The 72,089-nt window shown below is 38.2% G+C and overlaps 2 protein-coding genes across 4 annotated transcripts; one reads left to right on the forward strand and one right to left on the reverse strand.

Annotated features, from left to right (window-relative positions):
• Positions 1-20,605: 20,605 nt before the first annotated feature.
• On the reverse strand, positions 20,606-24,077 carry LOC132114005 (SLIT and NTRK-like protein 2). The gene has a single exon (XM_059522113.1). The coding sequence runs from the start codon at positions 23,618-23,620 to the stop codon at positions 21,053-21,055; it is 2,568 nt and encodes an 855-aa protein (XP_059378096.1). The 5' UTR covers positions 23,621-24,077; the 3' UTR covers positions 20,606-21,052.
• Positions 24,078-36,264: 12,187 nt separating this feature from the next.
• Positions 36,265-39,807, forward strand: LOC132114334 (uncharacterized). Of its 3 annotated transcripts, none has more exons than XM_059522444.1 (5): positions 36,265-36,384; positions 36,487-37,178; positions 37,286-37,485; positions 37,988-38,158; positions 38,689-39,807. In XM_059522444.1, exons 1-5 carry the CDS (start codon positions 36,326-36,328, stop codon positions 38,728-38,730), a joined length of 1,164 nt encoding a protein of 387 aa, XP_059378427.1. In that variant the 5' UTR covers positions 36,265-36,325; the 3' UTR covers positions 38,731-39,807. The 3 variants fall into 3 exon arrangements, with proteins under 3 accessions (XP_059378427.1, XP_059378426.1, XP_059378428.1); XM_059522443.1 differs by having other exon boundaries at positions 37,988-38,147; positions 38,679-39,807; XM_059522445.1 differs by lacking the exon at positions 37,988-38,158 and having other exon boundaries at positions 38,679-39,807.
• Positions 39,808-72,089: the final 32,282 nt, after the last annotated feature.

Here is a 72,089-nt window from a genome sequence, read left to right on the forward strand (position 1 = left end):
TCGAATCTTGGGCTGGCAATACCACGACTTAGGTGCCCTTGAGCAAGACATCAAACCCCCAACTGCTCCCCGGGCGCCGCAGCATAAATGGCTGCCCACTGCTCCGGGTGTGTGTTCACAGTGTGTGTGCGCACTTTGGATGGGTTAAATGCAGGGCACAAAGTAAGGTGTCATCCCTTTAATAGTTTGTCAGCAGAGTATTGTTTATTTACTAATATAAGTCTATATTGGTAATGTTATCTTATGTGTAATGTAGCTACTTTAACATCAGTGATCGAAAAACAAATTTGTACCTTCATCCAGGATCAGAAAAAGTAAGGTAATGACAACTGCCAGATGGCCTGCATTTAGCCGTTTACACTGCCCATTTTTACAATCTAAGTAAATTTGTCTGAAATTGTATGCAGCTGGCAATAATTTTGTTTGGGCTGGAGCTCCTAAAATAAACAGAACTGTATGACCCAGCTCGCTCCACCTGTGCAGCTGTATGCTCTGTCAGCTGTGAGCATGAATCAGGCTGTTTTCAGTGTCTGGCAGACTTCTGCTGTACATATTCAGGTCAGACAATATCTTATTTGCCCAGGATGTCTCATCACTCAGGCCTGAACATGGGACTAGACTCACCAAGATTACATAATGACAGACACGAAGAAGGCAATTTAAAAAGACTGAGTTGAGATGCTATATGCATATCAGGGTCAAGTTTTTTTTTTTCATTGACTAGTTCTTGCCATTTTTGTACACATATATATGTATAAATGTCATGTCCATTTGATCTAAAAAAAAAAAAAAAAAAACATTCCCAGACTGATTTTTCACTTCACCAGCCAGATGAATAAAAGATGCTAGTTCAATGCAGTTTTCTTTCAAGCAATCCAGCAACAAGATGACGAGAGGTGTCTGTGCAATCACACATATGGACATGTGCACAATAATAAATGTGATGAAGCAAAGTATCATGAAATATTATATATATATATATATATATATATATATATATATATATATATATTAATCCTGTGTTATTTATTTATATACTATTTGATGAAAAAAAAAATACAGTTATTGAGCAGATAAAAAAATAAAAAAATATTTCTTGACAAACATTTCTTGAGAAGCAAATCATCTTATTAAACTGATTTCTGAAGGATCATGTGACACCAAAACTGGAGTAATGGCTGCAGACAATTCAGCTTTGTATCACAGGAATAAATAAATGAGATGTTCATGTATCAACACAATGACATGCAACCATGTCACAGCAACCATGACATGCAACTTTGAACCAGCTTTTTGCATGGAGAATCTGCATTTTACCACTGCCAGCATAATCAAATAACATGGTTAAAAAAAAAAAAACAACAACAACATGCATCAGCTTAGGCACATTTATTTTTAGACTAGCAGAGCAGATCATCTACATATTTGGAGTTCAATCCATTCAATCCACAGAGAAGTCATGCTAAATGAAGAATTTAATTAGTGCCACAGTGAATCCCACAAGCGGGCCAAAGTTTGGCCAATTTCCAGCTCGGTTCGCATGCTCCACTTAAAGACCAAGTGAATCGGCACAACAAAATCAACAAGTGGGTGACAACAGCTAACGAACACATCTGAAAACCTAATACTGGTCTGAAAGCAAGAGTGGTGGGAGGAACATTACTCTACAAGGCATACGACCAAAGACGAGTCAATCAAGCTCTTACTGGGTGAATAATTAAAATATAGTGTTCAACATGCTGGGTGCACTAGGTCGTGAAAGTCACTTGTGTCACGATAATTGGTTGCAGCGAGCGTAGCATGCTGATAAGCCTGGCAAAAGAGAGCAGGTTCCGATCTGAGCTGCCGCCAAATGTCACTGTAGGTTCAGGTGGCCGAAGCTGCTTGGAAAACAATGATGGGCATGTCATGACATTTAGATGACAAAAGAGATAGTCCTGTATGAGCATATCTCTTGTCGATTCATAAGGGTACCGGGGTGGCGGTGGGGGGGGGGGTGTTCTGCCACATTTATTGATAGGTTTAGTAGGAAACAGACAGAAAAGGATAGACAGAAGACGTGGAAGTGCGATCCCAAAATGATTCTGAAAAACATAATTCTTACTGTACTGTGACAGATGTGTCAAATCTGCAAATGTACCTTGTAACTCTGTACAAGTTTTTGGAAAGTTGTAAAGTTAGGGAGATCACTTTTGATATTCATTCATTCATAAGAAAAAAAAAATAATTTACCAACAATCTTTGTATAAGATTTGATAAGAGAGAGTAAAGTAACGTAAACACTCCTATAGTGTTTCTCTGGGAATTATGCCAAAAAATGTGCTAAAGATTTTGGTCATTGACTGTGTATGTACACCTGAGGTATAATAATTTGCATTAAATTGCATCACTCTGACAATATATTGGAAATTATACTGTAATTATCTAAAAGTAACCTACCATTTTTATTTTTATTATATGTTTTTGAGTATAGTGTGTCTCCCAAAGTGGTTTATGAATAATATATATGAGATGAGTGGGGCAGGGCCAAGAGCTGTGGGAACGGAGCGAGGCCAGTGGAGTGATTGGGAAATAAACGACACCTACTCCACTCACTGGTCTCGAGGAGATCGGAAGGATACAAAAGAGGAGCGATGACAGTGAAGGACGAGAGAGGACCAAGCCTGGATTTTATTTTGTGTTTTGATTTTGTTTGTGCGCGGCAGTCGTCCGTGAGGGGCTATCGCGCTGTTTTGTGTTTATTTAAGTGTCCGCCGGTTCCCCCCACCTTCTTCCCGTGATTATGGAGTTTTTATACCATTACAATATATATATATATATATACAGGTCCTTCTCAAAAAATTAGCATATTGTGATAAAGTTCATTATTTTCCATAATGTAATGATAAAAATGTAACTTTCATATATTTTAGATTCATTGCACACCAACTGAAATATTTCAGGTCTTTTATTGTTTTAATACTGATGATTTTGGCATACAGCTCATGAAAACCCAAAATTCCTATCTCAAAAAATTAGCATATCATGAAATGGTTCTCTAATCAAGCTATTAACCTAATCATCTGAATCAACTAATTAACTCTAAACACCTGCAAAAGATTCCTGAGGCTTTTAAAAACTCCCAGCCTGGTTCATTACTCAAAACCGCAATCATGGGGTAAGACTGCCGACCTGCGAGAGCGTAAGACACAGAAAGTAATTTCTGAACGAATAGGCTGATCCCAGAGTGCTGTATCAAGGCACCTCAGTGGGAAGTCTGTGGGAAGGAAAAAGTGTGGCAAAAAATGCTGCACAACGAGAAGAGGTGACCGGACCCTGAGGAAGATTGTGGAGAAGGACCGATTCCAGACCTTGGGGGACCTGCGGAAGCAGTGGACTGAGTCTGGAGTAGAAACATCCAGAGCCACCGTGCAACATGTGCGAAGAAAATGGGCTACAGGTGCCGCATTCCCCAGGTCAAGCCACTTTTGAACCAGAAACAGCGGCACTGGACTGTTGCTCAGTGGTCCAAAGTACTTTTTTTTGGATGAAAGCAAATTTTGCATGTCATTCGGAAATCAAGGTGCCAGAGTCTGGAGGAAGACTGGGGAGAAGGAAATGCCAAAATGCCTGAAGTCCAGTGTCAAGTACCCACAGTCAGTGATGGTCTGGGGTGCCATGTCAGCTGCTGGTGTTGGTCCACTGTGTTTTATCAAGGGCAGGGTCAATGCAGCTAGTTATCAGGAGATTTTGGAGCACTTCATGCTTCCATCTGCTGAAAAGCTTTATGGAGATGAAGATTTCGTTTTTCAGCACGACCTGGCACCTGCTCACAGTGCCAAAACCACTGGTAAATGGTTTACTGACCATGGTATTACTGTGCTCAATTGGCCTGCCAACTCTCCTGACCTGAACCCCATAGAGAATCTGTGGGATATTGTGAAGAGAAAGTTGAGAGACGCAAGACCCAACACTCTGGATGAGTTTAAGGCCACTATCGAAGCATCCTGGGCCTCCATAACACCTCAGCAGTGCCACAGGCTGATTGCCTCCATGCCATGCCGCATTGAAGCAGTCATTTCTGCAAAAGGATTCCTGACCAAGTATTGAGTGCTTAACTGAACATAATTATTTGAAGGTTGACTTTTTTTGTATTAAAAACACTTTTCTTTTATTGGTCGGATGAAATATGCTAATTTTTTGAGATAGGAATTTTGGGTTTTCATGAGCTGTATGCCAAAATCATCAGTATTAAAACAATAAAAGACCGGAAATATTTCAGTTGGTGTGCAATGAATCTAAAATATATGAACGTTTAATTTAATCATTACATTATGGAAAATAATGAACTTTATCACAATATGCTAAGGACCTGTATATATATATATATATATATATATATATATATATATATATATATATATATACTCACATAAACACAGTATAAGGTAAATATTACATACATATTTTCCACAGAGGTAAAAGCTGATAGAAGACATGGAAGGCTATTTATTATTACAATCACATCCCATCTGTTATAAGTCCACACTTGAACTTGCAAGATTTCCTTCAACTTTTCACACTGTTCCCTGCTTTGCCCTTCAATAAATACTCTTCAGTTTCACCCACTGGCTTGGCCATTTGTTATGCAGCTATGTGTTCAAGGTGTCTGTAAGGGAGCATGAAATAAGTGGCTTTTGCAGTAGACAGGGATACATCTAATCCTTCTCCCTGTCTTGCTTCAAAGGCAGCAGTTGGATGGATGATTCTCTTTACCTGACAAATGGCCTCAATCCACACTGTGCACTTTCACAGCTCAGGCTGTATACATGCATATGTACGGAATGGATGGCTGGCTGTGCTGATCAGTTTTACACATTGTTGTGGTCTGTCACCAAGTGTACTTCACCTGTTTATCACACTGCCAAACAGTGTCGGAGAAGGTAGTTTACTTGTCAAGATACAAGCTACAAATTGTAAAATACTTAACGTGATTATATATGACAACACTGGCTAGCCAACTAACTGTTAAATTAAACCACACATTAGCATGCTAAAGGCTAAGTCTACTCAGACTACTGCTACTTAAAGCAGCAAGCATGTATACAATAATATCTGAGTACTTGTCCTTTTCTCATTTTGTTCAAACACACACATTTCCCCATTAAATCACATGCAAAGCATGCTGGGAGCTACAGAAATATTTATGTCAACATATTTATTTATTTTTTCCCAAGTACTTGACTTCAAATTCACATAAGACTTGAGAGAGTGGACATTTTAGGAGAGCCATTTGATTTAGAAATTTCAAAATTTCTTGGGTGTAACTGCACATGCAAAATAATTTTGCCATTAATAATAACTAAATAAATAAGTAAGTAAGTGAATGAATTAATGTAATTACCGTATGCCCTGACCCATGTGTAAATACCATAATAAATGATTTTCAAGCTTGAAGTGCTACCTTCAAGTTTTTGTGCTGGTGGTACAGGCAAAATTACAACAATGTAATTTACTAAAAATAACAACATGTAGCAGCGTTTCTTGCAGTTATACTGAAACATGTATAAAGATAGGCTTGTGGGCTTTCATGCTACTGAAAAATACAGTTTAGTTATGAGTGGTGCTAGTTACTCCTCAAGGCAATGTGTTTAGAATTCATTTATTTAACTTTCTACACATGTACAGATGTCCTATATGTGCATCAAAGTATGAAATGAGCAGGTGCTACAAGACAAATGACTGCCAAAGCCAAATATATCCGGAGCCCACACCAACCATCACATTACTTCAGAATGGGAATTGATGTCATCCCTCAACCGTTCACTGACTTGGCTGGCTGCAATAAAACAGTCTCGCATTGAATACACATTAGCTCATGATTTACCATTTAGGGAAAATGACAGTCTAGTCTTTATTTGACTGGCCCTAAATAGACAAATGACTGTGGTTTGTGATGGCTAGAGAAAGCGAGCTATATATGTGAAAGAACAAAAGGCAGACTTGTTCCTATCTTGCAGACTTTCATAAGGACTGATGAGCAAGTGCAGAGGGCTGCTGGTTCAAATGTGTCCAGCAGGACACAGTGGTCATCTGCACTCCACTGACTAGTGCTATGACACCGACATAGCCCATATTGATTATGAAATCTGAACCAACATATGTGAGGCTGATTAACATGGATGGACTGATGTTACCATGCTTTCCATGTTGGCCTACATTTTTATTCAGGCCGAGTCAGACCAAGGCAAATTGTACAGTATGAGACGGTGCATAGCAGGACTGCAGAAATATAGTCCAAAGTTTTTTTTGTTGTTGTTGTTGTTGTTGTTGTTGTTTGTTTTTGTTTTTTTTAACAAACATCATGATTCTTTCTTAAAGTCAATTTGAAGTGAAAACTGACCTCTCTTATGCTCACTTATTTGTTGTTCAATTATTATCAGATATTATTTGTCCCTGATTATTAATGATGGTTCTTATTTTTTACTGTGATAATTTTCTTTTGTTCAGGATCCTTTTATGATTAGAAAGTTCAAAAGAACTGTGTTTATTCAAGAAAAAAAAAGAAAAAAATTAACATAATAAATGGTTAATTGAATGCATCATAGCTGATTTATTTATTTATTTATTTATTTATTTTTATTATTATTATTTACCCATGTATAAATTGGAAACATGTATATCTTAAAGAATTTCTTCGACCTGATTTAACCAACAAAAATTAGTTTTGCTGGTATAAATGTATTTCTTTCATTATATATTTTTTATTTTTTCATAATATATATATTGTTTTCAGAATTCACAGCTACATTTCAGTGACTGTCAAAAGAGAAAACTGCTTTCCAGGATCCAGATGGTGTAGTTCCCTTTCAAGGGAACTTCGAACTGCGTCCTCTGAGGGGACACTATGGGGAACACCTCGTCGTGACCCGTGTCTGAAGCATACTTTGAAAAACGCCAACGTGTTGGCCGGCGACAGCCTCTGACGTCACTACCAGCGCGACTATAAATACGCGCCCGTAGGACCCGTCAATATCTTCTTCGTCTTCAGTTGGCTGTTTTGTTTGAAGCGTGCATCTGAGAAACGACCAAGACGGTAAGAGCGATCTATTACTGTTTTCATCATGGCTTCCACTAGCAAGGCGTTTAGACAGTGTGTGCATCCGTGTCAGCGTTATCTGACACCCGATGACACACACACTCTTTGCGTCTCTTGTTTGGGCGAAGAGCACGCGCGCGATGTCCTTGAGGGGGCGGTCTGCGTGCACTGCGAGCGTTTCTCTCTGAGAAAGCTCCACTCTCGTTTGTCTCTCTTTTCGAGGAAAGAGGGACAGCCATCTGGATCCCGCGGCTCAGGTCCCGCCGTTGCCGAGGCACGGAGGAGAATGAGCTCGTGGGGATCACAAATGGATCTCGCTGAGGAGTGTAGAGAGGGACCTTCCTTTTCACACTCTCCGGCGGCGAACGAGAGCGAACTTCGGGAGGCAGATGTGGTATCATTAACCCATTCTGACACTGAAGTTAGTGCTCTGCTGGGTTCTACCCAGGAAGAGCAGGAGATGTCTGAGAGTGGTGGAGAAGCTGAGGCTGAGCCTTCTCGATCCTCCTGTCCCGCGTATGAGGAGCTGTTAGAGGTTATGGATCGCGCCACGGCAAAATTAGATTTGCCATGGAAGCGTGCCAGTAAGGTGGCGCCACGAGGTCGCCTCGCTGAGCGGTACTTGTCTGACCATAGCCCTCCAGCCCAGGTGAGCCTTCCATTCTTGCCTGACTTACATGCAGAAGTCGAAAAGGAATGGAAGAGGCCGTTTTCCTCTCGCATCCACCGGTTTCAGCATACGAGCTATGCTAATATCGAGGGCTTGCATGAGAACGGCTATGAGAGGATGCCCCCTGTAGAAGAGACGCTGGCTTGCTATCTCTCTGTGGGGCAAACGTCCTCTCTTAAATCTCCCGCTTTGCCATCTAAGCCCCTCCAAGATACATCCCGCTTAAATGGCAGGTCATACGCGGCAGCTGGTCAGGCTGTGGCTTCACTGCACACGATGGCGGTGCTCCAGGCCTACCAGGCTGACCTGCTGAAGGACCTGGATACAGGTGAGGGCCTTTCACCTGACCAGGTAGCCGAGCTGCGCCGCACCACAGACCTCTCTCTCCGAGCTACCAAGCAGGCCGCCTCCGCCATGGGCAGGTCTATGGCGGCCATGGTGGTGACGGAGAGACATCTGTGGGTGAACCTGGCTGACATCGGGAAGGAAGAAAGGGGGTTTCTTCTCGATGCTCCGGTCTCGCCTTCTGAGCTTTTTGGTACCTCCGTCGAGATGGTGGTCGGGAAGTTCAGGGAGGCAAGGGCGCGCTCAGCAGCCTTTAAATCCTTCATTCCACGAAGGTCCAGGTCCGAGCCCGAGCAACTCAGGGGTCCTGGCCCATCTCGATCTGAGGGTCGTAGAGGGGCGCAGAAGGCTAGTGTTGCGGCTCGCGCTCCTCCCCCGCCTAAGGGCAGGGGCAAGAGGAACCGCGGGTCACGGAACGGTAAGCAGGGTCTGAGGGACGTGATTCGGACGAGGCAGCGTCCTCGCCCGGGTCAGAGCGGTAGGATGACCTAGTAGCTCCGGATGTTTTTAACGTCTGTTTTTAACCTCTGTTTTTTGTCCTCCCCTGCCTAATTCCCCTGTAGCCACCAGCTTTCCACCTGATCGAGGTTAGGTGGACGGTCTCTCACATAACAGTCTCCTTCTGGACCTATGATGTTTTGGTTGGTTCTATGTTCATAGCAACCGCCTTACTGACGATCTGGACCAGAAGGGGGCGCCCCGCAGCGGGACTCCAGTACAGGAGGGTGGGTGAGTACGTAACCCTTGCTCTACCTGTTTATGGACGTTATGTTGCTGGTGGTTATATGTCTACTAACAATCTCTGTGAGTTTCCTTTACAGTAGCTAGGTGGCCAAAGAATTGGCACAGCACTGCAGGGAATTCCATAGAGGTCCGGCCAGGTCACCCTGAGGGGCCGCCTGGCCGCTTGGCGCATCCGGGGAGGTGGTGGTTACGGCAAGAAGCTCTGTATTTACTGCCTCAGGTGATGCTCCCCTCGCCTAGAAAAGAGGGTTGGAGCTCACCGCTCCCGTACGATTCAGCGCCTCTGCGATGCTTGGGAACCTCTCTGTACACACGCTTGCCTGTGTACTTTCTCAAAACCACATAGTGGTCAGTGTGCACGTTGACGCTTTGCGCACTGTCTGAAATCCACGTAAAGTGGTAAGTGTGCACGCATGACTTTGCGCACTTTCTAAAATCCTGTACGGTAGGGGTTACGCGCTTCGCTTCGTTCCCTTTCTTGTGATGATTAGCCCTGGGTTCCATGGGCTTCATTCAACCAGTGTGTATTTGTTATACACCTCAAGCATCGCTTCCCTTAACATGAGGGGCTGGGTGGACTCCCACATACTGTGGTTATCAGGTGGTAGGCTTCATCAGGCCTCCCTGATGGTGAGCTCCCACATACTGTGGTTGCCAGGTAGTAGGCCTCACCAGGCCTCCCTGGAGATTTAGCTCCCACATACGGTGCGTCTCCACTAAATAGCATATTGTGGTTTTCAGATAGTAGGCTTCACCAGGTCTCTCTGAAGGTGAGCTCCCACGTTCGGTGGTCGCCAGGTAGTAGGCCTCACCAGGCCTCCCTGGAGATTTAGCTCCCACATACTATGCGTTTCCACGGAATAGCATATTGTGGCTTTTTCAGATAGTAGGCTTCACCAAGTCTCTCTGAAGACGAGCTCCCACATACTGTGGTTGCCAGGTAGTAGGCCTCACCAGGCCTCCCTGGAGATTTAGCTCCCACATACTATGCGTTTCTTTGGAATAGCACATTGTGGTTTTCAGATAGTAGGCTTCATCAGGTCTCTCTGAAGACGAGCTCCCACATACTGTGGTTGCCAGGTAGTAGGCCTCACCAGGCCTCCCTGGAGATTTAGCTCCCACATATTGTGCGTTCCACTAAATAGCACATTGTGGTTTTCAGATAGTAGGCTTCATCAGGTCTCTCTGAATACGAGCTCCCACATGCTGTGGTTGCCAGGTAGTAGGCCTCACCAGGCCTCCCTGGAGATTTAGCTCCTACATACTGTGCGTTTCCTAAAAAGCGAGCTCCCGCGATTTGTGGTTGTCAGGTAGTAGGCCTCACCAGGCCTCCCTGGAGTTGAGTTCCATATTGCTTTCAGTTTCCACTGAGGTGGTTATCTGGTAACAGATAGTAGGCCTCTCTAGGCCTCTCTGTAGGTGAACTCCCACATATTGTGGTTATCAGGTAGCAGGCTTCACAGGCCTCTCTGAATGTGAGCTCCCACATACTGTGGTTGTCAGGTAACCTTTCAGTACACACGCTTGCCTGTGTACTTTCTCAAATCCACATGGTGGTCAGTGTGCACGTTAACGCTTTGCGCACTGTCTGAAATCCACGTAAAGTGGTAAGTGTGCATGGAAGACTCTGCGCACTTTTTGAAATCCACGTAAAGTGGTAAGTGTGCACGCAAGACTCTGCGCACTTTCTAAAATCCTGTATGGTAAGGGTTATGCGCTCCGCTTCGTTCCCTTTCTTGGGATGATTCGCCCCGGTGTTCCTTGGGCTTCATCCAACCAGCGTGTATTTGTAATACACCTCAAGCATCGCTTCCCTTAACATGAGGGGCTGGGTGGACTCCCACATATTGTGGCTGTCAGGTGGTAGGCTTCATCAGGCCTCCCTGATGGTGAGCTCCCACATACTGTGGTTGCCAGGTAGTAGGCCTCACCAGGCCTACCTGGAGATTTAGCTCCCACATACTGTGCGTTTCCTAAAAAGCGAGCTCCCGCGATTTGTGGTTGTCAGGTAGTAGGCCTCACCAGGCCTCCCTGGAGTTGAGTTCCATATTGCTTTCAGTTTCCACTGAGGTGGTTATCTGGTAACAGATAGTAGGCCTCTCTAGGCCTCTCTGTAGGTGAACTCCCACATATTGTGGTTATCAGGTAGCAGGCTTCACAGGCCTCTCTGAATGTGAGCTCCCACATACTGTGGTTGTCAGGTAACCTTTCAGTACACACGCTTGCCTGTGTACTTTCTCAAATCCACATGGTGGTCAGTGTGCACGTTAACGCTTTGCGCACTGTCTGAAATCCACGTAAAGTGGTAAGTGTGCACGCAAGACTCTGCGCACTTTCTGAAATCCACGTAAGGTGGTAAGTGTGCACGCAAGACTCTGCACCCTTTCTAAAATCCTGTATGGTAAGGGTTACGCGCTCCGCTTCGTTCCCTTTCTCGGGATGATTCGCCCCGGTGTTCCTTGGGCTTCATCCAACCGGTGTGTACTTATTGTACACCCCCAAGCCCCCTCAACTTGGGGGGGCTGTGTGGGCAATTCTCGGGTAGTTCAGCAGCGCTCCCCTTTTCTGAAAGGGTCACCTATGAGCATGCTGCCCGGAGCTCGGAGTCTTCCTCTCTTGGGAGACTGATTCCCGGTTCTTCAGAGCGCTCCAGTACCACATACTGTTTGAGACGCTCTGTGAGAGCAGGCATCCTGCTGAGGCAGGGGCTGAGGCCTCCAATTGCTCTGCTCCCGGGCCATTCTTCTACGAGCTGCTCTGACAGAGTCCCACGAGAACCCCTCCTTAGAACAGTATTTTAAATCCATGTTATGGTAAGTGTGCACGGGAGTCTTTGCGCACTTTCTAAAATCCACATTGTGGTAAGTTCGCACGCTAGTCTCTGCGTTCTTTCTAAAATCCCTAGATGGTAAGGGCTTCGCGCTGCTGCTTCGTGCCCTTTCTTGAGTTGGTTTAAGCCCCGTTCATCTTGGGCACCACTCCACCTAGGTATCCTCGGATACCTATCTAGAACAGGGCGCCGCTACTAGAGTGCTGTGGGGACAGCCCTTTCGGCAGGTTTTTGCGAAAGCTAGCAGTAGCCCCTGTGTGACAGGCAAAGACTTGGTAGAGGAAAGTGCCAGGCTCTTAGCCGTATCCCTTTAAAGGAATCTCTGTGATTCCAAGCCTTTAGCTCTACCCCGGGCCAGGGCCCTACAGGATAAGTTGGGTATGTAGCTTAGGCCTTTGGCCGTAAGGGATAATGTCATAAGGCAGCCGTCAGACCGTCCCAGGGGCGACTCCCGGTGAAGAGAAAAGCGGTAGAGTTGGTACTTAGTGTTTGCCATGATTCTGGTCTGCACTCCCCTCAGCATGGCGGCGTGGGTATACTGTTCCCCATAGTGTCCCCTCAGAGGACGCAGTTCGAAGTTCCCTTGAAAGGGAACGTCTCAGGTTACGAATGTAACCATGGTTCCCTGAGAGGGAACGAGACACTGCGTCCTCTAGCTCCCTGCCATGCTTCGGACGCAAGCTTCACGAAGAAGATATTGACGGGTCCTACGGGCGCGTATTTATAGTCGCGCTGGTAGTGACGTCAGAGGCTGTCGCCGGCCAACACGTTGGCGTTTTTCAAAGTATGCTTCAGACATGGGTCACGACGAGGTGTTCCCCATAGTGTCCCCTCAGAGGACGCAGTGTCTCGTTCCCTCTCAGGGAACCATGGTTACATTCGTAACCTGAGACGTTTTGTCCAGTCCGTAACTGGACTCTACTAACCAACCAAACCTCGAACCTTTGCCAACCATCTGACTCCACTGTAACAGACACTTTTTATGATCCAGCTGAATGGATACAATCAAGTCCCGATTTTCCTTGAGAAATACATCAGATTACAAAAATTAAATGGATTAAAAATGCCATTTCTTGTGGACAGAACACCTAAAACTGTTTTACTCAGTAGATTCAGTTCAGTATGTGCTATGTTTAGGCAAGAGAAAATAAGAATAATCTATCTAACTAAAAGCAACAGCATAAATAAATAGATACAATAGAGTAAAGATGCAAATAAAATAAACAGTGACTTTTTTTTTAGGTAAGTGTAACATTAGTTTTTAGGTACAGAAATTTAATAAAGTAATTCAATGAAATGTAAAACAGCAATGCATATTTGACCGCATAACATTCAGCCTGCTATGTCTGCTACAGGATTCTTACCAAGATGGACATTTTGACATACTTTTGTGTGAATTTGTCCATTTAAACACCATACTTCAGAGAGAGCTTAATATTTGCACGCGTTTTGAGGTTTAGGTTTGCAAACTTTGGATGAGCGCACGCACACAGGCCAAATGGGTGCCCTAAGAAGAATAGTATTGTTGTTCCTCCTCCTTCAAAAATAAATAAATAAATAAATAAATAAATAAAATATTATAAGGGATAACAAATAGAACTTAAATACAATATAAAATTAAATAAATAAATGTAAATTTAATTGTATTATTTATAAATCACAATTCTTGCTCTAGACAGTTAACTGTGGCTATGATTTTATAAATACAGTTGTCAGTTGTGATATAATGTCCACATCTTTATGTTGAAGAAATGAAAGAGGCTGTAGCATTTCTATCGCAAAAAGGTGGGCAAAAAAAAAAAAACTAAATAAATAAATAAATAAATACTAATACTAATACTAATAATAATAATAATAATAATAATAATAATAATAATAATAATTGGATATTTGAATAAAATTTTTGGTTAATATTAAGACGGATGCATTATTGTGGGGGGGCAAATTGTTACCGACATTAAAACACGTTACTAAAGTTAAGTCAAAAAACTTTCACAGGATTATGAATGTAGCTACTTGAAAGTGATGCACGGGCTTCATCTTGGGCTTTTTTATTTTTCTTTTCTCTGTGCCAGACTGCGCTGATGTCTTTTTCTTGATATAGCCTTGTCCATTAATTATGATAACCATTTGTATTCAGCCACAAACATGAGGTAAGAGCGAGCGCGGCACAGGAACGGCGCGTTATGTGTGCATATTGCCTACTCTGTTCATCATAAAAAAACAATATATATATATATATATATATATATGTTTTTCAAGGGTCAACAAAGATGTTGTTCGAGGAACATGTCTCACTTGGTAAAATCAGGTTCTGCGATCAAGAGTGAATAGTTTGTCAAAGGTATTTTTTATTTTTTTATTTATCCATCCATCTATCTATCTATCTATCTATCTATCTATCTATCTATCTATCTATCTATCTATCTATCCATCCATCCATCCATCCATCCATCCATCCATCCATCCATCCATCCATCCATCCATCCATCTATCTATCTATCTATCTATCTATCTATCTATCTATCTATCTATCTATCTATCTATCTATCTATCTATCTATCGCTGTTGTTTTAATGTATTGGGAAGCCAGAATGCGCATCCATCAACAGAAACATATATTAGCCGAACCCTGTTTTGTTTTACGTGTCTTTTATAGCAACCCTACGGTGCCCCGCACATGACATGCAGGAAAAAATAGTAGGCTAAATCGTGTGCACGATTTACTAATTTGTTCCCTCTATGTACTAAACGTGCACACGATTACTATTGCATTCCCTCGGATTTACTATTTAGTTCACTCTATTTATAAAATGTGCGCACGATTTGCTAATTCGTTCCCACTGTACAAACCACATTAAAGTTGCATTGCCAGATTTAAGCTGAACCGCGGTCTTAGTTCGTGCCAGACCATGTGTGGAGAAACGTAGCCTACAGTTCGGTTTTTCCCTGAACTGTTCCACCCCTAATATATACATATGATCCAGTTCCCGTGTCTGAGCCTGAGTCTGAAAATTTGAGTTTGGGTTAAGTTGTTAGGCCTAATCATAACCTTTTAATGTAAAAGGACTCCCTTTAGTCTAAAGCATAAGCTGAGGTAGATCTTCACTGAGAAAATGTAAACTACAACGGAATGTATTTAAAGAAAGAGCAACTTGTTCAGTTAACCATTAAAAAAAATAAAATGAAAATAGAATAAGTTTCTCCCCCTGCTGTACTGAAATAATACCAAACTGTGACGTTAAAACCGAGGTACGTACCGAACCATCATATTTGTGTACTTTTACATCGCTAATCTATGTATAAGGAGCTACTGGTTAGAAATTAACGTGTAACACACACACACACACACATATATGTTATACATATTCATTTCTAACCAGTTTTATTTTAGAGCTAAGAATATTAACACCACCTTTTTTTTTCAAACATATTTTAAAGGCCTAAAAATACAAATTTTTAAATTATGATATTTCTAGCTTTCCCATAACCATAAACCTACTGCAGTGTTTCTACACTTGATACACATGATACACTTTGTATACTGAAAAAAAAAAAAAACTTTCAGCATTCAACATTCAAAAACAAATTGTACCTCAAGGCCATGCAAAGCTAACATTACAAAGCAATACCTCGAACATCTAATTGACAAAGATTGACATTTTCCACCGTGGGCAACTATCAACCTGTCAACGTTAGCTGCATTCAGCTTACCACAGCTTAAGAAAAAAAATTCAGATTTTCCCTCCGTCAAGATATATAGAATCAAAATCCTTTCCAAGAGCCCCAGCTTTTTCATTTTGGGCTGTGAAATGCACTTGCTTTTTTTTTTTAAAGCAGGTGTACTTCAAATGACTTATTCACTGCCAGAAATGGGGATTTTTTTTACCAAGCTTCCTGCAGGCAATTGCATTTTCCATGCATTTCAAAACTTTCTTTTTAAACAACATCAGCATTACTTTTCTTTTATTCAGCATAGATCTGTGTCAACATTTAGCTGACATGGAGGACTAAGATTTTCCTCTGACAGCATTAGAGAGCTAAACCATAAAAAGTGTGTACAATCGTGCTTTGGGAGAGCTGAGGGATGTCGTGTTTGCGAGATGCGAGCGGTGATATAGCATATGCAATGCAGCACCTTTGATCTCTGTAAAATCATCACCTGTTGTTTTAGACTTTCTTGCTGTAACAATTTTCTTTTTGTTTTTACAGAGCAGGTGGATCATTCTATGTCAAAATGCTTATGACGGCAAATAGCTATGGCCATTACCTCTGAAGAAAAAAAATGAACATGTGTTTAACGTCGAGTAGAAAGCCATCCTCTTTAATACACCATTAAGCCAGTTATGCATGAAAGAGACCTAGTTCCTCTCCTTTCTTTATGCATTATTGCATTCCAGAGTTAAAACAAAGTATTTTCCATGCTGTGCTCGTTCTCGCAGACAAAAAAAAAAACATTGAAGGCACCATTGTGCTTCAGATCATATGCTTAGATCATAACCCCGATTCCATTCTAGACACTGCTTGCTCTGCCCTTTTATGCAATCCAGCGAATTCATTGCTTTAATTTGGATTGATCATGGTTCCTCAAATCATAAGTAGAAAATAATGATTGTCGTGATCAAAGTTTATGGTTATAATTTAAGTGGAGCACTTCGGTAATGCTGTGTAGTGCATTTAAAGGCAAAAGTCATCACTATGACCATCTTTATCCTTGGACGTTGAGGTCAGTTCTTATGTCTGAGGTGCATTCACATCATTTTCTCATCTCCATTACTACCTGCACTCTTTGTGAACTTGACATTTAGTGTAACTGCAAGCCAACCGCTTCAATGTCACGTTGTCCCATTCATCACTCACTTTCTCCCCTCACTGTTTTCTTTCTCCTGAAAAAGTCTCTTTGCTCTGTGCTTCAAACTTGAAGACTCCAGGTCAGATCTTACGGGAGATACCACTGAAAAGTGAAAAGACGTGTTTGTGTAGGTTTATCTACTCCTGCGTCTGAGTGTACATCATGGATTCTATAACACAAATTTGTTCATTAGCACAGTTGTTTCAGTACCAAGATGAAACAAGGTTATATACACAGTTACAATGATTCAGTGTGTTTTATATCTGTTCTGCATGGAGGTTAAAATGTATATATCCATTTAATTTGATAGAATTATGGCTGCGCTTTTTACAGATGGCGCTGCGAACACTTGCAGATATATAAGGACAGTGCACTAGTTTCCAGAGAATTGCCCTGGCAGTCGTCAGCCGCTATTGAAGCACTTTGTTCTGTGACAGTTGTGCGAAACATCCTGTCAGCTTACAACACGGCTCATCATTAACGCTTAAATAATTACGCGGCCATGAAACAAATACATTATTCATCAAAAGACACTGCATAAGAAAGACTACACACAATGATCTCGCCCCTAAATCTCACTCCAGACAATCATACACACACTCCTGCTGTTCACACACAAGCGACTACACAAGATTTACATTACACTGAAACCTTGTTTGTTCTATGGGTGCTGGGCTTGGTGTTAATGTCATTTCCAGCCTTTGGAGATTTCTGTTTGCCTTGTCAGCATCTGACAGACATTTTCTGGATTCCCATGAGATGCACACTAGAGCATTTTAAAATATAAATATTTTGTTCCAAGTTTTGTTTTCATGCATTTAATTTGAATAGCAACCTTAAGCTTGCAAAAGGCCTTGCATAACCAAAAATCAAATTGCTATTGTTTTTTGTTGTTGTTGTTCTTCTTATTCTTCTTTGAATTTGAGAAAATCTGTAAAATTATGTAAGAGATCAGTAGTGGAATCTAAAAGCAAATTAAACATTTATATTCCCCAAAAGAAAATGTATCATTAATACACTTAACATAAGGAAGACTAGATCAACATGTATTTTAAACCAATAATTATTAGGAACATTACAATTGTCTCATTAAGCGATTAGAAATTGTGGGTATAAAGGAAAAAGCATACATAAATACAGAAAAATTAGATAATTATAAACTAGTCTCAGTATATGTTTCAGTCTATGTCCTATAAATAATGGACCAGAGCAACCATGAACTTACACTTTACAGCTCCATTTTTGTTAACTAACATTAACAAAGATGAATAAATACTGTAACAAATATATTGATCATTGTTAGTTAATGTAAGTTAATGCATTAAGTAATGTGCATTGTTACATTGTAAAGTGTTTGTATAGTAGCTACCAAAAACAGTGTTAGCACATTAATTTTAAATGTAAATTTGAAAACAAGAATTTAGAGAATAAAATATAATTTAGAATTAATCCGAACATGAAATATGAAATAATATTTAAATTATATCAAAATCTGCAATGGAGTGAAATGACAGCACTCATTTTTTCCTCAGACTGCACTGAGGATGTGCTGAATAAGCGCCATAACTCTAACTCTCGAAGAATTTACGGTCTCCCTTTCTGTCTAATATCACTGCACACTCTTCTATCACTTTGCTTGATTGCAGCTCTCAAGACATCTACAAGTGGGCTTGAGTGGCCCCTTGATGGCTATTCTCACATCGGATATAGTATAGAAGAAGTTTTAAATTATAGATCCACAAGCTGAAACACTGATGTCCACATACATTCTCACTGTATATTAAGCACACTTCATTTACCTCGCAAGAACAGACACGTTGTAAAGGAGCTACTGCTATCTCTTAATATCTAATAATTTAATTCGGCATTACAATGTTAATAAAAGCGTAGGGCCTCTCAGGTACATGAGTCTTTTAGACGTCTTAAACATGCATGATTAGCCAAAATATTAAAATAATAACTTTTTTATGTAAATAATATTTAATCATACTATTTAACATTCTGAACTTGTAAAGAAAGTGTGTTTTTACCGAATGAAAGGTGTTGCCCTTCAGTAGTACATAATGCATCTAATAATGAGAGCAAGTCAATCAAAAAGCATATATTTTGCCAGTTTGCTGTAATATTGTAGTTCAGTCCTAGCCTTTAAAGGAAAATGAATGTGCCTCCAGACCGAGCAGTTACTCAAGAGATCTAGATACTAAATCCGTGAAACAAAGCTCTGCCCTGTATATATATCGTTACAGTTCAGAACCAGCAAAAATCAATCAATCAATCAATAAATATAAAGCAAAATTTCTGAAATCAGCTATCCATACACCGAAAGTGCAATGAAGGAAGAGGAGATTTACGTAGGAGAATTTGGAAATTGCCTGAGAGCATAGTTGAAGTGAGTAAGAATGGCTTGAGGACAAGCCCCCAGCAGCCAGCATCCAGCATCATTCCCATCGATTTGAATCTGGAGCCAACTACCTTCAAACTGCTTGACATAATTCACTGTCAATGGCATTAAAGTACTGCAGCACTGCCGGTGCTCTTATGCTTCAGAAATTTCTCTTCATTCAGCCAGACCTTTATTCCAGTTTCCACATTGCAGTAAGGATGTTATCATAATGCTCAGAAAAAAAGGAATGAAAAAAAAAAGAAAAGAAATCTCACACACACACGTTTGTTTATGTGAAAAGTGGGGACATCCCATAGGCGTAATGGTTTTTATACTGTACAAACTGTATATTCTATGGCCCTTCACCAACCCAACCCCTAAACCTAACCCTAACAGGAAACTTTGTGCATTTTTACTTTCTCAAAAAAACTCATTCTGTATGATTTATAAGCGTTTTGAAAAATGGGGACATGGGTTATATCTTCATCTTCACCCTCTCCTTGTAATACCTGTGTCATACCCATGTCATTATACAGAGTTGTGTCCTAATATGTCACAAAAACAAGAGCACACACACACACACACACACACATCTCACACTCTCCAGACATATGCATTTCCAGGCAAAACTGCTAGCACATTTACAAAAAGTACATAACGTATATTGGAACCAGCTGAAAATGTAATGAACTCAATACTTCAGCATCAATGAAACAGACTTGCTCCCTTTCATACTGCATAAACCGATTAGAGCTCACAATTTATTTCAAATCAAAGCATGACGTCTCCATCTAGAGCAGCAAGTGTTCTGCTGGTCAGGCCTCTCATTGACTTGCAAGGCATGTGCGGCCTCCCATTCTCAGCCACACCAGGAAACAGCTAGACAGAGGCTCATTGTACCATGCAAAGGAAATCACTTCATTTGAAACTGGATGAAAAACATTCTCTCACATCGAGAACTGAAGCCATTGCACTTCTTTTCCCCCCCATGGGGGAAAACATTTGTGTCACTTTGATCTCAAACTGCTAAGATAGGTTGCAAACATTTTTAAAAGGTAATGAATTACTACTACTATAAAAAAGTATGTATATATAAGGTGCCCCAGAGATTTTGAATACTGCAGTGATATAGAAATATTATTTACATTTATGTAAACAAACAAACTTATAGTATTAAAAATAAATTAACCAAACAAGAAATGCATTTCTATGCTGATAGGAAATAAGAAATTTGATGTATGGCACAGTAAACTGCAGCACCATTTTTCAAGTATATATCTAGTCTACAATAAGATATATTTAGACATTCAGCACTAAGACAACACAGTGTCTCTACTGGCTAATGCACATTCATTTTAGCACCTTGGACAGCAACTATCATGTCCAAATTAAAATATGATCTGATTATCAAATAGAAATTAATGATAAACCATCTTGGGAGTCACAGATCGGATACTACCGCAAGCAAGTCTGTGTGCCATGACACGTAAAGAAAATTTAGGCCTGCAAAATTGATCATATACTTTTTTGCACCATTCGTTCTTCACTGACAACCCTTCATGGCACAGAAACTAGGCAGAAACTTCAGCATTTTTACTAATTTACTGAAAGCTGAAATCATTGTAATTACCTGATTTCCATAAACATACATGGAAAATAACATTCTCTTCAACATCACCCTTTCACTTTTTACTTTTTTTTTCCTGTTTAATGCAATGGACAAATAATTCTATTTTACATAAAGAGTTTTAAAATACATCACTTATAAAATTTTGATTAGCAGAAAGCAGAGATAAAATTCTTCAAGTGCAAAGGCACTTCTGGAACCATGAATTTGTGTTGCACTCACCATCCAACATGTTCTACAGGAATGTCATTTCAACAACCCTGTTGTCTGAGAGAAAATATATTTCATATTATAAAAAAGCATGGAGCTGTTAGCTATATACTGTACATATTCTTGTGACAACTGCTACAGTCTTTATGCTTCAAGTAGAAGAAATAATTTAAACCTTAGAGAAAATAATATATCATCTTTAAATTGCAGGTATGTATACAGCCTCTAAAAGAAGATGGAAGGCTTAGGTCTGTGGTGGTGTAATTATGTTCTCTTGTGGTTGAATATGATACAGGTTTACAGGGACTCATTTTTACAACTGACTCATCGCAGTTTGTTTCTCCAGGACTTCGAGGTAGTCCGGCTCGATTTTAAGCGTGTTGGATAACAAAGTATGCTCGTTTTTGGACTGTGCAGCATATTTTCTTGGGGTCCCGTAGAGAACGGTTTTGTTTAATCGATCCAGGTTGTGTCGCCGTGTGGCTTCATAGTGGGGGATGAAGGATTTTTTGGGTAAAGTGCAAAAGTTATAGCTGACTGGCCCAGATTGGGGCAGATCTTTTGCTCTCTCCACAATGTTCTGGTAAAGCAGTTCTGGTTGGTGGCTCTTTGCACATGGCTGCTTGTCAATGAACTCCACTGTGCTTATGGTGAAAGCTGGGCTTCGATCAAGCTCCTCCTTCTTGGGAACAAGAGTACTGAAGCTCAATTCCTTCAGGTTCCTATAGTAGGCCACCTGCTCATTCTCCTTCTGCATGTAAATGGGATTCTGACACATCTGTCCTACAGGTGGAGGGATGTAGTTATACACATGGTTGTCACTTTTATTCGCATTGGCGTCTGTATTGTACAAGCCATATTGTACTTGTAAAGAGTTCAAGTCGAAATGGTTATTGGTGCCCGAGGGATCATTCTCCACTCCCTTGCGACGTTTGAGGACAAACACAAACAATCCTGCCCCGAAGCACACGGACAGAATGAACACAACAAGCAGGCCAAGGATGAGAACGGACAAGGGCACCTCTGGAGGCATTTCGGGGATTCTGTCCGTAGGGGTTACGGCAGAAGAAGGGGTTGCCTCGGTGCTCGAACTCACAACAGTCGGGGCTTTAGTCACAGGAACCTCATCAGTCTCAGGGCAGATGGCATCATTTTGGAGAGAGCGCAAGAGCCGACCTGCATGCTTGGATGGTGAGTCACATGTGATCTCATTCACCACTACGCTGGTGCTGGACAGCTCCATCCAGTTCTTAAGCTCCACAATGTCGCAGGTGCAGTCCCACGGATTCTCCTGGAGGTCAATCTGAATGAAGGCAGAGAGCTGGTCCAGCACCCCACGCACTGGTAGATGGGAAAAATGATTATTTCTGAGATTAAGCCTTGTCAGCATAGTACCTCCAAACACATTGTCAGGAATGGATCTCAGCAGGTTATTATTAAGGAACAATAGCTGCAGATTCTGCAGCGAGTTGAAGGTGTGGGGTAGAATCTCTTTAATTATGTTATATTCCAGGTAGAGATATTGCAAGCTCTGCAGTCCAGCAAATAAAGACTGGGACAGGCTTTCAATGTAGTTGCCATTAAGATACAGCCTCCTTAAACTTGTGAGATTCTCAAAGGCTCCATCCTGAATGGTTGCTATTCTATTATTCCCTAAGTGCAGGAGCTCAAGGGAGCTGTACTCTGTCAGATCTGTTCTGTATATGGTCTGCAAATAGTTACCGGTTAAATGCAGTTTCTTTGGATAAGATGGTTTGGGTTGAAGTTCAGAGATGTTCTGAAGTTTCCTCTCCTGACAATTGATGTTTAATCCACTGTCAGGATTTTGCGACGTGCACACGCAAATGCTCGGGCAAGTCATTGGAACTGGTGAGCGTGTCTGGTACACCATGATAGGCCCAAATACATGTTTATCTCTACTGGATGTGACACGAGGAGTGGGGCGGTATCTCATTTTGGGGGGACGGGAGGCCTTGGGGGCTCTTGTCGGGGTGACTCGAGGGCGCAGGGTTGGAGACGGAGCCTGATACTGTGAGTCAGATGGTGGTTGCATTGCACGATGACTCGCGTCACCAGGATTGCGCCTGGGGCAAAGGTCTTGCTTGATCAGCTGTGTGACGTCTTTACCATGCAGTCTGAATGGCGTCTCACAAACAATGTCCCCCACGAAGACTGAAATTGTATCCAGCCAAGCTTTAAGGGGTATCAGATCACAAGTGCAGTTCCATGGGTTCTCCTCCAGCTGAATCTCCATTATTCCACCTATATGCTCTAGAACACCAGCAAATGGCAGCATCTTTAGTCGGTTTCCCCTTAAATCCAAATGTGTCAACATGACAAAACGGAATATGTTGTTAGGTAGAGAGAGCAAAAGGTTGTCGTTGAGTATCAGGACTTTGAGTTTATTTAGTTTGTTGAAAGCCCCAGCATCTATGGTACTAATGTAATTATAATCAGCTTGGAAATACTCCAAACTCTCCAAACCAGAAAAAGTGTCCTCTCCTATGATCTCCAAGTTATTATTATTGAGATGAAGACGTTTTAAGTTTTTTAACCCATTGAATGCCCCCGTTTTGATCTCTTGCAAGCCATTATTACCCAAATGAAGAGATGTTACATTACCATAATTGAGGAATTCGTTCGGGCTTATCTTGGTGAGAAAGTTTCCATTCAGAAACAGTTGGCTGATTTTGTTTTGTGGAGCCTGGAAATGACTGACCGTAGTAAAACCTTTGTTTTCACAATTGATATTCAATGCGTTCTCCTTTTCCTCGCAGGAGCACCGGTTCTTGCAAATGTCTTTGGAAGTTTTGCGGCTGTCTGTCTTTGAGGGGAAACTGGTGACTGTTAAAACGCTCAGCAAGAGAATGTTGTTCAGCATTTTTACAGCAATGATGCCGAATGCCCGAAAATGAATGTGCAAATCTCAAAACAGGCATGCACAGCCCCAAATGAGATTTCATGAGGCGCACAGAAGCGCACCGCTCTTCATTGACCCTCTTTAAATCCCAAAACGCGGAATAGAAAAGTCATCCATCACCGAGCGCACTGTGACCGCTGCTGGACCAAACGCATCGTCGTCCCTCGCAGTGATAGTGAAATCCCGGACTAATTAGCAAGCATTCATGCAGCAGTTTAACGCGCATCCGAAGCACCACAGTTCTGAGTCTCGGAGCTTAAACTGTCCCTTTCCCCCTACAGCGCTAGAGATATTCACACGAAAGCAACTTAACGCCTGTGATCCAGCATGGCGTGACGCGCGGGATAACTGAGCGCTATGCAAGCGAGATTCAGAGTGAGAGAGATGGATTCCTCGCTTGCTCACTCACTTCCACCAGGAGCGCGTCTCTCTCTCTCTCTCTCTCTCTGTGTGTGTGTGTGTGTGTGTGTGTGTGTGTGTGCTGAAAGAGTATCAGCTCAGCGTGAAATTCCGACGTCACCACTCTTGAATTCCTAGTCACTAATGTTATTTTATAACATGCTACTGTTATTTACACACTTGCATGCGTTTATTATTGCGTTTATTTTATATAGGCCTATTTGTGAACTAGTGCTTTGCATGTTCTAATGCGTATTGTAGTCTTAAATTGTTTAATTATATATGTATATATATATATATATATGTATGTATATATATATATATATATATATATATATAAATATATAACAATAGTTGCCTGTTTGTTATGTTTGCCTTTTTATTATTTTTCATAGTTCATAATGGTTTTATTATTAACTTGTAATAGCACAATAAGATTAACATGAAAATAACTAACCAGAATAAAAATGTATCTATGTTTAGTTTTGGTAATTAAAGTAACTCTGGCATTGACAAAAGCAGATGCTCTAGTCATAACACGCCACTAGGAGACGCAATATCTTTTCAGTTATCAGTGCATTTTTGAAATGATTCGAGATGTCCTAATGTCAGAAACAGACAGGACACGCAACAGCACTATTGTGAGCATGTACTGACACAGACACAACCATTTGCAGAAGTAAAGATAGTGTCATCTCCATTTAAGAAAGACTTTTTTCAGATAGAGTTGGTGTTTGTTTTACTTATCCAGTACAATTTACTTACTGCTGCTTGGCAAAGTGGAATTTGAGATTTAATAAATGACTCATTGTAGCCTAATATTAAGAACCATCTTAAATTGCAATACAGAACACCTTTGAGGCATAAGGTAATCTGTCATGAATTATTGATTAATGTGCCGCACACTAACAATAACAATTGCCATAGATAGCCAAGAAAAAGAAAACAATATGCCTTAGACCAAAGGAGAGCATTACAACACCATCAGTTTTTAAGCCATTAGAAATAAAAACAAAAACACAATATATACTCGTTATCAGTTTTATTGTAGTTTAAATTACAATGTCACAATGAAATTCTTGTTTGCAGTTACTGTAGTGGAGTAGATAATAATATTCATTAAGCAAGTATATTTATTTCATTAGTAGCAGGCGAATATGGGAATATTGCAACAAAGTGTGAGGAACATAAAAAAAAGTTAACATATCGAAACAAACATTATTGAAACAAATGTGCTACAAAACACTTGATTAAATCAACCATCTGTCAGAAAGAATTATTTTTCATTCACATATATTTGCAAAACAATTATTCCCCAAATCAGTCATCAATGAGATATTTGAGAAGGTAAAGGAGCTTAACTCTTCACTTCTGTTTTCAATTTTCAATAATTTGATAAAACCTCCTGATTAATAAGGTCATCATTGATGAGGTATGTAACGAAGGATACATCAGATGGATAAACTCTCTAACATCTGCTAGGAGAATGTTCAAAGTGATTTCCACTAACCTCAAAGACACAGCACCATCTGCACACGAAAGCCATCCTGTGATCTGATGCATGTAAAACATCAGATGCTGAAAGACTCATTTGTTTTACACCATCTAAATCTGTTTTCATATTTTCTGCATGGCATTGTTTGACGTCGATGACAAAATATTGTACATATGGGCATGTGATGAAACACTCTGAAAATAGATGTATTATTTCAATCAAGTGTTTTAGCATTATGGATTTGTAATTGTTCTATAAAAATCATTGTATTATTGTGACAGAGAGCTTTTATTTGGAGTCATATATGATCATCACTTCATACTAATATGTGATGCCAACGCTGTGAAACAATAAGCATGACAAGTAAATGCATATTGACAATACTAAATAATAGTTAAAAGTTAAAGTAACTTAATATGCATATCATTTACATATAAATTCTTTCAAGATTGAAACACGGCTATGACCATGTGTTGTTTTGTGTTGTGTTATGTTATATATTTATTAATTTTATTTTGTATAATATTTTCATTTTCACAAACTGAGAATAACTATTAAAATGCTATTTTATGTTTGGAAATTGTATGTTTCTTTTGGAAATCTTTATCCCTAATTAAGATTAATTTTTAGTATTTTTGAAAAATTTTGAGTATATGCTTTCAGCAAATATAATGTGTGGTAAGTGTTTTTTTTTGTAAAAAAAAACAAATTGTAAAATTTAAATGCAATCTAATTTATTAAGTTATTTTTAATTCTTTTGGGGTATACTTTCACCCATGAGGTGTAAATAAATATATCTGGGGGAATGTGTGTTAAATTGTGTCAAAACAATCCTGCACTCTGTTCAGACCATAATATAGTACAAAGAAACAGCATTTCTTCCTGTAGCTTGATTAATATAGTATGTGACAGAAACATCAAAGTCATTGGTTTGATTCCCACAGAAAGCAAGAAGTGTAGGTACTACAGGATCTGCTATGGAGTATAGGGCCTACACAAGAAATTCATAGAAAACTTATTGACAGCTTCTGTAAATATCGCATGCGTGTTCACTTAACGTACACCTTTTAACACAACCTAGACACAAATAATTATATAAAACATATTGACAGATTTTAAGAAAAGCTTTAAGAAAATGTACGACTGGCTAGAAAAGCATGTTTATATATAAATATATAAATATATATATATATATATATATATATATATATATATATATATATATATATATATATATATATATATATATATATATATAGTGTTGGGAAGGTTACTTTGGAAATGTAATAGGTTACAGATTACAAGTTACCCTGTTTAAAATGTAATAGTAGTGTAACTTTTTCAATTACTTTATTAAAGTAATGTAACTAATTACTTTTGAGTACTTTTTGATTACTTTTCTAAATTTGTGAAAATTAAAGAATAATAAATAAAAGCATAAACATCAAATTAAATACAGTTATCTAATAAGCATGTGACGTATTCTGTGTAATAAACTCCTGAAACATTGCTGTTTTTTTTAAACGGCTTTCTCTTTGTATATGATGATAGTTTTCTCAAAATAAGTAAAATGCACATGAAGTGACACAGAGCAGTTCTAGAAATTATGTTTATGTGCTCGTGTACTCCTATATTGAGGCGGCAGAGGTTGAAAACTCTGCGAGCTTCAGTAGGCCTATGTGTAGTAAATGAAACCATGTCTTTGCCATTAATTTACAGGAGGGGCGGACTGGGAAAAAAATTCAGACTGGAAAACAAAATCAAACAAAATCATGGACGAAACTATTTTTTGTATGGACCTGACATAAAAAAAGGTTTAAATCTTTAATTTGGGGACATGCAAAATAATTAAAAGTTCTCTTCTGAACTGTACCTTCACTTCCATTTTTCTCTTCAGTCTCTTTATTTTGCCCTGTTATCCATCTCTCTCATGACTTTAATACTCAAGATTGAACAAAACTATACTTTACAATACAATACTCTACAATACTACAATATCTTTATCGAAAAATCCTAATACTGTACACGAGTCATGTTTTTCCCTTACAAAAATTAACCATGCTTTTATTAGCCTATATAAAAGTAAAATAACCTTGTTTTTTTTTGCAAATGGATTTGTATTTATTTTTAAATAGATACATTAGTAAAATAATTTTACATTTTTGGTTACCACAGTTAAACAATAGTAACCATTTTCTCTGGATTTATAGTTAAATATAAAAAAAAAATTTAATAAAAAAAAAGATTTTTTTTCAGCTAAATTACTACTGTAACATTACAACAGATAATAATGATGTCCTTTATATAGTATTTTGAGTGATGACTGATGAGCAACGTGCTGCTGCTTGATTAAATAAATAAAAAAACAAAGACAAAAAAGCATCTTTACAGATGAAACTGACCTGAAACCCTGAACAGGAGTTCTGCTTCTCTGCTCCAGCAGTCCACTCTATTCTCTCTCTCTCTCTCTCTCTCTCTCTCTCTCTCTCTCTCTCGCATTGATTACTCTGAGTCTGATCCAAACCGTTTGGCGGAGGCGCGGAGAGCGCGCGAGTCATGACTAACAATTCATGACTTATTAGAGATTTAATTATCAAATGGCGGATTCGCAAATGATCGCTTTAGTACATTCGGCAGGCAATTATACAATAACAATATTAAAACAGAGGGGCAAATCATCTGCCAGGCCACCGGGAATTGTCCCGGTTCTCCCGGTGTCCAGTCCGCGCCTGATTTCCACAGACACGCAGAATGTGCAAGTCATATATTGCATCTTTGGGGCTTAATATTTACAGACACTAGTCCATGTCATGTTTTGATTCAAGTGTACTGACCTACTTTTGATTTAGTCATCCAAAATGTGGCATATTCCGTCCGCGTTAGGCATTCCGTTTTTATGACTGGATTCTACGAACCAGACTGTATTTCCGCATCCCGGAAATTATTAGGGCGGTATGTCTCAGAATAGTCAGCGCAATTTGGGAAAGAAATCAGTTAAATCTGTATGTGGATGTGTGTAAATATTCAAATGTAATCCCCTTTGTAATCGTTAAAAATTTCATAAGTAACTATAATTTAATTACTAATTTTTTCTTAGTAACTGTAACTAATTACAGTTACAACAATTTTGTAATTAAATTACGTAACGGCATTACATGTAACTAGTTACTCCCCAACACTGTATATATATATATATATATATATATATATATATATATATATATTTATATATATATATATATATATAATTTTTTTTTCGTGGGTACTCGGATCGGCACCTATGCCCCTGAATATGACATAAAAGAAAACAATAAAACAACAAATAAAGCAAAATGACAAATGGTAAGAAAAATGGTAAGAAAAAAATAAATAAATAGGTAAGTAGTCATCAGAATCATGTGTCATGGTCATTATAGCAACATCACAGTGAAATTACATTGTGTAGAAAGCTGACTAAATGAACCAAGTATACATTTACATTTATACATTTGTTCCCAACCGCATTCCTGGAGGCCCTTCCAACACTGCACAATTTGCATCTTTCCTTTGTCTGACACACCCAATTCAGTTTGCAGGCGATTGAGAGAAAAATAATTATACTGTACTATTAAAATATCTACATTGAAAGAATGAAATTCATCACATAATTTTTTTGTTGTCTAAAACAATAGTTCTCAACCTGGGTAATGTTTAGAGGTCACATCTATGAATGCAATGAACAATTGGCCACTTATGGCAAAACTAAACCAGGAGAACAACCATACAAGTGGCTAGTATGATCCTATGAAATTAAAGGGAATGTAATAATTATGGTTAAAATAATTAAATATAAAATATTTAGATGCGGATTTAAATTGATTGATAAAAACAATTAAATTAAAGTTACTTAAAAAGATGGAAAACTCTGGCCTAAAACCACTCATTTTCCATGATCTAACAAAATTATTAATACAAACGAGTTTTAGAGCTACAGTACTATCCTATATTGGTAAATCTGAAATAGTTGAGGCATATTCAATGTTAATTTTTTTTTTTTACAGGACTGTGCATAGGCAAGACAACTTGACAGACTGTTGGTATGGATGGTAATTGGAGTTACAATGAGAGGAGCAAGTGAGAAGATGGGCATTAAAAAAAGTTGATGAACTAATACAGACAATAGATAGTGAGTGTAGCAGAGTTTGAAATAAATTATGCAGACAGCTTCAATGATGAAACTTCTGTATGGTTTGAAGAGGAGTTTCAGAGCAGCAGAGATAGTGGGAATGAACAGATTCCAAAGGATAGGTTTTTGTCTGATGAGGAGGAAATGGATCATAGTGATCCATGCAGTGACACTATTGATGACTTGAAGGATACTCTTGCTGACTGGGCCACTGAGTTTAGCATTCCCCTGATTGCGTTATCAGCCCTGCTCTGCATTTTACAAGTTCACCATCCCTCTCTGCCAAAAGATGGGCGAACATTACTTAAAACAAAAACAGCATTCAAAATAGAAACTCTATCAGGTGGAATGTTTCACTACTTTGGAATACTAAGCTCGTTTCATGGACTGTTGAATAAGGTGTGGTCTGTTGTCCCAGATAGACACTTATTTAAATTACAGCTGAATTTTGACGGCCTACCCCTGTTCAAAAGCAGTATTACTCAGTTTTGGCCCATTCTTGGTATGTTGCAGGGGTACAGTGAGAAACCAGTGCTGATTGGTCTTTTTTGTGGCAACACTAAACCAAAGTCTTTGTCAGAGTATTTGCAACATCTGGTGTGTGAATTAAAGTCACTGAGCAGTGGGTTTGTTTTTCAGGGAAAGAGGTTATTTTTGAACATCTGCTCTGTTGTATGTGACACTCCAGCCCGAGCTTTTGTCAAAGGAGTGAAATCACACTGTGCATACCATGGATGTGACAAGTGTCACCAAATTGGTGTCCGTATAGGACATCGAATGACATTTCCTGATTTAAGTGCAAGACGTAGAACGGACGAATGCTTTAGACAAAATACAGATGTAGAACACCACCATGAACACTCACCTTTAGCTGACCTTAATATTGACATGGTTGCCAGCTTCCCTTATGATTACATGCACTTAGTATGCTTAGGGGTTATGAGGCGTCTGCTTGATTTGTGGATGGGTCCTCCTGGACCCCTGCGTTGTCGTATGTCAAACAGTCAAGCTTCCTTAATTTCAGAGAGACTACTTTCTTTGAGGGATTACATTCCTTCTGAGCTCACTAGAAGACCACGTACACTGACTGAAAAAAGTAGGTGGAAGGCCTCAGAATTTCGTCAGTTCCTGCTGTACACTGGACCTGTTGTACTGAAGGGTGTGTTAAAGTCTCAAATTTATGACAATTTCATGCTTTTGTCAATTGGCGTACACATATTACTGAGTTCAGAATATTGTTTGACGATGAACAATCTAGCCAATTCTCTTTTGGTATCTTTTGTTGAACATTTTGGTCAGCTTTATGGACAAGAATTTTTAGTTTACAATTTTCATGGTTTGGTCAATCTTTGTGAAGATGTAAAAATCCATGGTAATTTGGATTTATTTTCATCTTTTCCATATGAGAATTTCTTGGGTCATCTTAAAAAATTGGTGAGAGGCCCACAAAATCCTTTGACATAAGTGATCCGCAGGTTGTCTGAAATTGATGAAGCCAGCTCCAACTGTAATCTTAATGCAAAGACATCCAAAGATTATAAATCGGAACATACTGAAGGGCCAGTACCACAATTTTTCACAGGACAAGTAAAACAGTTTAAAGTGTTGTCCATGGATGGTGCAGTTATCAAAACTACAAATAGAGATTCCTGCATCAAAATAAAGAACAAGTTTGTGTTGGTTGAAAATATTATTGTTGATAGGGGAGTGGAATATTTTGTCGGTAGGGACTACAGATGCAAGGAATCATTCTTTGAATACCCTTTTGACTCTACAGAGTTGGACATCTTCATGGTGTCTAACTTGTCCTTGACACTGAAACATTTTCAGAGAGTGGAGAGTGTGCAAAAATATGTCAGACTGCCATTTCATGACAAGTTTGTTGTTATACCTTTGCTGCATTTAAACAAACCACACGACAGCTATTGATTTACATTATACTTAAACATTTTTTTGGTAGCATGCAGTTGTTTATGGGTCCAGTAAATCTGCAGTTTATATTTTGTTGCTTTCTTTGTATCTGCGGTAAATGTTGTGTGCAATTACAGTTCGCAAAAATAGTCTCTCTTCTCACATTATCCACTCAAAAGTGTTCCTACAGATTATTTTGAAAAGGCATATAAATGACTAAATTACAATTTTATTTTGTTTAGACAATGTATCACATTGTGATTTTTGAAAAAAAACTAATGAAGTACAAGTGGTGCCTTCCAATTGGGTCAAAGAAAATGAATGTATGTGGCCACCAAATAAAGTGGATGTTGTAAAAGCCACAAAAAATAAGGAGCAACCTGGGGAAGGATAGACTCCACACAGGGTCATAATTATATTTACATTGAGTAAGTATTACTTTATAGATTGTGTGTTGAAATGTTTCTGATACGTTGGCCATATATATATTTATAATTATTGTAATCTTTTGTAGACAGTTACAGTGAGGCAAGATTAAAACTACCCGAAGCTGTCGAACACACAGATCTTGCAACAGATAGGGAGGATTCCCCAATTAAACCCAAACGAAGAAGAATGTAAGTTGTCTTTATTTGTAATCTATGATTATATTTAGTCAGTGTATTGTAAAATGTGGCAGATATGTAAGTAACAAAGTGATTCTTTAGGCCAAAGAACCTACTTTTTCCTGGAGAAGATGAGGATGAAGAAATCAGTGTTGATCAGTCAAAATATAATGCAAAGAAAAGGTAAGTTTCCATTAATTTTCTTTTTTTTGTCTACTTATTTCTTACATGACCAGGGCTTAAAGTATGGCGGTGAGGAAAAAATAATAATATAATATTTGAGAGCCTGCGCATGCAGTTTAATATTTTCGAGCCAATTTATTTCTTATACCAATTATATTAGAGATACGCAGCTTTAAGTAACGTTACAAGCCTATCAGCAGCAGAGAAGGGTGTGTCCTTGCAACACAGGATGATTGACGCTCATACGTCAATGTCATGTTAGCGTTGTCGGAAAAAAAAAAATGTAGCGCAAGTTTATGAAGCCTGGGGATGATGTCCTAGACTCCTAGCAATAGATAAAGGACTCAAAAATAAATGGCGCTTTTTGGCAGTTGGTGCAAGAAACTGAGAGAGCCCGGGGCTTGTTTCTGCATGATTTGCTCGAGGAAGCTACTGTATATGCCAGCAGCGGTAAGAAAGTGCTTGCTCGTTATGATTTATGTCGCGTTCCAGGCAACCCGTAACCCGTGTTTTTCCAACCTTAAACCTGTGAAAGTTCACTGGAACGGCAGTCAAACCCGTGACTTCCCACCCGTGAACTCGTACTTGATCGATATACTCCGATTTCTGACGTCACACAGCACGCGAAACAACAGCGCCTACGGATAATAGCCTACAGATGCAGTGTTTATGCAAGTGGTACACGTTGAAAAATAGATTTTAGGACAATGTAACGTTGCAATAAAATGAATAATCTAGCTAAATTTCCTTGCGCTCAGAAAGTTTGGCGTGACTTGCCTGGAACGGTACAAAGTCGTTAGTCGTGGTTTGAAATAGTGACTTGAGAGCTAAAACCTGCCTGGAACACAGCACCAGACTCCGGTCATAGAGCCGCTGCCCGTGCACTCAAACTTACCACGACGTTGCCGGTGTTATGGTTTAACTGGTTACCATGTTATCTGGTGACAAACTTCCTGGTTTAGGTCTCCGCTGCAGATGTGCTGGAACGACGACAACAGATATGGCGATTCTGAAAGCACAAACTGACGTGATATTAAGTGTCTAATAAACGCAGACATGCTCATTTCATGATTCTGATATTCTTGTAAAGATTACAAGTTATTAGTATGATCGCCCGTTTCGCGGCTGAAGTAATAGGATAAACAAAAAAAAATACAAATAAAGTACGCCTGTTTGGCACGGGTTTCGAACACGCGCTAAAAGACAACGTGCCGCGAGACAACAGACACGAACCACCGAGCTATTGATATACACTGAATCAACTCCAGATCTCTAGATTCAACACAGGACTCTCGGCGTCACATCGTGCAGCTGCTGAATCAAGGAAATGTGACCGTGTTAACTTGTGACCTGTGTTTACCTATTATGAAAATAAACCATAGCAGAACACTGACTACATTTTATGGTTTATGATGTTAAAGAACATTTCATGACGTCTCAGACAACTGTACATTTGTGGCTATTGTGGTTTAATTATAAACGCTATCGTTAACTCATATTTACCATAGTAAAAACATGGTAAATTTTCTTTAGAGACTGTTGTTTTATTTGATTATACAAGTATTTTAAATATTAGCTTTATTTAATTAAAAATTTGTATATAAATGTAATACTTTGTACCTTGAGACTTGTGTTCAAAAGCCTATTACTTAAAAAATATAAACTGTATTTTCTGCTTGTGAATATATTCGCAAACAGAAAATTCCGTTTATATTTCATAATAATATTTAGTTGTAGGCTATAGTTAATATTTCAAATACTTGTATAATCAAATAAAATACCAGCTAGTGAACGCAGATAACAAGTTAAGACGTTTATAAAGTAATGATTATACGCAGCATTTCCACTAGCATAATCTTATACGTTTACACTTCATTCAAATCAAGTCACGCTTCCAAAGTAATGCTACGAGAAAATAAAGGCAAGTTACATTCATGTAATGAAACAACAGTCTCTAAAGAAAATGTACCATATTTTTACTATGGTAAATATGTGTTAACGATAGCGTTTATAGTTAAACCACAGTAGCCACAAATGTACAGTTGTCTGAGACGTCATGAAATGTTCTTTAACATCATAAACCATAAAATGTAGTCAGGGTTCTGTTATGGTTTATTTTCATAATAGGTAAACACAGGTCACAAGTTAGAGTGTGTTCGAAACCAGCGCCAACATAGGCGTACTTTATTTATTTATTTATTTTTTGTTTATCCTGCTTACTTCAGCCGCGAAACGGGCGATCATACTAATCAAGCTTCGTCCCGCTCCCGCCCGCAAAATCCCGCGTGTAAACGTATAGTAGTTTTTCTTTTTTTTTAATACATTGCATATTCTGCCTGCTACTCTTATTTTTTCACTTGCTCCCCTGTTGAATATAAATTTAAAAAGAAATGGAAAATAAACAAATGTTTCATTTTATTTGCATTTATTAAAAGTATGAACATGAACAAGGAACTTAGAACTTATAAATACAGTAAAAAAGTAAGAAATTTAAATAAAAAATATATACCTATAATAATTAGGCTATATAGCCTAATAAATTATATAATAATAATAAACCTGGATTTATTTCATTTTCAAAGGAAAAGTAGCTTATGGGGCCTGAGCAATTCATTTAAACATTTAACAAAAAATATCCTTATTCCTCAATAACAAAATAGACCAATTTTAAATATTAAGCTAAATAAATAAATAAAAATAAACTGAATTGACTAAAAAAAACTGTACGACTACTTAATGTGCCCATGCAGGAATATCATGTCGTTCTCTGTTGAGAGCTTCAGTTTAATCTGTCTCTGCTCCAGTATGCCACCGCAAATACTGAAAGCCCTCTCCGATGGTGCGCTAGCTGGAATACAAAGTACATGGCTTGTTTGCTTAATCTCGAAAATTCATCTTTTCCACCACTGGAGGACATCATCCGGTCTGTGTGCTTCTAATCCATCCAATTTGACATTTAAATATATTGCTATCTCGGAATCTAATTACACGTCGCTGTCTATGGTATCATCTGCATCCTCACATTCCGCAAAGTCTATTTTATTTCATTATAAATAAAGGTCTATTTGTTTCTAGTTCTTTTATTCTGTTAGATATTTCCACTTTGCTGGAGTCCCGCAAATAATTTTATTTTCCCGCAACCCGCACACAATAATATCTTGCCGCCCGCATCCGCATTCACCCATCAAATATTGTCCCGCGCCGCACTCGGTGGCGCTGGGTCCTGCTGTATTCCCGCGGGAGTGCAGGTCTCTAGCCGGGAGCAACTATTAGCTGACACACCGTTGTCTATGACTGACCATGTCTGCGATTAAAAAATATGTGTGTCCACATTTAAAGCAGAAAATGATTTGTCATTCAGAATATCGTAGCCACTGGTCACCCTGTGTAGAAAACTGGCAGAAGACAAAAAAGCGTTAACTAGACTGTTGGTTTCAAATCAGCATGCGAGTTACATCCCAGAAAAAAAAGTCTAAACTTCTAATCTTCAGTTTAGCAGTTCAGTTCTTTAGCACTTTGAGCACTTAATTATTTAAGCACTTGTTATTGTTTAGAAGAAAACACTTTATTTGACATAGTACTTTTAAATAAATGTTGCCAATCATAATCATTGAAGAGATTCATGTCTATCTCACTCTGTTTACCATTTTTTTAAGCACTTTAAGCTCTTTTTACTGTATTTTTGTTACTATCGTCAATATTTGAATTAAGTCTGTCCGTGGAGTTTCTCTCCAAACACCCCCCCCCCCCCCAAAAAAAAAGCTATATGTCATGCAGGGGTTAAAGTGGATTTTTTTCCACTTTAACCCCTGCATGACATATAGCTTCTTTCTCTTTCTTTGAACAGAAAAGAAGAACTGCCTAGAGCTCCGAAGATCTTTCACTCATTTTATTCTGACTCCCAAAGGATGCAGAAGACTGGATCTACTCAGAAGTCTGTGTTTGCCAAATCTAAGCCAACAAAATTGTAAGCAGTATAAGTTGTTATTTTGAGTAAGGTAATTGATTAATTTAACTTGTGAAAATGCCTAAAATGCTCTGTTCTAACTTTCTTCAAACCCCCACATAGTTTACCAAATATCCCTCCTAATTCCCAAAGTCATCATACTTCTAATGTACCTAAGAGGACCCACACACATTCTGACCAGTCTCGAAGAAACCATGCAACTGCTGATCCACTTGAGAGGAGCCACATTAACCCTGACTCGCTTCAGATAAGCCGCACTTCTAACCAGCTTCAGAGATTCCTCACAAGCTGTACTTCTCCCAACTTGTCTGACAATGATTGCACTCCACCTGACCTGCTTCAGAGATGCCATGCTTCCCCTGATTCACGACCAAGAAATAGTGCAACTGCTGAGCCGTTTCAGAAGGTCCAGACTTCCTCTGATCCACTTCGAAGTGGCCACAAAACTCCAGACTCAGTTCAGAGAGGCCGCAAATCCCCTGATCCGCTTCAGAGAAGCCACACAACTGCTGAGCCGTTTCAGAAAGTCCACACTTCCCCTCACCCGCTTCAAAGAAACCATGCAAATGCTGACCCGTTACAAAGAAGCAACACTTCCCTTGACCTGCTTCAGAGAAGCTGTATTTCTCCTGACTTGTTTGAGATAGATTATACTCTCCCTGACCCTTTTCAGAGAAGTCACTCTCCCCCTGACCCACTGCAAAGAAGCTGCACTTCCCCTGATCGGCGTCCGAGAGGGATTGTTTATCACCAGCCACAAGGACTATTAAGACATCAAGCTGTTCTTGATACTTGTAAGTATTTGTTTATTGGGAAATGTGATACTATCGCGTACTACTTTTACATATTGTGTACCATATGGACTTAGGGGGTTTATTTCAGTTTCTTGCTTTTGTTTCAGCCCTCCTGCGTAACATTCTCACAAATCAAGAAATCACGATGGACCAAATGAAGATAATCTATGGGACAGTTCAGGGTCTAAAATCTGTCAGTGAAGAAGACATAGGCCTTGAAGCAAACCTACTGCCAGTAGCTGATCTTCAGTCTCTGCAAAACTTGGAGGAGCGATTGAGAAAATTTCCTGACTTTCAAAAGCAATTGGTAAGTCAGTTATATTCAAGACATATATGTTTTTTTAGGCTTACTAAAGGCACACATATATATATATATATATATATATATATATATATATATATATATATATATATATATATATATATATATATATATATTGTATGTTGTTGTTTTTTAAGGGAAGTTCAAACAAAACTGAAAACTGAAAACTTAAGCTTGGATGAGTTGGTTTCTTTTGATGAACACAAAGAAGACATTTTGAGGAATTTTGGTAGCCAGACAGTCAAAGGTAACATTGGTAAAAAAATAAAAAAAAAACCATTATGGAAGCCAGTGGTTACCATCTACTGTCTGGTTAACATTTAAAACAAATTCTGCTGTGTTCAACAGAAGAAAGAAACTCATACAGGTATGGAACAAGTGGAGGTGAGGAAATGATGGCAGAATTTACATATTTGGTTGAACTATCCCTTTAGTGGATAATTGGCATTTTATTTTAACAATTAATAAAATAAATGTTAATTCACAGATAAGCATGTTGGCAATGAAAGGTGGGACAGACACCAGAGATGGAGTTTGGAGAATAATGACAGCAACAATCACAAACTCCCTGGCCAAGAATATAAATATGTGTGGTGTTAATGGGAAGATCAGCTTTAAAAGCTTGCAGTTACGAAACATTGTTCTTGGTAAGTCTGTTGTGAGCATGACCACTTTAAAAAAAAAAAAATCTAATTAATTTAAAATTGTACAGTCTAAAACATTTTTTGTATGCCCAGTACTTTAATTTCTACAACTGTTATTTTAAAACTGTATCATAATATAAAGTTTAAATTGACCAATGCAATAAGTAAGCAACTGTTTAAGCATTGTTTTATGCATTTTTTTTTTTGGTGAAAATAAGATGTTATGCTTTGAATGCGTTACATTATCAGTACTTCAACGGTTCATTGGTTACTGTTTACACCACAGTTTCCATATATAAACATTTTTTAAGGTTTTTGTTTGCTAAAATGGTCTTGTTTGTTAAAATACTGTTGTCAAAGTCTGACAAGCCAGTTAGTCAATCAGTAGTGCCACATAAGCAATCATTTCCTGTATAAAATGTAACCAAAGCAACCTTATTTTAATTTGTTACCTACATTTATGTACAGTAGGTGGATGAATGTTTCTATATGTATGTTAATTTTGTATTGTTAATTTAGTATTTTGTCTTTTAGCTGCTGTGAGAAAAAATCGCCTCACACAACATGCCACCGATCAGGAGATTGAATCAACCATTCAAAGATGGCTTCAGCTTGCTCCTGATCGAGATGGAGGAAGGAGAGAGCACTTAAGGAAAAAAGAGGGCCAAATAGGATCACTTTCTCCCACACAGGCACATTCTGATGTGTAAATTGTTTTAATTTGCTCTGTTTGTTTAGAGTAAATTAGATTATAATGTTCAAATTTCAGTACTAGATTTCTTTTAGATTCATTTAGTTAGGTAGTTTATATAGCGTTCACACAGTTGCACAACTCTAGCTGTCCTTTCTTTTCTTTTTTTGGCTTGTGCATTACTAAAGTATGTAAGCTTGAACATTTAGAAATTATATGCACTTTTACGGGTTGTAATAAGATGTACACTTCGAATGTACAAAATAAAATAGCATTCACACTGTTACACAATTCTAGGTGTAATATATATATATATATATATTTTTGACTGGTATTATTGTTAAATGAAATTTAAATTGAATAAAATATAGAATTTTTCTGTGACTCATTTGTTCACATGGTTTGGGTAAGATTAGTCTGGGTTATGGCTCAGCTTTGGGGTTTCTGGTTAAAGGGTAGTGTTGATATGGTTAATTTATGACTGAGTATTGGTACCAATAATAAAACATGTTTTGGCCCAGTTCAGGGCCAGTTAAGGGTGATTAACTGGCTGAGATTCGGGCCAGTTATGGCCCATGTGTGACCCTTGTCTTTAATCCAGTTCTGGGCCACCTTAGGGCCGTCATTCTTTGCAGTACTTGGGCCGAGGGTTATTGGCTTGTGCCTGAACTATTTTTGAGAATTGAATTTTCTTGTGCCTTATTTGTTCACATGGTTTGGGTAAGATTAGGTTGGGTTATGGCTCAGTTTTGGGGTTTCTGGTTAAAGGGTGGTGTTGATATGGTTAACTTATGGCTGAGAATTGGTACCAATAATAAAACCTGTTTTGGCCCAGTTCAGGGCCAGTTAAGGGTGACTTACTGGCTGAGATTTGGGCCAGTTATGGCCCATGTGTGACCCTTGTCTTTAATCCAGTTCTGGGCCACTTCAGGGCCGTCATTCTTTGCGATACTTGGGCCGAGGGAAAAGTGATTGTGTGGCCCGGAGCTGGGCCAGAAAAAAAATTGCTATGTGGGCTATAGAGTCTGTACTAATGAGCTGATGATCTGGATCAGGTGTGTTTGATTAAGGTGACATGGAAAACATGCAGTGTTGGGAGGCCTCAAGGAACGTGGTTGGGTCCCACTGATTTAGCAGATACTTTTATCCAAAGTGACTTACAGTGCATTCAGGCTATACATTTTGTGTGTATGTTTGTTCCCTGGAAATTAAACCCATGAACTTTTGCACTACTAACACAATGCTCTACCACTGAGCCACAGTATACATGCTACTGCATAACATGATTGAAAAAAGAGCAGCTTTCTTAGTTTGTTTAAATTAATTAATAGCATTCTGACATTATTGGGTCATTCTTCAATTGAGGTGGCAAATGAGAGGCAGAAATTTTAAAAATGCTTGTTTGTTTTCTTTTAATAAAATGTATTGCTATGCATTTAAAATTAGTTTAATATTATATATCCATTAAAATTGAAGCTTAATAAAATTTAGATTTTTAAATAATTTGAATCAAACACTGGTGAAACAACCACTTATGTCTATGGTGTTTCCAATATTTGAAGTGAAATTTTGGTTTGTTCTAAAATGAGCAGGGATATGCAACTTTAGGTAATAATTAATAAATACATAAATTACTGTAAGGACTCAGTTGCATTGATCATTTAAATGTAATTTTTCAAAAGAAATGTTTAATTGTTCATCTTGGCCCCTATTTTTGCCAAAGAAGAATTGTTTCGTTTTTTTTAAATGTGTATATACATAAAAAAAGGCAGGAAAAATGGTCTGTGCTACTTTTATAGTCTTTATTCTAAAATATTAAAACCACTTTACAGTCTAAAAACATTAAATTATATGATCAAATGGCTCTGAAGGAAATTTCAGATACTTTTTGAAGTAACACCACAGACATAATATAACACCACAGACATAATATTGCATAAAAGGTTTAACAATTTAAAGTTTATTGAGCAAAATACTGAAATTCATCATGAGTAAGATTACAAGAACTATATTCTCTGATAAAAGAACATTTAGAGAAAAACTGAATAAAAAAATTATTAAAACACTACATAAACACTGTTTCTCACAGTGAGTGTTTCTCACTCTCTCAAAAAATTGTCTGCACAATGGATTGTGCTGCAATCACAATGCGTGATATGTTTCAATAGAGAATACAAAAAAACTGTCCACAGACTTGACACAAAACATTAAAAAAAATAAATAAAATAATAAAAAAAATCTGAACATCTTCAGTGAATAAATCATGTATCCACAAACTCATTTAACACAAAAAATGCAGAACATCTTCAGTGAATAAATCATGTATCCACATACCTGACAAGAGAGATACAATTACGTGATTATGGCTGTTCTATGTGTTTTATTAAAAATACAACATTGCTGGTTGTATATTGTCTGTGGAGTTACTATAGAGTTACTATAGAGTCTGTGGTGTCTGTGGTGTTACCAGGATAGGCAGATAACACCACAGACAGTAACACCAGACAAATTAGCCTAAATCCAGACTTTTCTAAAATGGAGGCTGCCATCATGATGATTGAAAGATCAGGGCATATTTTAGAGATATGAATAAACATGCAATTATCAAAATTTTGATTAAAATTTGTAAAATCTGCAAGTTATCAACATAACACCACAGACACTAATAAAGTGTGACACATGAAATTGTCAGGAATTTAGCTAACTTTAAGAAAATTAATAAGAAAGAATGTACTCACCATGCACCCCTCAGATCAACCAGCACCTGCAATGGCCTTTACACACAGTAAGTAGTCCAAATAGATTTCCCCCTTTTCTTAAAGGGACGACGTCCATTGATGTAACACCACAGACATGAATTTGGGGGACACTACTTTTTTCTTAAATATTACAAAATATGTATTTTTAAAAACAATTTAATAGAATTGTACATGTTGAATTAAATCTATATTCACAATATAACCACTTTATTTGTGATAAAAATTTTATATTGTTGCCATTACATTCTATGAAACCTCTCTGAGGTATGGCGGGAACATGCATATTTTGTTACAAAAGTAATCTTCTCAAACTCAATAAAATATGTATTTTAATACAAAAATGTAATTATTAATAGTGAAAAATTTGTTTTTATCCTACAGAATACAAAAATGCAACAACATTTTTTTTTAATGGTATGTAAAGTTTATTTAAACTGTTTTAAAGTAGAGGGACACCACTTGCCACCACAAATGAAGAATGACCCTATTTGCGATCTCAACTCAATAAATTAAAGAGTAACTAAACCCTAAACCAACTTTTTTTAGTTAATGATCTATAAGAATGGGGCTTTTTTAGTGCTGTTCATTGATTCGAGTAACTTTTTTGACATTTGAGAATAAAGTGTTTTAATTCTACAATATATGGTGTAAAAACGTCTGAGCGATGCCCTCTTCAGGTTGAACGGTGGCTACTGCAGTTGATTTTTCCTATTGGATGTTGCGGTGGCAAGTGACGTAAGCGGTGGCAGGTGATGTAAGCAGTTTCCAGCTCACCATGCCCCTTGGTACGAGCTACCACGCCCTTGGCAGTATAAAACCATATTTTTCTGTCAAAATCACTGTAGTGAGTCGGGAGTTGGAATTGCGATTATTGAAAACAACCAGGATAGACTATTATTATAGCATCTATTTAGCATAGCAATTATATAGTTATTTAGATTATTTTGTGTAGCCTATGTAGTTAATTAGCATAGTTTTTACTGTAATGTTAGTATTGTTAGAAGCACAGTTAGTTAGTTAGTAGCATAGTATTGTATCAGTTAGGATTGTTGGCGTAGATTTATCAGTATTTAGTACAGTGGTCAGGATGGTACGTAGGTGTAGTGTTGCTGGTTGCATGCACTTGGCCTGGAAGACCGCGAGTTCCCGCCTAGAGCTGGAGTGTGCAAACTGCATTTTACGCAGGGATTGCTTCTACAACGCAATGGAGGTGGAAATGGGCTTCTCCACACAGCTCGCGCTGAAAAGCGACGCGGTGCAGGAGTTAAGACCACATTTTGAGCCAGCGGCTCGAATTGATATGAACAGACACCTCGACATCCTCCACTTAAGGTGAAGGTGGGGGAGAAAAGTCCTCTACTTCAAATGATCGCTCTGTTCCAACGCTACTTGCGTCATTACAGTCACTCTCCATTTTAGCGTCTCTGACAGCAGCTGTCAATCAATCCGTCACTGCGGGTCTCAGGTTCACGCCGCACTCGCTCAGCCCCGCCCTAGGTTCGTCCCCTCCAGTGTTGTGCATGAACGTGTTCAATGAACGACGTTCACTGAACGCGTTCATATTTTCGCCGAACGCTGAACTGAATGAATCACTTTTCATACAATGAAAGTGAACGAGAGCGGCGCTCACTCTGGCAGGAATGAACAGCACGCGCAGTTCACGTTCACGCTCATTTGAAAAGTCAGATTTTACCAGGGCTTAATTTGAGCCAGAACATGTTCTGTCACCTCCGACATTGGATCCGGCACCTCCTGTGTCACTAAAATTAATTGCCTAAATGAAAAAAAAAAAAAAATACTGTTTGTGTAGTGTTCAATGTTTGAGACACATGACTTGCGCGCTTGTTGTACTAGTTGAGATTGCTGTTAGCCTCGATCGTTTCACGCAGGGGAAAAATGTCAAAAAGACAGGAAAGTTTGCTTAACTTTTTCAAATACGCTGGACAGTCAGATCCCAAACAAGCAAAAATCGTTTCCGCTGATCAAAAAGGAGACCACGGTGGACACAGTAGCCTAGTATCGATATCTCGTTATTTCGACATAATAAGGGGACATTCTAATCTGCATTAAGCCACATTAAGCGTTCTTATAATGGTTTTCTATGGGAGGAAAATGCTTAACCGTTCATATTATGGGCTCATCTGATTTTTTGTACATAGCATAGCCTACTTGTTAGGATTTTAGTATCATAATGATTAGGATAATAAATGCACGCACAATTGTCGGTGAACTTGATTTGAACAAATGCCTTTCAACTTGTGTGTGCAAAATTCAGAATTAAATTAATGTGCAGAAATTTGTACAAATAGATAGTAAGCTATGTAGGCATACTATACTGTTGTAGCCATTAAAAAAAAGCGCGTTTCATATTTGTTAAAATATTATAATGTTTTTTTTTTTTTTCCATTTATGTTGATTTATGAAAAGTGAACAGCATGACCGAGTAAGATAGGATGCGCAATATGAGACATGGAGCGGATCAGACATGATTTTGACCGTTGAAGTTGAAGTTGTTATAGAAAGCCTTTCTTTAAAGTGAATTTCATTTTGTATAAATTGTATCTTAATTTTAATCAACTTTTCATCAACCAATTGCCCGTATTTAATGAATAGGACGACGAAACAAATATAACGGAGGCGCCCGCACGCTCACTTGCATTGCACATGAACTAGAGCACATCCTAACTTAACGAAACTCAGTGTATGCCTCACACAGACATGACAAATACATCAAATACACAAAGCTTGAAATGTCTTTAAACGAAATAATTCAAAACGAAAAAAGAAAAAGGCTACTCTCTGATTATGTAATCCATTAGGCTTATTTATGCGCATTTCTCTCTATAAGCGCGTTCACATGGACATGGCGATCGTCAACTTCATCTTTGCAGCCGAGTCGACACTTTTAGAGAAAACACTTGTTTATTAATAAAAATCAATACACGTGTCACCGGATTTATAGATGCATGCACACATATTATTTCGAAATGACGAGATATTGTGTTGAAATAACATTATTATTAATAATAGCCTACATCTTTTAGAATAGGCCTATTTGATTGAATTTTGATTTGACATGACTACTTTGGTCTGGTTTACATAGTTACTGCAGTTCAGAATATGCTGGATTTTTGTCAGTAGACTGATCTTTTCCCTATGAACCTGAATATACTTTTTTTTAAGTCCTGGCTAATTTGGTTCATGCTGGCTAAATAAAAGTTTCACTGAACATACAGTATACCTTGACTGCACCTTGTATTTTCCAATTTCTACATATCATGATTACACATTATTTAAGGTGTAAATATATTCTCTATCTCAACATTATTTTTCTCCTGGCTATAATAATTGTCTCTTGTTTATTGGTACAATAATTTTGATTAGTTTTGGAGTGGCAGTGATTTGCAGCTGGTAATGGATGGTAAAGAGGTTCTATTGAGTAAGATAGTGGCCTATCTTAAAAAGAATTTAACAAATGAACGTGAACTAGTTCGTTTTTAGATATGTGAACTTAGTTCATTTTAAAAAAAAAGAACTATGAACATGAACTAGTTCATTATCATCTGTGTGAACTGAACTTTGAGCTAGTTCTTTTTAAGTAAGAACTCGCACAACACTGGTCCCCTCTATCTCCGCTGTGATCTGTCCACTTTTCAGCATTTTTCAAATATTGCCAGTGGGTGGAGTCAGGCCTTGACCAGGGGTTTAGTTACCCTTTAAGCATATTACTCCACCACCTGCATGTGAAGTCATCAACAGCCAGAGGTGGAAAGAGTACAAAAATATTCTACTCAAGTAAAAGTACCATTACATTAATGAAATTTTACTTAAGTACAAGTAAAAGTACCAGTCTAAAAATCAACTCAAGTAAAAGTAAAACGTAGCTCATTTAAAATTTACTCAGAGTAAAAATTACTTAGTTACATTTTAACAGTGGGAGGGAGTCAAAAATGGGACAGGCCAAGAGTGTCAAACTCAGTTCCTGGAGGGCCACAGTCCTGCACAGTTTAGATTTAACCCTAATTAAACACACCTGATCCAGCTAATCTAATCATTTAGGTTTTTTTGAAAACTACATGATATGTGTGCTGGAGCAGGGTTAAAACTAAACTCTGCAGGGCTACGGCCCTCCAGGAACTGAGTTTGACACCCCTGGGATAGGTCTATTAATCTCAAACTAGTTGTTTTTAATTAAATGAATCAGTTATTTAGAATAATAAAACATTTGCTGTTACCAGGCAAATCAGTATCAACAAACTCATCTTTTAATGCAGAGGAAATGCAGAAGATTCATTGGAAGTGGCATTTAGATGTATTACACTGTTTAGTGCAGGACAAGAATGCATTTAACCTGCAGTTACAAATGCATGAATAATGTTTTGATATGCCAGACATAAAATGTTGAATACTCATTTGAAATGATAAGAAATTAATTATTTAAAAAAATCAAAAGATACTTTAAATGTGAAATTAAAATGGCCAGTATGTGTCAGCAAGTCACTGTTAATAAGTGAGTCATTGCGACTGAACCGAATCATTTAAACGGTTGATTCATTCAGGAACGAAACACTGTCACGTTGCTCAGAGACGCAAAACTGTGCTTTGGTGGCTGTGTTTGGAATTATTTTCTGTTGTAGAAATAGAGCTAAAAAAAGCAATATGGTGTATAATACGCAAGTCTCTTAATTAACTTGTTTACTGAACTGTTATATATGTATATATTCATGATGATTTTTGGAGGAAAAGACGGCCTTCTTTGTGTGATTTTGATTTAATATATGAAATTATATAAATATGTAAATTTTCTGCCCCTATATCTTCAATTTTGTGATCATTCTAAATGCATTTTACGAGACTGAATCACACAGTGAAAGAACGCACTATAAATGCGCGCGCACATCATTAAAACAAAAATTATGATATTATCACAGACGATATATATAGCACATTCCTCACCACTGTCTTTTTAGATAATTTGTGCAAAACCTCTTGCTAAAATGTCAAAGCTTCATTTTAACCACCAATGCAACGACGCAATTATTTAGCTTACCTCTACATTCTTGCGAAGGGTTGATGTCTTGTCGAGATTTTATAAGCTGCTAGTTTGGTCTTCCTAGGCAAGTACAGCTTACACTGCATAATAGAGCATACATATGTCCAGGGGTTCACTTCATTTCCTTCGAGTTCAACTTCAGAATATGACGGGGTTTCGTTTTCAGCGGTGTCTGCACCACTAACGCCTGTTTTGACTGTCTGCATCTGTCTTGTGATTTTAGCGCCAGTTTGCCCTCCTGCCCATTATTTACTGACGTAGTTTCCAGGGAGCGATTTTTTTTTTTTACTCAGTAATTAATGTGTTTTAAAATGTAGCGAAGTACAATACTTTAAACAAAATATACTTAAGTAAAAGTAAAATTACAGATTTAAAAAATTACTTTAAAAAGTATTAGTACACAAAAAAGCTACTCAATTACAGTAACGCGAGTAAATGTAATTCGTTACTTTCCACCTCTGTCAACAGCAGTCCGATATTGTTGAACCAATGTGATTCAAATGACTCAGGTCTAACCATGTTGTAACAGTTGGTTACATCCAAGTGCATAACGTGCATAATGTGCAACACTTTTTTTTTTTTTCTGATAGTGTATGGTTTATATTAACAACAATTACAGATCAGATTCATTTGAACTTTTAATGTTAAGTTTAAATAAATACAAAGTTCTGTCATGAAACTTCAGGAGCCTCAGTCTGATAGGTTCTATCTCATCCTGATATAATTACAAGTGCATCTCAATAAGTTAGAATGTCGTGGAAAAGTTAGTTTTAGTAATTCAACTCAAGTTTTGAAACTTGTGTATTAAATAAATTCATTGCACACAGACTGGAGTTGTTTAAGTGTTTGGTTCTTTTAATTGTGATGATTTTGGCTCACATTTAACAAAAACCCACCAATTCACTATCTCAACAAATTAGAATTAGAATAAATTTTTAGTGAATGTTTGGCCTCCTGGAAAGTATGTTCATTCACTATACATGTACTCAATATTTGGTAGGGGCTCCATTTGCTTTAATTCCTCAATTCGGCGTGGCATGGAGGTGATCAGTTTGTGGCACTGCTGAGGTGGTATGGAAGCCCAGGTTACTTTGATAGTGGCCTTCTGGATTTTTTTGGCCTCTTGCTTCTCATTTTCCTCTTGACAATACCTCATAGATTCTCTGTGGGGTTCAGGTCTGGTGAGTCTGCTGGCCAGTCAAGCACACCAACACCATGGTCCTTTAACCAACTTTTGGTGCTTTTGGCAGTGTGGGCAGGTGCCAAATCCTGCTGGAAAATGAAATCAGCATCTTCAAAAAGCTGGTCAGCAGAAGGAAGCATGAAGTGCTCCAAAATTTATTTGTAAACGGGTGCAGTGAAAAAACACAATGAACCAACTCCAGCACATGACATTGCACCCCAAATCATCACAGACTGTGGAAACAACACTGGACTTCAAGCAACTTGTCTATGAGCTTCTCCACCCTTCCTCCGGACATTGGTTTCCAAATGACATTTAAAACTGTCTCTCATCTGAAAAGAGGAAAACAGTCCAGTTCTTCTTCTCCTTAGCCCAGGTAAGACACTTCTGACATTGTCTGTGGTTCAGCAAATTCCTTGACAGGTCTTTGTGTGGTGGCTCTTGATGCCTTGACCCCAGTCTCAGTCTATTCCTTGTGAACTTCACTCAAATTCTTGAATCGATTTTGCTTGACTATCCTCATAAGGCTGCGTTTCTCTCAGTTGGTTGTGCATATTTTTTTTTTTCACACTTTTTTCTTCTCCTCAACTTTCTGTTAACATGCTTGGATACAGCACTCTGTGAACAGCCAGCTTATTTGGCAATGGATGTTTGTGGTTTACCCTACTTGTGAAGGGTGTCAATGATTGTCTTCTGGAAAACTGCCAGATCAGCAGTCTACCCCATGATTGTGTAGCCTAGTGAACCAAACTGAGAGACCATTTTGAAGTCTCAGGAAACCGGTGTTTTGAGTTGATTAGCTGATTGGCATGTCACCATATTCTAATTTGTTGAGTTAGTGATTTGGTGGGTTTTTTGTTAAATGTGAGCCAAAATCAGCACAATTAAAAGAACGAAAGACTTAAACTACTTCAGTCTGTGTTCACTGAATTTATTTAATACACGAGTTTCAGCATTTGAGTTGAATTACTGATATAAATGAACTTTTCCATGACATTCTAATTTATTGAGATGGACCTGCACATGATTATTCACGTAGCACAGCTGATTGGTTTCTTACACATCAGAAGCAAATAAACTTGCTGCTCAACATTTAAATACTTGACAAGTTGTTTGCTGTAGCACTTGTTAACGATTGGAGTGTTCATGGACTGGTCCAACATGGCAGCTAGCTTACGTATAGCGACACATAGAAACAGCCATTAATAAGGCTTTTACCTATTCATATCTGTGGATACATCAGTGTCAATCTGTTAATCCATAATGTTTTTATTATTTTATTTTTTATTTTTAGGAAAAGCACCCAAAGCTTTTCACAACCAAATTAGCAGTGCATGACCAAGTAAATCGGTGTAGCTTACAGCCCCCTCTATTGGTCACAATAATCAATATATGATGATTGGTTGGGCTATTGACATTGAGTTTGTGGGGTGCTTCGAATGTGCTACAAAACATTTATGGGGTAAATCAGCTCCAGTGTTCAGCAAGACACCAAAAACTGGAAATGTCCACCGAATGAGATATTTGTTCACCCTGAATCATAAACTCAATGGTTTGTAGTGCACATAGTTATACCATTTACTGCACTCTAATTATTTACCTGTAGCATGAATTGAAAGTCTCGCACAATCAGTCACAGTCTCACAGGCAATGACTTGCTTCCACATTGAAAAATAAGGTGGATAAAAGCAACATCTTAATTTCAGTAGTGTTAAGAATGTGTGATATTTCTGTATTAAATGGGACAATATGCTTCTAAATAAAACTCCACAGCACAGTGCACTTTTATTTAGTTAATCACCATCTATTTCCCCAAGAACACCTCTGATGAGTAAAATATCTTTGTCATTCTTTTTACACAGCTAAAGGCCTTAACTCCTGAGCTTGGTCCAGGACAGCTCATTCTCTTCTTTTATGAACACATCACAGGGAAACACCTATATTTCAGTGCTGGATACTGATTTCTTTCTCTCTCATGCTGAAACAACGGCGTGCTGACCTATAACTTGTGGGTCCCTCCACTTGATGAATTGTGCCATCCCGGTCCACAGAAGTGCTGACCTGAATGCACGCTGCTCTCAATGATTTCCTGTAGTTGGCAGAACACAGTGAGTGATGAATGAACATCTCTGATCAATCAGTTTCAGGGTCTGGAGTCAGGTGCCTCCACTCTTTTCGAAGAAGTGTAATTCCACTTCCCTCGCCTCTGTCTTCAGCCAGGTCCCTGCGAGCTGGTTGGCTTTGTTATTAAACAATGTAGGAAGTAAATTATTTGATGTCCTAAATGATCTGAGCCACTAAAGATTTTAAAATTTGACACTGGGAGAATGGAATGGAGATGTAAATCTGGTTTCAGTGCTTATGCAACTCTTAGCAACTCTTCTCTACTTTTTTTTTAAAACTGCTTTAAGAAAACATTTTATAAGGCCTATTCAGAATCTGTAAGACTTTTTATTTTATTTTTTTCTCAGATATTCACATTTATAAAAAAAGAAAAGAAAAAAGAAGATAAGCCTTTGTGATTAAGGTGTGAAGGCCTTTGTGAGATTTTCTTTTAGTAATTCAGTAATGGTAACCTTCTCAATGGTCTTTCACATAACTCAAGGCTTTATTGCACCACTCAATCCAGATGCCACACTGAAGGAAACAGTGAAAACTTGCATTTGAGTAAATGCTGAGTTCAAGACTTCTTGGAAATGTCCTTCTTACTAGTTTGAAAGCTGTAATTAGAACATGCTGTATGTTTATATTATATTTATTTGGAATCAAATCAACTCTGGACTATTAGACTTTTCTGATTAATTTTTCAACAGTTTTTTAGCAGACCGAGGTATGACCTCAAAGTACTGCGAGAGTGATTGGAGTTCAGACGACTCTTTAATCTTTTGAATTGCTCTCGCGGTACTTTGATGTCAAATGCCTATCGGTCTGCGCGGCACCGATGCGTCTCGAACAAGTCTTCTGTTTTGTGCCTAAGGACTCTTATTCTGATATGTAGTTCCTGATTCCTGTGTTTTACTTCCTATGTTTGCCTTTTTTATTTAGACCCTGGGTGCTTCTCAAACAGAAAGATGCATCTTAGTAAGTCTTTATACCAAAGGCTTCCATGTCATCAAGCTCGGTTGAAGGATGGGTAAATTTGAAGCTCATAGACCAGATCATGACAACTGTGGTGAAAGAATCTATTCATGAAAGAGCTATGCACACTTACAAGACTGTCTCATTATATAATTTAATGCAGTATCAGAAAGACTGGTCTAAGACACATCCTCACTAAGACACAACCTTCCAATTAAGAAGAACCCCTGGTTCCCTATCTGTCGGTCACTACGAGTTATGTCGAACGACATATATGGTCTCACTTGGAAGGCCAATCATCTCTGAGTTTAAGAGAAAACGCCAATGAAAACCAACGGGTATAAATAGGGCGACAGGTGCATCCACTCATTAGATTTTTGCTTCGGAGCCGAGTGGTTGTATGAAAGCTATTATACTCCACAAAGCCATTCATCTGCTGTGTGTCGGGAAGCTGTTCTGGTTGGCGGTATGGCGCAAACAGCGGTGTCCCTTTCAGCGATTCCCCTGGGCGCTTCAACTAAGAGAGCACGACGCAGTCCCTCTGGAAGGCGATGTCCACTCTGGTGGTCCAGTAGTGCCGTTTCTGGTTCTGCCTGGTTGATATTAGAGACGTTGACAAAGTGCACTTTCTCGACGCTCCCATCTCCCAGGCTGTCCTGTGTGGCTATACTATCAGGGTCTGTGCCCAGCAGTTCCTGACAGAACAACAGCAGATTGAGGCCATACAGCACATCTCGCCCCGACGTGGTCCTCCGGTTGCCACCATTCCGTCGCGGGCAGTGCCTCAGCCTGCTCTTCGCCGTGGGTGCCCTCCTGCATCCTCCACACCAGCTCCATCCCGTGCTGAGCGTTCTTCGAGGCCGGCGCATCGAGCCCTGCGCAGGAGAGCTGCGCCCCCCGTGTCACTTCCGGCTGTGAAGTCCTCTAAGAAGATGACTAAGCGGCCCTGACACGGGCAACTTGGAGGTGTGGAAGACTGCTCTTCAGGAGCTGGCGGAGACAGCGCCTCTCCTTCCCCCGGAGGAGGGCCGGTAGGAGAATCCACAGTTTTTGTTTCTTCTGTTCCGTCACTGGTCCAATGGCTGGCGGCACCAACTTTTTCATAAAAGAGCAATTTAAATATTTAGTAATAGCTTTTAAGTGGTGACTGTCAGTTTGTGTACGTATCCCAACGGGGTCGCGTGACTGTGCAGTTGGCTACATTGTTTTATAATTTAACCGCGAAAATACATTTGATTTCACAAAGAGCAAGAAACAAGCAACAGCAGCATGGATCGTTTTTTAAAAAGAAAAGCCCCACAAGATCCGGACAGTTTTTACTTTGAAATGGAGCCTCAGCCTACTACTTCTTCCACCAGCTCTGAGTCGGCACCAAAGGTAGCAAAGGTAGACAAGGCTTAAAAGAGAACATACAATGACAATTACATAACATTTGGCTTCATCAGTACTGGGGATGCAACATGCTCTCTCCCTTTGTGTCTAATATGTGGGATGAATCTGTCCCGCTACGATCCCGCTGTCGGATTGTACAAAAGGGAGGCGAATCAATGAAATGTCTGTGGACATTGAAGATGTCGTTTTGGGGAAAATCAAGACAAGTGGACATTTTTCTTTACAACTTGATGAGTCAACGGACGCGAGTGGGCACGCTCAGCTCTTGGCAAATGTTCGGTTTGTGGATGGGGACCGTATTAGAGATAATTGTTTATTTTGCAAACCGCTGCCAAACAAAACAACAGGAGAAGGAATGTATCGTGTGACAACTGAGTATCTTGAAAAGGGAGGATTGAGCTGGAAGAACTGTATTAGTATCTGTACTGATGGTGCAACTGCAATGACGGGCTGTACCAAAGGTTTCATTAGCAGGGCCAAACAGCAAAACCCTGACATCCGAACAACCCACTGCTTCCTTCACAGAGAGGCACTTGCTGCAAAGACGCTCCCAAAAAAACTTTCGGACGTGCTTGACAGCAGTGGACATTGTTAATTTCATAAAGGCGCACCCGTTAAAGAGCCGTCTGTTTTCGATTCTGTGCGAGGAAATGGGGGCAGATCATCAGAGCTTGTTGCTACACACGGCAGTCCGCTGGCTGTCATGGGGAAAAGTTTTGGGCCGATTGTGCGAGTTAAGAGAAGAACTCAGAGTCTTCTTGACAGAAGAAAAATCTGCATAGGCAGAGCTGCTCGCAGATGAGCAATGGTGCCTAAAACTCCCATATTTGGGTGACATCTTTAAGCAACTCAATGAGCTGAACATTAAAATGCAAGAATGCAAAATGCATTTTCCATCGGAGTCTTATGCACAGTTTGACTGGGTCCATGATCCTTGGAGTTCAAGCGCTCTGGAGAGCGCAAAGGACTGGCCACTGCCAACACAGGAGAAACTGAGGGAGATCAGGGAAGACCGCACATTGAAAATGAGATTTGGTGACATGGAATTGGACAGGTTTTGGATTTCAGTGAAAAAAGAGTATCCAGTGGCTTCAAGTAGCGCTGTTGCTATTTTGCTACCCTTCTCCACAACTTATCTGTGCGAACTGAGCTTTTCAAGCCTGACATACATCAAGAACAAGTACAGTGAGCGACTGACGACTGTGGACCAGGAGCTCCGTGTCTGCCTCTCATCCATCCCTGCCAGGATAGGGCGGCTGTGTGCGTCGCACCAGGCTCACGTCTCTCATTGATTGTGGTCACCCCCACCCCCGGCTTGTGTGAGCGAGTATGCGCGCTGCATGCGTGCATGTAGAACTTTCTCCCTCTCTCGTTGCGGATTATTGTTTGTGTGTGTGGGTGTATGTGTATGTGGGTGTGTGTGCATGCGCATATGGCACGGATGAAAACAAGCACTATATGGAAAAACATTCCTGCTTATCTCTGGTGCATTTTTTAACATGCATCTTTTTCTTATCGTATTGTATCTGATTTTACTTATTTTTGTTATGTCTGCCCCTTTTTTTATATTATAAATTATGTTTTACACTGGGGTCCCTTGAGATTTTATGCACTTTTGAAAGGTGCCCTGACTGAAAAAAGTTTGAGAAAGGCTGCTCTATGGTGTCGAACGCAGCACTAAGATCAAGTAAAACTAGAAATGAGATGCAGCCTTGATCTGACGCAAGAATCAGGTCATTTGTAATTTTAACAAGTGCAGTTTCTGTGCTATGGTGGGGCCTGAAACCTGACTGAAATTCTTCATACAGATCATTTTTGTGCAGGAAGGTGCTCAATTGAGCAGACACAACTTCTAAAATTTTAGACATAAATGGAAGATTTGAAATAGGCCTATAATTTGCCAGTTCACTAGGATCTAGTTTTGGTTTCTTAATAAGAGGCTTAATAACCGCCAGCTTGAATGGTTTTGGAACGTGACATAAAGATAACGACGAGTTAATAATATTGAGAAGCGGTTCTTCGGCTACAGGTAACAACTCTTTCAGTAATTTAGTGGGTACAGGATCTAATAAACATGTTGTTGGTTTAGATACAGTGATAAGTTTATTTAGCTCTTCCTGTCCTATATTTGTAAAGGACTGCAGTTTATCTTTGGGTGCAATGGATGAAACTGAAGTGTTAGACGCTGTAGAATCTACATTCGCTATTGTATTTCTAATGTTATCTATTTTATTCAAATTCATAAAGTCATTACTATTAAACGTTGGTGGAATATTTGAATCAGGTGGCATCTGGTAATTTGTTAATTTAGCCACTGTACTAAATAAAAACCTTGGATTGTTTTGTTTATTTTCTGTGAGTTTGTGTATATGCTCTGCCCTAGCAGTTTTTAGAGCCTGTCTATAGCTGGACATACTGTTTTTCCATGCAATTCTAAAAACTTCCAAATTAGTTTTTCTCCATTTGCGTTTAAGACTACGAGTTACTTTCTTGAGAGAGTGGGTATTCCTGTTATACCATGGCACAGTACGTTTTTCTCTAACCTTTTTCAATTTGATGGGGGCTACAGCTTCTAATGTATTAGAGAAAATATTGCCCATGTTGTCAGTCATTTCGTCTAATTCATGTGTATTTTTGGGTATAAATAGCAGTGGAGATAGAACAAGCAGGTTATTTGCGAATCTGTCTTTGGTAGCTGAAACAATTCTTCTACCCAGATGGTAACGCTGAGACATATATTTAATATCAGTGATATGCAGCATGCACGATACAAGGAAATGGTCTGTAACATCATCACATTGAGGTACGATATCTATTGCAGTAAGATCGATTCCATGCGATAAAATTAAATCTAGTGTATGATTAAAACGATGAGTGGACCCGGTGACATTTTGCTTGACTCCAAAAAGAAGTTTATTAGGTCAGTAAATGCAAGTCATAATGCATCATTTGTATTATCAACGTGAATATTAAAATCTCCCATGATTAGCGCCTTATCAACTGTAACAAGAAGGTCTGAGAGGAAATCTGCAAATTCTTTTAGGAATTCTGTATACGGCCCTGGTGGTCTATACACAGTAGCCAGAGCAAGAGATACATTAGATTTCTTTTGCATGTCTGACAGTGTAACATTAAGCAGAAGTATTTCGAATGAGTTAAACCTGTATCCTGTTTTCTGGGTAACATTGAGAATATCACTATATATTGTTGCAACACCTCCGCCACGACCAGTCTGACGGGGCTCATGCTTAAAACAGTAGTTTGGTGGAGTAGACTCATTTAGACCAAAATAATCATTTGGTTTTAGCCAGGTTTCAGTCAAGCAGAGTACATCAAAACTATTTTCTTTGATAATTTCATTTACAATAACTGCTTTGGGTGTGAGTGATCTAATATTTATGAGCCCAAACTTTAAAGATTGTTTTTGTTCATTTACTTTTCATGTTTCTGGTTTAATCACGATACAATTTTTTCTAGATCCTACATTAAATTTATATTTTGACCTCACTATTCGGGGAACAGACACAGTCTTAATAGATTTTTCAGCGCAAGCACTTTTATCATTTAAGCGGGTGGAACAAAAGTCATCATAATAGTTATTTGAGAATTGTCTTACTAGTCACATGGAGCGAGGTGTCCTGGAGATGTTGTCAGAGAGCAGCCCGCTCCGCCTCTGCTGGGGTGCAGGCCATCAGCACGAAACAGCCTAGGACGCTCCCAGAAAAGATTCCAGTTATTAACAGATAGCAGTTTCTGTTCTTTACACCTTGACAAAAACCATTCATGTAAAGCAAAAAGTCTACTGAACCTTTCGTGTCCTAGTCGACATGTGGTCCTGACACGATGATCGTTGCCGCGGGCGTCGTGCTGCGAACAGTCTCGATCAGGCTCCTGAAGTCCCTCTTCAGCGTCTCCGTCTGCCGCAGCGTGGTGTCGTTAACCCCGGCGTGAAGCACGGCCGCTCTGGGGCTCTCGTCGGCCTTCAGGATCGTGGGTATCTGCGCAGAAACATCGAGAACACGAGCACCAGGGAAACAATGAGTGTGCACTTTACCTTCGACTAACGTAGCACGGACGTGCCGGACGATGGAGTCTCTGATGATCACAGCGTCTTGTCCCGTCTCCCGGAGGGGAGCGAAGCGGTTCTGGGTGGAGATCTCGAAGACAGGAGGGGGAGAAGTCGTCACCCGGGGCCTGGCTCGCATCCTCCGTTGTGGATGCACCCAGGGTCCATGGTGTCCCAGCGCCAGAGTGAAGGACATCTGGGAAGATCGAGTCCTGGGTGCACCGGGCCTGTGCAGAGAAACACACGGAGTAGACGAGGTGGGACTGTTAACAGCACGCTGTATACTTACCCCGGACTTGTGAGCGTCAGCCCGGGATGTTTCCAGCGTGGCTCTCCGCTCTCTCAGCTGGGCCTGTCTCACCTCCAGGTCGCGAATCTGCTTCTCCACGGCCTCGCCTGCAATCAAAGGTAGACATTCATCCGGCATTAAAGCAAGTAACAGTGAGTACAGCAATGGTAATGTGTGTGAATAGAGTATTAGCAATGTAAGTGCAGTTCTAATATGATGCATGATGCTTACTTTGTCTGCAATCTGGACGTTTGTGCACGTTTGCACAACTCCAGCAATGAACTGACCCTCTTTTGTGAAGCAGTCCAGTATAAAATGATTAGCACAAACGTATAGGATTTTTTTGTTTTAATGTTATTATTCAATTTAACTACCATGTCCTCAGCAGGTGTGTTTGTTGTTGGTGCATACCACACATGACACTTGTAATGCCTCTTTGGTGCTGACATTGTATTTCCAGCAACTACTGCAAAAAAAAAAAAAAAACAGTAATGGCGGTTTGCTTCTACCCAGGGCTGTGTCTACGCTACTTCCTTGTCTCATCCACCTTATTTTTACCATTAGAGCGGGTGTGGACATTTGTAAATTCAATATGTGAAGTGGTGCCATCCACCTAGCTCTACAAAAACAGTACGATAAGCTTCTTGATATTGGAAATGTAGTTTGGTTGAAAACCTGTCGCTTAAGTGGCTAAATAGGGTGTATTCTTTTTTCTGACAAACATTGTCTGCTTTTATGTTTCTACATAATTGGACACTCAACCTTTGTAGTTTCCTGGTTAATCAAAACATATTTGCTTCTGCTTTACTTATTTAATTAACATAGCCCTCAGAAAGTCGGGTAAAACGGGAATCTTGCGTCTTTGTATTCCAATTTAGGAAGAGTGTTCCATTGAAACAACTAGAGCCTGTGGATGGATTAGATGGATTAGATATCTGTTTGATTGAGAAGGTTATAATATCCTTCTCTATTACATGGGCCGCCAGATACCAACTGCTTTATTCTCAGAGGATCCTGTTTTTCCATTTCATATAATTTACATGCAGAATAAAGCTGCAAATAAAGAGTAGTGAGCTTCAACATATTTTACACAACCCTGCTCCAGGTAAGTGGAAATGTAATGAAGATAGAGCATTCGTTACGTGAGGAATGCAAATAAAACGGAAAATACTGCATGTTTGTTAGTGCCATGCTTTATAGAATGTGAAATTACAGCACAGGGCAGTATATAGTGTGCTTCACCGAGATGTCTAATTGAGAAACAACTAACAGGACTATATAAATGCAAGAATCCTTTTTATTAGACGCCTTTATCCTCCACGGATAATGATAGTGAGATATCATTGCCTGTTTCACAGCTGTTCCCTTCCAAAATGCTAACTATTTAATCTACTTAATCAGCCAATATTCTCTCTCAGCTTTGTAGCCGAAAGCTTTTGTGCACTGCCTTTACAATAGGTTTATGAGGGGGTCTGAGAATGGTAAATCTCAAAACTTTGAATGCCATTATTAATAATTCTGAGAATTAAAGAATACTCTTAAATCAAGGATAAGAAATGTCGGTCCTGGAGTGCCGATATCCTGCAGAGGTTAGCTCCAACCCTGAAGAAAAAAAAAAAAATTCCTGTAGCCTTAGTAATCCTGAAGATCTTACAGTTTTTCTCGATTGGTTTGGCTCATTTCTTGAAACCGAGATGACATTCTCAAAACCATAAGGTCATTTGGCCAAACAGTCTTACAGTTCTGCTCAACATTATAGCTCACTAGCAAAATCAAATATCTTTCCCCAAACTCTTCTTCCATGCTTCAAAAGCAGATTCCTTTCCCATATAAAAGGTCAGTACAGTCAAAATAGCACAGATCCTTCTCAATTGCCTTGGCACATGTGCATTCATTTAGTGCTTTTGTCAAAATAACCTGGATGGTTTAGCACAACACCATGGATCCCCTGCAAAAGCTCATATCTCTCCCAAAACAGTTTATCCATGTGTCAAAACTAAATATCCTTCTCATATAAATAGTCAATGCCCCCAAAATGCATTATACCTTTGGCATTGTTTAAGCACTGCAAGTCAAAATGCTTAGACGTTTTGTCACTGAGGCACAGGTCTAGCAACAGAATACCACTATGAATAAAACTAAAAGATTTTACAGTAAAATCAGCCTCCAATAAACCACTCATACTCAAGGAAACTGTAAACATTTTTATTCGTACAAAGAAATGTTAACATTAGAGAACATACTGATTGATTGTCAAGTACTGTCATAAATTTATAAAATGTTCCAAGAAATTCTTTCATGGTATTATATCTTTGACTAATTTTGACAGTTGAACAGACAATTGTGCATATGATGACTTACACAATGAAACCATGCTGATATGTTTTGGAGAGAGTAACCATTTCACTGAAAAATCAACTAATCAGTTTAGATCAGCAAGATCTATTTATTTGGAAAATGTGCTAAATGTGGGCTCATTGTGCTAACTGTAGCTACTTGTACATAATCATTTGAAAAAAAGCACAGAGTCACTTGAGACATGTACTAAAGCATTTGCAATTTGATAAAACCAATGAAAAATGACATTCTGTTGTGAACAATTGCAAGGTGGTTTGGAGATTTGTCCATGTTATTTTGAGAATGTCATCTCGGTTTCAAGAAATGAGCCAAACCAATCGAGAAAAACTGTAATTGGCTTGTTCATGTTTGTTTGATTAGGGATAGAGCTAAACTCTGTAGGACAGTGGCACTCCAGGACCGACTATCCCTGTCTTAAACTATGGGCGAGTGCTGCACAGCAGACAGTTTGCTAAAATACCCTATTGGACATACAATTAACTATTCGGGCAAGGGGATCTGTATCTATTCCCTTTCTGAATACCTGTAAATACAAATATCTTGACTGAGGCAAAAACTAGTACAGAACAGGATTACAGAACAGTTTGCTAGGAAATATACTTTATTCATGTTTGTTGCACGCAGAGAGACGAGACATGTAATTTTTTTTTTTTTTCTCATCAGCACTGATTGATTTATAGTCATCTACTCTTTCAGGTGGTTTACATATTTACATTTAATAAAGTGTTCTAAAGTGAAGTCTGGACAGCTTGTCTCACAGATCATCAAATAAAATTAATATTTTGATGTTTTGTTTTCATATTTTATTTATTTATTTGTTGTGTGTGTGTGTGTGTGTGTGTTGGCAAAGCACTACTGTAGAAGAAAAGATTCTGACAGCCCGTATTTTAAGAGTTGGCAGATGGTTGCCACACGGGAAAACTGTCAGAAGGTCTGTATCTCAGCAAAAGGTTTTACATTTTTGCAATTAAAAAAAAGTTTGTTTTTCCAAACATAATTCAACTTTTTAAATTGAACAGAAAAGCCTCTAAGGCTGTCTAATTGCATATTCTATTTTGCCAACTCCACAAGCTCTGATGTGACGCCATTGAGACAGAATGGCCCACTTATTGTGTAAGATGATGTTTGGAGTTTAATCTGGGCCGCTTCGTTTGGATCCTCAATCTGTTGTGTACCTGCGCAGTTTTATGACAACTACAGTTAACCAAAATTGTTGTTTAACCATGTAAATGAGTTTATAGTATTTTGTCGTGCTATGCCGCTTGCGTCCAGAGTAGACATGGCGTAACACTAAGAAGAATGGGGGGGGGGGGGTCTTGCTTTTACATGCAGGTCAGAAGGCCTCTTACTGTCTGCGTCAGTGTCTCTTGGCCAGAACAAGCTTGCAGAGGAACAGACTTTTGTTGATAGTCAAGTACACACATAATGTAGATCTATCAATTCCATCAGACAGACACAACGGTAATCAGACAGTAATCTAATATGCCTCTAGAATGCTTGGTTTAGAGCATCAAAACTTCTTAAAACCACTTTCCAGACTTCTTCCTCCTAAGAGGATTTCAATTGCAGTGGTTATGTAAGTGCTGTTATAACTTCATGACTCTGTAATCGGCCCATGTGCATTTCATATTGAAAACAGCGAAAATGTAATCACTAATGCTGCTTAGAGCTCATAAACAAATTGGATTTCTTTCAGTATTTGATGGCTTAAAATATATTAATTTTAGCTGGGTTCACCACGACACATAATGTCCATCACGTTCAGACATTATGTTAATAACTACATGATATGACACTAATATACAATCAGACTTGTGAGTGAATTCAAAAGAAAGTTACAGCATGAATATTTTTTCAGTAGTTCGATATCTTTTTATATTGAAAGCAATCTTATATTTCATAGCTCATTTTTCATTTAGGAAATCACATCCACACCGGAGGTCTGTAAGATCATCAGGGTGCTCATATTCTTCATTACAAATGAAAAGCATAATTTATTCCAGGTTTTATTTGAAGGGCAGCAACGTGAGCAAGAAACTGAAAATGAGAGATACTGTATGCGTTTGAGGTCAACGTCTGATCCCCAAGATAAATTCATATCTATGGAATTGAAAATAGATTTAAGGCAAAATATACCCAATTTTGGAGTGTGTTTGTTTGGAAATGTCTAGAGATGTTTGTATATTCTTGTGTGTGTGCACCTGAACATATAATCTGATAGTTGCTGTGGTTGTTTCTGCATGAGTGAACCTGTACTCATTCATTGGTTTGCCTGATTGCCTTCATGGCCCCGATAGGAGCTAAAGCTGGTGTTCACCCACACTCTGAGGTCTTGTGGGAGAGGATAAGGTGGAGCCCGGAGACTGCTGGGTAGCTATGAAGAAATCGAAATGCCATTGCACAGTTGCAACTGAAAGCTCTTTGCGGTTTGTAAACAAACACTAAAACTTTTTCTGACTCCCAGTACAACATACTGAACATGTTCGAATTCACAATAATACTTTAACGTCAGCTTTCAGAGCTTCCAGTGAGTTGTGGGACTATACAAATAGCCAAGGGGATGGATCTAGATTGGAAATTTTTGTACATTTTGTTGTGCAAAAGTCTAGATGTTTCTCACACACACACACACACACACACACATGTTTGTTTTTGTGAAAAGTGGGGACATCCCATAGGCGTAATGGTTTTTATACTGTACAAACTGTATATTATATGGCCCTACACCAACCCTACACAGTAACCCTCACAGTAAACTTTGTGCATTTTTAATTTCTCAAAAAAACTCATTCTGTATGATTTATAAGCATATTGAAAAATGGGGACATGGGTTATGTCCTCATACGTCACCCTCTCCTTGTAATACCCGTGTCATACCCATGTCATTATACAGAGTTGTGTCCTGATATGTCACAAAAACAAGAGCACACCTACACACACACACACACACACACACACACACAAAATTGTTTACCACTTTGGTTTCTGATACGATCTCACTTAAAAATTTAACTATTTGACAAAGTGGTGGTGGTGAGTTCATACAATGTGAATTATGCGATTTTTATTTAAAAAAGTAAGCATGAAGGTTCACCCATAACGTCATCCCTAAACATAATAATCACTTGGGTGTAAGCAGATCATACAAAAATGTACAAAGGTGATACAAATGAGGTTCGAATTCATAACAATTAGCCAACAATTCACCAAAATGTAAAATATTTTGCAATACTTTTATGATTTGGTTGGGATTTTAGTAAATATTTGAAGACTTAAAAGAGAAATAATGCTTTTCACCATCTACAGAATCAAACAGAAAAGTATGTTTTTTACACCTGTATTACATACAAATACCTACATATAAACAATGAGACCAGGCTGCACATTTCATTTATTCATTTATATATGTTTTCTTCTTCTGTTTGGAGTATGAACGAGAAGCTCAAATATCCTGCTTGATAACTCATCTTGTGTTCCACAAAATAAATTAACTTGTGATGGTAAGTAAATAATGACAACATTTTCTTTCTTGTGTTTGTGAACTATCCCTTTAGCTTAGCATTACTAGTACATCCCCATCATCGCAATTCAATGGTCACATGAAGGCATCATTCATTAAAAACGATCCAGCAGTAAGTGGAGACCCAGGCTCATGGTGTTTGGTTGTATCGATAATAATTTAACCTCTTGAAAAGGTACCCATCTTAGGCCTTAGCACATATTGATTTTCATCTCTGAGACATTGTATCCTGGAAATTCTTGTGGTGAAACTAATGTAGTCCTGCAAGGAAACAGGATGAGGTTTCTTTTGCTTGTTTTCTGGACCCGAGAGAGTGCGAAACCAATTCATTATACCGCAAGACAACAAGCTGGTCAACGAAACGCTTATTTGCAGAGTTACTGATGCACTGCGGATATCTTTACTAAAAATAAAAAATAAAATAAAAATAAAAAAGGTGAAAGTAAAAGAACAAAAGACTGCAAACCTTTCACATGATTCTTAAAATCTATTTGCAAATATAAAATTCTTAAAACATAGAGCACATTAGTGTGAAGGTTCAAAGATTAGACTCCTTACTGATTTAAATAAGACAAATTGGCGATGCACGTAAGAGCAATAAACCAACAAAGGAGGTAGAAATGGAACTCTTGTTTGGATCTTTTGTCATACTTAAGCCAAATCCCAATACAACAGTATAGAAAAGCATAACAATGAAGGAGAGGAATGCAATTTGTATCAGACTAAAGTGCTGGAATGGAGAATGTTATTAAATCAGGGAAAGATTACTAAATTTAGGTGGCGTGTTGACATCATCATGGAGAGGACAATATATGTTGTCGCTTCACTTCCTTAGGACTTTTTGTTATATACTGTGCGTTTCCTTTTGCTGTTACCTTTAGCTCTGTTGATGGAGGGTTGTGATGTGAGCTGGAAGCTTTACATGGCGGCCTGGGATGCTGTGGTTTGCTTTTATTGACCACAGTGGCACTGGGCTACAGTCTTACACCTCAATACCTTCCTCTCTCTCTCTCTCTCTCCATGCTGCCCTAACAGCTCAGGGATTGGATTGTTTAATTTGGATTACAGCAGAAAAACACTTCACAATGAATAGGAAAAAGGCTTAGTGCTGATTTGTTTGGGACTTTTGACACAACCTCTTTATAAGTTTTACTCAAAGACTTTTATAAATAAAATTTATACTTTACTTGATACATTTCCCCTAAGTATATTCGTTACTACAAAATAGTCAGAAGGACACCAACTGCAGGAAAGCAGGTTTGACGAATCAGGGGTCTGGTGTTTGCAAGTTAGACAAAAAAAACAACAACATTTGCTCATGGGCAAACAAGTCCGCTCCGTGAATGATTCATTTCTCACTTAAGTTGAGTGAGGGGTGTGAGATAAAGCATTGTCTGTCATAATATGGTAGCCTAAGTGTTGTTGTAATGATGTGCAGTCTGACATTATCAAATAGGCTGTCACCAAATCATACAAAGAGTGCAGACACATTTATTTATTAAAATTCCAGACATTCTAAATTGTAGACGGCAAAAATGCTTCTATATGCTTTTTATATTTATATAATTTCATGTAGGTCTAGTTAACAATCTATATCACACAAAGAGTACAGTTTTTCTGCAGATGCATGAACACATTATATATGTATATATATATATAGTACAGACCAAAAGTTTGCACACACCTTCTCATTCAAAGAGTTTTCTTTATTTTCATGACTATGAAAATTGTTGATTCACACTGAAGGCATCAAAACTATGAATTAACACATGTGGAATTATATATGGAATTATATACATAAAAAAGTGTGAAAGAGCTGAAAATATGTCATATTCTAGGTTCGTCAAAGTAGCAACCTTTTGCTTTGATTACTGCTTTGCACACTCTTGGCATTCTCTTGATGAGCTTCAAGAGGTAGTCACCTGAAATGGTCTTCCAACAGTCTTGAAGGAGTTCCCCGAGAGATGCTTAGCACTTGTTGGTCCTTTTGCCTTCTGTCTGCGGTCCAGCTCACCCCTAAACCATCTCGATTGGGTTCAGGTCCGGTGACTGTGGAGGCCTTGTCGCGGTCTTGTCGCGCCAGTGTTCTGACCAGGACACGCATCACAGTGCGTTTATTGTTTTATAGTGGCATATAAATTGTCTAATTCTTTTGTTCACTGAGAACAGTCCATCGTACAGGCCACTGATAGAATCTAACAAACAGAATATATTTTCCTTTCAGATGAGGCCACACTTCTTCCATTTCTGAGGTAACAAAGGGGATAAAGGACAGCATAATTTATAGACTGTGAGAATTCACACAGAAATTGTCAGTTGAGAGATTTCAAGCCAGGAAGAGAAAGAGTCTTGTTTCCAACACCGCCCAAGAGTGAATCAATCCATCAAGCTGACAAAGCCTGCATTTTAGATTGTTCTCTGTACACAAGGGATCCTGAGAGGTAGTTGAATATAATTACAAAAAGCTGTTAAAGAAACAAACTTAATTGCTCTGACAAGAAAAAGGTTGTAATACCATCAGACTGAAATCACATGCCAAAATCTTTACATGATGGGCAAATGAATGCATTAAAGGTGTAGTTCACCCAAATATTAAAATTCTGTCATGATTTACTCAGCCTCAAGTTGTTCCAAACCTGTATGTTCCTTTCTTCTGTTGATGACAAACAAAGATATTTTGTAACCAAACAGTTGCCAGTAGCCATTGACTTTCATAGTATGGTCAATGTGGAAGTCAATAGCTACTATCAACTCTTTTTTAACATTTTTGTTAAACATTTTGCAAAATATCTCCTTTTGCCATACAGGTTTGTAATAACTTGTCAGTGAAGAAATTTTGCCATAATTAAACATTTTGGGTGGACTATCCCTTTAAATAATTTTAAGATAGCAAAAACCAAAAACTTGTAAAGTAAGTTAAGTAAGACAGTCACTGGTCACCACAGAGAGGATGTGGTGCTTTTTCCAGAAGGGTGATTGTTGGGTAGCTATATTATGAAATATCATTTCATAGCTGTAACTGAAAACCTCCTGCCATTGGTAAAGAAACAGTAAAGCCATCTATGAGTCCCAAACCATACAAATATAAAGCCTTTGAGCGCTCCTGGTGAGTTTTTGTTGGGATAAACCAAAAATTATATGGAGTGGATTTTTACCGTTATAATCTGGTTGTTTTCGAACACTGCGGCCAAACAATTGTGTCCAAACACCTTATAAAAGTGATTTTTGCATTATATGGCATCTTTAAATGTACATAATTGTACTATTAAGGCCTACTTACGTACGTGGCTCATAAAACATAATGCTGTTTAGCTAACTGCATTTTTATATATATTTTAAAGTGCAATTAACATGCAATTAAGATGCTGTTATTATTATCATTATTATTATTATTATTATTATTATTATTATTATTATTATTATTATTATTATTATTATTATTATTATGTCATTTTCTTTGTAAAATATACAAAAGCATTTTATTTAATATTTTTACATTCTGTAATTGTTGTGAATTAGTGCGGGCTGAGTACCAACTTCTATCCATCACGAGTAGTGCTTTGAACAGAGGGTGAAAGGGTAGCTAAGTACTCAGCAGTTGAATTTTCCAATGCCATTTTTTTCTAGCTGACTAATCTAATATTCACTCTGAAGTAAAGGTACTGAGTTTCTATGGAAAGGAAAGCAATCTGATTATACGGTAAGTGACTCCCCCATGTCTGAAGGGGTCTGTCACTTTCCAAGAAACATGGAGCCATTTTGGCTCTTTTGAACCCACTGGTGTTTGCCGCTGTCTTTGGAGAATCCCTCAGAGAGCCAGGCATCAGCCAAACTATGAACTAGTGCAGTTATTGAATCTGCAGCCATCTGATTCAATGATCTGAGAGGCAGATGATATTTATGAGTCTGCTTTTCATTCCTTTTTAAATATATTTCAAGACAGGAAGTATGTCTGCTGTATGAATGTCGAATAAAATCGACTTCACCGCATCGATTTTCACAGCAAATACAACAAAACAATGCTCAATATTTAATTCACATGAATTATTATTCACACAGAACCTCAGGAAGTGGTGAAGTAAGGGGAAAATGTGATACATCTAAGCTGGTTTCTCTGGTGTTGTGCAGCAATACCTTGTCTTGTGGTGCTAGATGGCACTAGGGACTGCAGGGTGAACTTGAGGTTCTTTGAGCTTTAATGGAACAAGTCAGTAAGATCCAACACCTAGTGCGATGACCTCTGATGATGTGCATTAGACCGTGGTGTTGTCATAAGCTGATCTTCAGAGATCCCACAATGCTCATCGACGCTGACCTCTCCTGTCCCCATGCTGTCAGTCTGTCTGAGTGAGCACAAATGTGCTGATGAATAGTTACAATGATAACTGTGAGAGGTGAAAGAGTTGGTGGAAAGAGAGGTTCATGAAGTGGTAGAATTGCCCACATAAAATAGGACTAACAGAAATGAAAACATGGTTTTATTACTCCACATTCTTCAACATGGTTTTGGGAATATGACACTAAATATATGAACATATATATATATAACACACATATATATATATATATATATATATATATATATATATTTTTCAATGATGCTATATACTTGACAGAGAAGTACCAAGTAGAAGGCAACAACTTTCAAACACACCCATGCTAGACCAACAGACAGAACTAAAAAAAAAAAAAAATTAATAAATAAACTTTTTTCCAGTTGTTGCAGTGGGAAGATTCACTCTAGAGCCCAGCATTTTGTTTGTGATGTTGTGTACAGATGGACTAGTTGATGGAATAATAACAATATATATCTTGTTTATGAGCAGGTTTTGAAAACCAAAATAAGATGAAATAGCCGGCTTTATGCAGAGAAGCCAGAAAACGTTATGGATTGTTGGCAGTAACATTATTTTCTGCTTTTTATTATCACTTATGTTGTTTTGATGTGGCAGCCAGGAGGCAGACCTTTGATGATTATCTTTGGTTTAAATATGAGAAGATAGATAACAATGGAAGAGATATGAAAACTCAGGAACACAGAGCTGTTTGTGTGAGTAAGAGGCAAAGAGATGCAGTGTTTTGCTGCTTTCAGCTGTCAGTAAAGACACTCATAGATGTAAGAGCAGAGAGACCATAAATCACAATTAGGTAGAAGCTGCGCCTGTCATGTGTATGTTTCAGTGAAGCACAGTTCTGCGATCAGCAGTAAATCTTCATCCGATTGCCAGAGGGCGCTTTCATTAATTCAACATGACTAATAAACTAGTGTCTATGACAATATATGGTTTATCTGTCTTATTATAATTTTTATTACAATAAAGTATATAATAATGCAATGCTAATCAACAAAGCCTTTATCACTGATTAGAATACTATGAAATATGTTGTGTCCCTTATTCTGTGTAAGAAGCCACATCATCACACAGAAGGATTTATTTCAAACACTCGACTGATGTTATTAAGTGAGCTTGGAGTAAACACTTTATTAAATGTGGCATTTTCACAGTTCATAGGTCAGAGGAGAATGGGCAGACTGGTTAGAGATAATAGAAAGGCAACTCAAATAACCACTCGTTACAACCAAGGTAGGCAGAATTGTGCTTAATGATACACTTTTGTGATACACAAATGACTGGGAAAGATCTCCTGTAGTCATCACCACAAAGTGAGACTTGACTACACATTCTGAGGCGGAGGATCGTTTGCACTGAGGCCACGGCGAGGTTCCAGCTAAATCTGTGAGGAGGCTGCGCAGTGAATTAGCTAAATTCCAGGGTTGGAAGCATGCTGAAAATAAACAATACACTTGTAACTACAACATAACAAGGAACGGAAATAACAGCAACAAGGACAACATTTATCTGCCTCAGGTACAGGGACTGCTTGATCAAGAGAAAGTGGATTATAAGAAATCAAGGTTGCAACAAGAACACAGTTTTAAAACTTTTACACAAATGATTATGACTTCTATGAATCAAAGAGTAGAGGGGCTCATGAAGGAGGTGCAAGACTTGAAGATAAGTCTCCAGTTCACTCAAAAGAAGGTGGATGAATTGAAAGTTAACTGTAGAGAATGTTCAACTGAATGTAAATCAAATACAAATGACATACACACATTGGCTGAATATCTTTTGATATTAGATGTTAAAGCCAGTTATTTAGAAGGTCAGTACAAGCAGAATGATATAGAGGTGGAAGGCATTCCTGAGTCTCCAAATGAGAAATGATGTGAATCTGAAGAGAAGGTAAAACAGATTATTCAAGAGAAACCTACAGCTTGGTCAAAATAAAATTACCTTGGAGAAAGCACACAGGATAGCAAGGATGAAAAGTGAGAATTCTAATCGACCTAGACCCATCATTTGTTAGATTTCTTAAGTATAAAGACAAAGAGGCAGTGCTGGAGAGAGCAAAATACCTCAAACGCACAAACATATACCATAAATTTCCCGGAACATGTACTTTTAAGGAGGAAAAAGCTTATGCCAGAATTTAGAGCTGTGAAAGAGGGGAGAGATGGCCTATCTTCATTATGATAAATTAATCACATACCCATCATCAAAAGTAAAAAAAATGATAGCAATGGGAAATCAAAGTAGGTCTCTGGTTTCCTTAAGCTAGCATAAAAAAAATTAAATGATATATATATATATATATATACATGTGTGTGTGTGTGTGTGTGTGTGTGTCAGTATCAATCAAGTTACCAAGGAAATGATTGAAATATAAAATGTAAATATTCGTAGGCTTAGAAATAAACTTGTTGCAATATCTGATGTTTTAATTACAAATAAGATTCACGTTTTATCAGTAACATAAGCACATCTTGATCAAACATTCTCAGATGATGTAGTAAATATACATGGTTATAATTTTTACAGGAAAGATAATAATAAATATGGTGGGAGGTTGCCATATATATTCAAAGTCATATTCCAGTAAAGATAAGACAATATTTAATGCCTGTGGATGTAGAGGCTCTGTTACTCTGCTAAAAGTACAGTTACCATTTGTGAAATCATTATTTGTTGGGTGTTGCTATAGACCATCATGTGCAAACAGTTGCTATTTAAGTGAATTGTGTGATACAATTGATAATGTATGTAATACAGGAATTTTCTTGATGGGTGATTTAAACATTAATTGGATGTGTCAGGTTTGTCCATTAAAGACTAAAGTGGTGAATGTAATTAATGTATGTAATTTAACACAAGTTATTATTCAACCAACAAAAATTTATGTAAATAGTCTTGGTGAGAGAAAATCTACTTGTATTGGTCAAATTTATACAAATTCTGTGGAAATGTGCTCTAAGGGTGTATCTGTTCCTATTGGGCGTAGTGATGATATTATAATAGTGATTACTAGGAACAACAAAGGTCCCTAAAGGAAGACCAAAAGCAATATATAAGAGATCATATAGGGAATTTTGACAGAAATTATTTTGTAAACATGTAAATAATATATGTTGGGCTGATGTTTATAAGGAAGATCATCCTGATGATAGATTAGCAGCTTCTGAAATATTATGTTATTATTTGGTGGAAAAATAAGCACCTATGAAAAACACACACACACACACACACACACACACACACACACACACACACACACACACACACACACACACACACAGTAAAGAATATTAGTCCACCATTGATTGATAATGAACTGAAGAACATTGTGGTAGAAATAGATGTGGCAAAGGGTATAGCAAACAGAACTGGGAATAAGCAGGGTTTTGCGAACTGCGTAATCAAGTAACTGAAACTAAAAGACAAAATAAAAGGACATTTTATAAAGTAAAAATACGTGAAAATAGAATGGCAAAGAAAAAAAGTGGAATATTCTTAATGAAATAGTGGGTAGGAAATCAGGACAAACTAATTTTTTATTGAGACTGGTGATTAATTTTTAATTAAATCAGATGAAATTATTAATGATTATTTTAATTACTTTTTTTAAATAAATAAAGTACATAAACTTCGTGAAGAAATGTTAACTGAAAATATTCCATCAAGTGAAAGGCAAATAAACAATTACCAAGTGATAAGCCAGCCATATGCTTTGAATTGAATAAAGTAAATCTACAACAGGCGGAACAAAAAATTATCAATGATAAATATAGATAAACCAACAGGAATTGATAACTTAGATAGTAACCTTGTAAAATTAGCAGCCAGCTGTTTGGTGGAAACAGTTTGCCACATCTTTAATATCAGTATTAAAGGGATTTTCACTTTAGCTTAAAAAGAAGCTAAGGTTATTATTGTTTAGGTTATTATTATTATTGAAGAAAGGTTATTACTCTACATAAAAATTCAGCTCTGAGTTTTAGTGGTGCTAATAGTCGACCAGTATGTTTACTGGCAGTTCTTAGTAAAGTGTTTCAAATGATAGTTTGTGAACAAATTAAATTCTTCTTCAAGGAGAATAATTTGTTCTCTGATTTTCAGCATGCATATCGAGTAAGACTTTCAACAGGAACAGCAATAACACAGATAACAGATAATTGTTTAGTACAGATTGATGATCAAAATTTAGGAGGAGCAGTATTGTTGGATTTTATCTCCGCTTTTGATGTAATGGATCATAAATTATTGTTGACAAAATTAAAATGTTATAAATTTGCTTATCAAACTGTGCATTGGTTAAAAAGTTATTTGACTAATAGGAGGCAATGTGTATTTTAGAGTGGAAGTTATTCGGAAGTGAAAGAAATGCAATGTGTTGTGCCTCAAGGAAGTTGTCTAGGACCACTGTTATTTTCTATTTTTTACCAATGATCTTCCTTTGGTTTTAAAGTGTGCAAGGGCAGTATGTATGCAGATGATACAACATTATATCTACCAGCAACATCAATTAACCGATTTTCTGTGGATTTAAATGAGGAGTTAGAATTAGTGGTAAAGTGGGTACAGAAAAATAAGATGGTTCTAAATTTGACAAAAAAAAAAAAAAAAAAAAAATTCTCAAATTCTAAACTTAACCTTAAACTACAATTAAATTTGTCTGTAAAGAGTGTGCCTATTGAACAAGTAGAGAAAATAAGTTTTTCTAGATAGTAGGGGAAGTTGTTAGAACAGATGGAAGAAGTCCATCAGTTATTAAGAGATGTGCACACTTTTTATCACAGTATTGCATCTCGCAAATTGTGAAAACAATGGTTCTTACTTATTTAGACTACTTTCCAGTGGTATGGTCGTGTGCATCAAGTAAACACTTAGAAAAATTACAGTTAGTCCAGAATAGACCTGCACAACTAATTCTGAACTGTAAGAGAAGGGTTCATATTATGAGAATGCACAAAAGTCTAGGCTGGCTACTGGTGAAGGATAGGGAAATTGTTTCTCTGCTTTGTTTAAATAGAAATATTTTGGTATTGAGAGTTCCACATGTATTGTACTTTCCACTTTTGTACAGTGATGCTAGTCATAATTTTAGAACCAGGCATGCATCAAAATGATATTTTTTGCTTTATGTAATGTAGAGAGGAATGAAATATGGAATGAATTGCCATCAGACATTACACATTTTTTTTTAAATGACCTCAAGT

The sequence above is a fragment of the Carassius carassius genome, chromosome 33 (genome assembly GCF_963082965.1).
Source record: "Carassius carassius chromosome 33, fCarCar2.1, whole genome shotgun sequence".
In the NCBI taxonomy this organism is placed as follows: domain Eukaryota; kingdom Metazoa; phylum Chordata; class Actinopteri; order Cypriniformes; family Cyprinidae; genus Carassius; species Carassius carassius.

Coding starts and splice junctions, on each gene's coding strand:
- LOC132114334 (XM_059522443.1), top strand. CDS start 36,326: ATGCAGAAGACTGGATCTACTCAGAAGTCTGTGTTTGCCAAATCTAAG. Junction 37,486..37,987: donor CTGACTTTCAAAAGCAATTG/GTAAGTCAGTTA, acceptor GTTAATTCACAG/ATAAGCATGTTGGCAATGAA. Junction 38,148..38,678: donor GTTACGAAACATTGTTCTTG/GTAAGTCTGTTG, acceptor TTTGTCTTTTAG/CTGCTGTGAGAAAAAATCGC.
- LOC132114005 (XM_059522113.1), bottom strand. CDS start 23,620: ATGCTGAACAACATTCTCTTGCTGAGCGTTTTAACAGTCACCAGTTTC.